Here is a 72,089-nt window from a genome sequence, read left to right on the forward strand (position 1 = left end):
TGGTAGAGATTCTATTTATCTTGATGGTAAGCACAATACTAATGATGTCTCGTATGTACAGGGCCTAAAGACTAATCTTTTGAGTGTTGAGCAGATGGTCAACAAGGGATATGATCTTTGAAGAAGTTGAGAAAATACAACTTCAGAGATCCCAAGAACACCTGTTAGCAAAATACCTGTCACAAGAGAAGATTGGAAGCAAAAACACAATAATGGATATGAAGAATAATATTATCATTCAGAAAGGTAATCAATTTAGAAAAAGTACAATAGAATCCTTATAAAAAGATAATAGCAACCCTAAAGGTGTGCAACCCTAAATATGTGCAACCCTAAAGAAACCCTAAAGGGATAATGTGTATTTAATAATTACCTGCAATATTATTAAATTCCCAAGTTTAGCTTAAGCGTAGAGTATAATAGACTAATAATTAAATAAATAGTTATTAGCTAATACAACATAACTCTAACACCCCCCCTTAAGATGAACTTGGGGAGTAGCTAGAAAATTAAATGCATGAAGCAAAAAATGCAACTACATGATGAAGGCAAAAATTTTGGGTCCCGACAACAAGGCCTAATGAGGTACCTAAACACAATCAAATCTCTATGAACTGGAGAAATAGAGAAAACCACGTGGGAAAAAAATCCTACAAAAATAGATGAAAAAAACAAGAGAAGGACTGAAGAAGCCTCCAAACAAGAATGTTCCAAAAGATAGGAACAAGAGAAGAGCAGAAGAATCACTGAAGCATGAAACACAGTTGAAGAATAAATGTCGATTTGAAGAACCTCCACTGAAATAGAAGATGATCAGGTAGAGAAGACTGTAATCTGCATGAGTTACCTCAAATAACACTACTCGAATCTGATGACAAACAAAGACAAACAACTGAACTCAAAGATACAGATGACATAAAACACCAAACCCTGAAAAGCTAATCCAACGAACCAAGGAAGCATTAAAATAATAGGAGAAACCCCCCCTATAGTGAGGATAAGGGTGAGGGATAGATACACTGAAAAGGACGGCCAACAAGAACTGCATGACAAAGAACTAGGAACATCGAAGGTGCAGAGAAAGTGCATAGTGTCGTGGAAGGAACACTCACTTGACACACATCATGAGGCTAATGTCATGGAAGGAACACTCACGTGACAAAGGTAGATGGCAAACAAGGAAAACATCAACCCCCCATGACACTTTATAATGTAGTGCATGTACAATAAGGCACAAGATGTGCAAGATCTCAAGTATACAATGCATAGTGGCACTTTATCTCAGTGCGTTTGCATAAAGAAAATGCTTACAAAAAAAAGTCTACAATGATCAGAAGAGACATAAGGCTGGAAATAAAGAAATAACAGCCAAAGACGAGACATCCTTTTCAAAGAAAGAGATTCCAAGACCTGAAACATCCAAGATATTCACAAGTGTTGAAAAACAAAAAGTTGAAAATATACATGGAGCAGAATCTAAAAAGAAAACTCATATGAATGGAAAAAACACAGAATAAGCTTAACAACAATATAATTTTTTTGAAAAACAGAGTTCGGATGCTCAAGTTATGTCTCCCGGAGTGCAAGAAGGAACTTCTGGCTTTGACAAAAAAAAACACCATCAAAAAAGAAAAATCAGAAGACCAAACTTCCAGATCTGAAGAGAGCTCAAAAAGAGCTTTCCGACGATATAAAGTTTTTAAAAAAGCACCTCCGTATGACCAAGTTACGGCCAAAAGAAAAAAAAACCCCTTTTTTAGGGCATAACTTTTTTTTTTACGAAAATTTTCTGACGCATTTGCAGGTACAATCATATGAATTTTTGTGCCTCGTAAAGCATGCCAATGAAAAAATCATGCCCCAAATGCCCTTGTCACTGAAATAGGTCAAATTATATATCAAAATGACTTGAAATTCCCTTCGGAAGCCAATGGTGAGGTCTTTTTTGGCCCAAATTGCTCTATTTTTTTTTATGATTTTTCTGACGAATTTCGTGCCCAAAAAAGTTCAGAACCCAAATTTGTCAAAATTTGGCAAATTTTATATGGAAATGGGGGGTTTTTGGGTGTTCAGAGCTCAACAGTGAGGTCCTTTTGAGCCCAAAACTATTAGAAACAAAACAGCTACCCCATTTCCAATAAAAAAGCTCTGAAAAAGCTTGAAACCCTCCTCCAAAAAATCTTTTGAAAAATTAGGAACAAGCAGCAGCAGATGTAGGCTCTCATACCATGAAGAGGTTGAGAAAATACAACTTCAAAAATCCCAAGAACACCTGTTAGCAAAATACACATCACAAGAGAAGATTGGAGGCAAAAACACAATAATGGTTCTGAAGAAGAAGATTATCATTCAGAAAGGGAATCAATTTTTAAAAAGTACAATACAATCCTTATAAAAGGAGAATAGAAACCCTAAAGGTGTGCAACCCTAAATATGTGCAACCCTAAAGAAAACCTAAAGGGATCATGTGTATTTAATAATTAAATACCTGCAATATTATTAAATGCCTAAGTTTAGCTTAAGCATAGAGTATAGACTAATAATTAAATAAATAATTATTAGCTAATACAAGATAACTCTAACAATATTCAATTCAAGAATGGGAAGTGTAGAATCCCGAGTAGCTCCGAAAATGATTTGTATCAGGTACAAAGACAAAGGATAAAATCTTTCACTTGAATGCTACTGGTAAAATTTGTTTTCTTCCTTCAGATTGATGAAATTTGGTTATGGCATAGAAGGATGTGTCATGTAAATTTTGATAGCATGATTAAGATAAATTCAACTCAGGCAGTAAAATATCTTCCTAAATTGATGAAGCCTACTAACTCTATATGCAAAGAATATCAATTGGGGAAGCAAACCAGAGTTTCTTTCAAAAGTAAAAAGCATTTTTCTAATGGATTGTTGGATCTTGTGCATACAGATTTGTGTGGTGTCTCTAGAGTCATAAGTTTGCAAGGAGATAGATATTCCATGTTATTTATTGATGATTATTCAAGGATGATGTGGGTTACTTTCTTAAGGGAAAAGCATGAAGCTTTAGAGAAGTTCAATATTTTCAAAGCTATGGTTGAGATTGAGACACGATTGAAGCTGAAGTGTCTGCGATCTAATAGAGGTGGTGAATTAATCTTCGATGAGTTTAATACATTATGTGAAGAGCATGGGATAAAGAGACAGTTATCTACTCCGAGAACCCCTCAGCAAAATGGAGTTGTGGAAAGGAAGAACAAAACCATTCAGGAAGTTGCTAGGACAATGATGATTGAAGGAAATGTTTTGCATGTCTATTGGAGAGAAGGTGTGAGTGTTGTTGTTTATACTCTTAACCAGGTGCATATCAAAGGTGATACCAGTAAGACTCTTTATGAATTATGGTTTGGTCATGCTCGTACTGTTAGATATGTCAGAATTTTTGGAAGTAAATGCTATCACAGAAGAGATGAAGATTTAGGGAAGTTTGATGCTAGATGTGAGGAAGGAATATTTCTTGGTTATTCTACTAAAAGAAAAGCCTATTGATGTTATAATAAGAGACTGAGGAAGATAGTTGAGAGTGTTAATGTCAAAGTTGATGAAGGTAATGAGTATCAACCCAGATCCTCTAGATATGATTGAGATTATCATAATGATAGTTCTGATAAAGGAAAGCAAGTTCAGACCCAGAACCAAGTAGTGCAAGTGCAGAAGAAAGAACACAAGAGTCTGAAACTCAAGAAAATCATAAGACTCCTAGGTATGTAAGATTAAATCATTCAAAAAATTAAATTATAGGAGATAAAAAATAAAGGTGTTCAAGCTAGGAGAAGAATTGCAGAAGATCAAGTTGAGTATTGTTTGATTTCTAAGATTGAACCTAAGGATGTTTTTTAAGCATGTAAAGATGAACATTGGGTAAAAGCAATGGAAGAAGAATTGAATGAAACTAAAAAGAATAATACATGGATTCTGGTACCCAGACCTAAAGAAAAAAATTTAATTGGAACTAAATGGGTTTTTTGGAATAAATTAAATGAGGAAAGTGAAGTTGTTAGGAATAAGGAAAGACTTGTTTGCAAAGGATATTCACAGATGGAAGGAATTGATTTTGAGGAGACTTTTGCTCCAGTGGAAAGAATTGAAGCTATTAGATTATTTCTTGCTTATGCTGCTTACAGGGATTTCAAGGTATATTAGATGGATGCCAAGTAAACATTTCTAAATGGTGAGTTGGAAGAGGAAGTGTACATTGAGCAACCAGATGGATTTCAATTGACCGATGAAAAGGATATAGTGTGCCGGTTGAAGAAAGCATTGTATGGATTGAAGCAAGCCCCCAGAGCTTGGTATGTCAAATTGGATAAGTATCTACTAAAGTTTGAATTCAACAAAGGTACTGCTAATAGCAATTTTTATTTCAAGATTGATCATGATAACATTTGGATTGTTGAAGTTGTGTTGATGACATTATTTTTGGAGGTAATGATAGTTTGTGCAAGAAGTTTGCTGATGAGATGCAAAAAGAATTTGAGATGTCTATGATTGGTGAGATGAAATTCTTTTTGGGATTGCAAATTACACAGTTAGATAAAGGTATCGTCATATCTCAGTCAAAGTATGTGAAGGAATTGTTGAAGAAGTTTGGATTAGAAGATTAAAAGATAGTTGGTACCCCTATGGTGATCAGATGTAAGTTGACTAAGGATGATGATTTTCCTAAAGCAAATCAGACCAGATACAGATCTATGATTGGTGGATTGTTATATTTTATTTAGACTAGACCGGACATCATGAATGTTGTTTGTCTTTTTGCTAGATTTCAAGCTGATCCTAAGGAATGTCGTGTTGTTGTTGTTAAAAGAATATTTAAATATCTGAAAGGAACTGTTGATTTTGGTTTATGGTACCCTAAGGATAATGATTTTATTTTGAGTGTCTTTACTAATGTTGATTGGGCAGGAGATGTTGATGATCGGAAGAGTACTAGTGGAGGTGCATTTTTCTTGGGTAAGAGATTGGTTTCATGGTTGAGTAAGAAGCAAAATTCCATTTCTTTATCCACTACAGAGGCATAATATATTGTTGTTGCTAAAAATTGTACTCAGGTGGTTTGGATGAAGCAAATGTTGCAAGATATTGGAATTGTGTATGATGAGCCTATTGCTATTTACTATGATAATTCAAGTGCTATTAACATTTATAAGAATCCAGTGTTGCATTCAAAGACTAAGCATATATCTATCAAGTTTCATTTTCTGAGAGTGAAGGTAAATGAGAAAGAAATTAGGTTGGAATATGTATCCACAAAGGAACAAATTGTAGATATTTTCACAAAGCCTTTGCCTAAGGATACTTTTGAGTATCTTAGAGAGAAGCTAGGGGTGATTTCCCTCTTGATCAAAACTGAGGTGCATTGATATGCATCAGTCTGGTGCATTTCACAGTTGTCTTGTGATCTAGATTGATGTGGTGGTTGCTACTCAGGGGGAGTAGTCAATGAATCCGTTTTGTGAGTTAGATTTGAGCTTTTGTGGTGCAAATATGTGTCATTGTCATTGATGTCAAAGGGGGAGAGAGAGTCATGTAAAAAACTGTGCAAACTTTGATGAGAGCCAAATATACCCTATTTTACACCATATTTTATGTCTTCCAATATGTCTTCATATCCATTTCTATATACCATTTCCATACAATTTCATGTTGCATATAGTTTAATATATATAAGTAATATTTACTCAATTTTTTAGATAAAATTGTGAATAAATAATATCAGATTGTATTTACTAATATGTCTTTCGGTATGTCTAGAAAATTAATCTTTCAATATGCAACTTTAAGGGTGCAAATTTTCTTGTCATGAAGAACACCTTCCTGTCACTTTTTGGTCAGGAACTATTATATATTACTTTGTGACTAGCAAGTTATTTTCACAAGAAGAATACAAAAAATGATGTTAGCTTCCAAGATTATTGGTCACACGTGCTCTTATTCACATCATTTTCTAGTTTGAGCTACTAGAACTTTGGTTATTGCATGATTGTTTCTAACATCTGTCAACTCACTGTCTGATATTCCATTGGCTATCCTTGTGTCACCTTGACCTATGGTTATTGGTACGTTAGAATTTTACACGTGGTTGAGTGAGGGAAGCTTGTGGTACATGTGTCTTGCCAAAAAAATGTGATAACAAAGAACCTGTGGTGGAAATATGTTACTATGCTACTAAAATACTATTGGACAAAACTGCCATAATATGCTCGTTTCTTATTTTTATCTACAGTTATAAGTAAGTTGTTTTTAACTTGTGTATTGAAGGCTTCATGTAAGCCTCAGTTTATTGGCCACGAGTCAAAATAATTTAACTATTTTATATCATATTGTTATTGTTGTTTGTACACATGACCTCTATATATATGATGGATGTAACAATAGGGGGAGCAGATTCTATGTATGCAAACTAGAATATAGGCAGATTTTTGTAGTAGAACTTTGTGTACAAAGTTTGTAATATTTTTTGGGTGAATAAAATAATGCTTATTATGATTGAGGTAGTGTAGAAAGACATTCATTCTCTCTCACCAGATGTACTAAGAAGGCAGGATCTACTTCTTGGGATGTCTCGTAATTTATTTTAGATTAGATGTGTGTTTATTTACTGTGTATTATGATTTTAATTGATTACACTCTTAGCATTGTTCATATTGGATAAGATATTGTAATTTATGTAATTGTATGTAATTCTAATTGATTCTAATGCGCTTCAAATTTAATAACAAGTTCAGTAATTAGTGTTAGTTTGTGTTTTAGAGTTTGTTGTGTGTGCAAATCCTGTCGCGACGAAGTGATAGTTCTTGTCACCAGTTTTATTTTGGTTTGTTGTAGGTTTATTTCTATTTGTTCTAGCTGCATGCATCCCCACTTGGCTTTCTATCTTCATCCCTTGAGAAGACAGTCACTTTACCTTTCATCAATCTACAACCCTGGATTGACATTAGGAGCAAGCTGAATTGGCTACTAAATCTTATCAATTATTCGTAATATGGGAACCATAATTTGTTTCTACATTTGTTGTTATTACATGTTTATCCATTTATATAACTTTAACACTCATTTTATAATCAATAAATCAATTATAATGGTGAAGTTATTAAATGGATGATATTATATTACTATACTTGATATGCTTGGTCTTGAGAATTTGGTTGCAAGTTTCTTCTGGTGGTTACTTGCCACTTTTGCACTAATTGATGATGCTCCTCTTCACGAGTTTTTGAAGATGCATTTTGTTAGCCTTGCTAACTAGATGATGATTTTCTTTTGTGCTACACTCTCGGGGATCATAGGAAGATTTTTGTGCCAAGTGCTCATCAGCAATGGATATACATTCTCTTTTTCACTATCATTGATGATAACTTGATCATATGGAGAACATAATGCAACTTGATGTAACCATGAATCTTGCAATCCCATGTTCTTGGTTAATTATTTACAAGACGCACACTGAGAGACAACTTGAAGGCATGTGAGGTCTTATAAGGCACTTGAGCATATTGTATTGTTGATTAATGCACTTCAACATAAGGGTTGATTCATGTCTGCCTATCTCTAGACATATTGGAGAAGTTGAGATTGCCATCAGTTTGTCACTACATTGCCTTATCTTTGGAGATTGCTTCTCATAAGTAATTCTTTTTAACTCAGTGATTTAGCATGTCTTCCACATTTCTGCAGTCAGTTTTCAGATATGGTGGCATAGCTAAATGGGATCAAGAATTTTTGTAGCAATCATGCTATGAAAATACTTATGGCCACACTTGATAAGGTATATTTCTTGATTTTGGTCATCATTTCAAGTTTTACATCATGTTTCAGTTTCAATAGTACCTTTTATTGAAGGATTTCCAAAGGAACTCCTAGATTTGGATTTAGATGGTGTCACTTCAACATCCATATGCGAGCTTCAATTTATTTGGTCATTAAATGGACTTTTTCATAAGGAAAAATGAAAGAGAGAGAGAGAGAGGGAAAAAAACAGAAAAAAAATCGAACAAAAAACAATAAATTCTAACAACGAAAACCTTTGGGCATTGTTAGACAACTACAATTTGAAAACTAGTTTCTGGTGGATTGTAGTTGAAATAAATTCTTAGTGGTGAAAATTATTTTTACAGTGCCACTAAGCGGTGAGTGATTGAAAACTGGCTTGCCAGTGGTCCCTTGTCCTTATCAAAATTGGAAAAAATGAAAAAACGAACCAAAAAAAAGAAAAAAAAGAAGAAGAACAAATGCAATAATTGGTATTCTTTATTGGAGCTAACCATTTTTCAGGATCACTCTAATGCTTCCATGGTTGTTTTACTCTTTGAGTGTTTATGGCACCTCTTGTCACTCACTTGTGTGACTATGCCTAAGTTTCTAGTGATTACCATGACATTGATCACCTATAGCGAGCGCTACACATTCAGTTGAGGTATTACCAAAGGTGGATTCATCTCCCTTCCACATGATCTATAATGCTTCCATCAGATGATGATATTTGTGGAGTTGTAGTTCCAGTCACAATTTTTGGTTCCTTCCCTGCTCGTGGTTCACATTTGCTAAGTTCTTTTAGCTACCAAACATTGGCACACATGGACATGCAAGTTGGTAAAGCATTCCATTTTATTTTTCATTATTTTATCTCTTAACTTTATTAATGTTTCTTATTATATTAATCATATTTGCAACATCGATACCTCTTGTCTCCTGGTTTCTCGAGGGCGGTCAACCTTTTAAGTTGGGGAGAGGTATACCATCCTTATTACCTATTGTTTCACCCATTTATTTCACTTTATCCTTAATTATCTCATCATACTATCCATTATTTTCACCTTGCATAATCATTCATATTGCTTATCATTTTGCCCATTTCAAATAGCTCATGACTATCAAGATAAACTTTTGTGATATCTCCTATATAGTATTTCAAAAATGTAATGCTATGGATAGTATTTCAAAAAACTGAAAAAGAGAAAAAATTTAAATGAAAAATGAAGAAAAATAAAATGTGGGAGGTATCAATATTGAAAAAATTGAAAAGAAAAAAAACAAAGCAATAAATCTTGTCACCAGAAGCTCAGAAAATTGTGATTATGCATGAGCTATAATAGTTAAGAGTGAAAAGGAATGCCAAAGCTATAAATCCAAAAGGTTACCAGTGCAAATCAAAGACCTCTCGATCGTAATTATTGCACGAGGACGTGCAATATGCTAAGCTGGGGGGAATGATGACAGCCAAATATGCCCTATTTTACACCATATTTTATGCCTTCCAATATGCCTTCATATCCATTTCTATATACCATTTCCAAACGATTTCATGTTGCATATGGTTTAATATATATAAGTAATATCTAATCAATTTTTTTAGATAAAATCGTGAATAAATAATATCAGATTGTATTTACTAATATGTCTTTCACACTGTCTAGAAAATTAATCTTTCAACATGCAACTTTAAGGGTGCAAATCTTCTTGTCGTGGAGAACACCTTACTGCCACTTTTTGTTCAGGAACTATTATATATTACTTTGTGACTAGCAAGTTATTTTCATAGGAAGAATGTAAAAATGATGTTAGCCTCCAAGATTATTGGTCACGTGGGCTCTTATTTCGGTTGTTCTTATTCACATGATTTTCTAGTTTGAGCTACTAGAACTTTGGTTATTGCATGACTGTTTCCAACATTTGTTAGCTCATAGTCTGATATTCCATTGGCTATCCTTGCATCACCATGTTCTATGGTGATTAGTACATCAGAATGTTACACATGGTTGAGTGAGGGGAGCTTGTGGTACACATGTCTTGCTAGAAAACATGTGATAGCAAAGAACTCGTGGTGGAAATATATTACTATTTACTAAATTACTGTTGGACAAAACTACCATAATCTATATGTTTCTTATTTTTATCTGCAGTTATAACTAAGTTATTTTTAACTTGTGTATTCAAGGCTTCACGTAAGGCTCAGTTTATTGGCCATGGGTCAAAATAATTTAACTATTTTATATCATAGTGTTATTGTTGGTTGTGCACATGACCTCTATATATAGTCGAATGTAACAACAAGGGGAGCAAATTTTATGTATGCAAACCGAAATATAGGCAGATTTATGTAGTAGAACTCTATGTACAGAATTTGTAATATTTTCTGGGTGAATAATATAATGCTTATTCTGATCTGAGTGAATAATATAATGCTTATTCTGATTGAAGGCATTCATTCTCTCTCACTAGATGTACTGAGGAGGCAAGATCCACTTCTCAGGATGTCTGGTGATTTCTTTTAGAATAGATGTGTGTTTATTTATTGTGTTATGATTTTAATTGATTACACACTTAGCATTGTTCATATTGGTTTAGATATTGTAATTTATATAAGTACATAATTCTAATTAATTCTAATGTGCTTCATATTTAATTGCAAGTTCAGTAATTGGTGTTAAGTTTTTATTTCAAAGTTTGTTGTGTGTGCAGATCCTGTCGCTAGGAAGTGACATTTCCTATTGCTAGTTTTATTTTGGTTTGTTGTAGGTTTATTTCTGTATGTTCTAGTTGCATTCATCCCCACTTGGCTTTCTATCTTCATCCCTTGAGTAGATAGCCACTATACTTTTCATCAGTCTATGACCCCGGATTGACATTAGGAGCAGTGTAAATTGGCTACCAAATCTTATCAAGTATTCGTAATATGAGAACTACAGTTTGTCTCTACAGACTTCAGGAGGAGAGATTATCTAAAAGGGGGAGAGAATTATTTATAGTAGGAGAGATATCTGAGAGAGTTGTTGATTTCTTTGGCATTGATTGTTTTTCACATCATATATTGTCATCAATGCCAAAGGGGGAGATTGTTGGATATTGTTGGATGAGTGCTGCAAATATGTGCTTATGAGATATCTTTGAGTGTTTGAGAGATGTGTTGCCATTGATGTCAACATATTTTCTTTGTCTAGTGCAATGATGCAGTGAAGTTCAGTTAGTTGGTTTATGTTGTATATTGATGATCAATGTTCGCAAATTAAAGGGTTTGTAGAGTGATATCTCTAGTTGATTCAATGCAAGTGCTAGAGGTCCGCATGGAGATTTGAGTGAGTTATGAGTATCTGTGTTGTGGCTAGTTTTTCTATTGTTCGGTATTGCTAGTGTTTAGTATTTTGATCTGCATTTCTCTACATTGTGATATCTTGGTTTGTGGATTTGGAATTATGTTTGGGACATTGATGTGTGTCCTCAATTCAAGTGGTTCGTTGTTTGGAGATCTGCAAGTGATTTTTTCAGGCTGACAGTTAGTTCAGTTAATGTTCTTGATGTTTGATATGATGATAATTATGATTCTAGTAATTTGAGTTGGTGTGGATGTTGTTGTTGTAATTCATGATGTTTGTGGATGTTTCTAGATCATGTGCTATTCGTGTTGGTGGTCCATATTGATCGGTGAAAGTGTTACTGATCATTTTCTTTGGTCTAGTGGTGTTCTTCATGTTCCTGGATGACATGATGCTTGTAGCGTTTTTTAGATGATCAAGTTATTATTCTTGGTGGTGTAGCATATTCGAGGTGGTGATTTTGGGTCCATGCTATGTCTTAGTCGACATTGTTTTGGTCCGCATGTGATATTGTAGCATGTATGGTCATAGTTTTGTAATTAGGTGATATGTGTTGATCTGACCTTGATGGTATTGATCCAAGGTTGATTTCATGTATAAATAAATGTAACATCTTTGTAATTGAGTGTGTTGTGCCATGGATGTGTGTGGTGTGCGAATAGTATTAATCTTTTGGAGGTAGAGTAGAAGTGTGAGAGAAGTCATATATGTTGAACCAGAACTGTAACCAGGCATGAGAGGATGTTATTCTATCAGTTCATGATCTTCCGGATGTAATCTGAATGTGTTTGTACGACAGTGAGTCTTCCCTGGGTTGTTTCCCTTTGTTGTTTTTGAGCAGTGATATCTGTGCAGTGTGCCTGAATGCATGTGCATTCCCATTATAATATTTCATATACTTCTAACAGTGTATCATCATATTGTGGGTAGGTTGCCACCATGTTTTTTTCCTTGATCGATTTTTCCACGTTAAAAATCTTGGTGTTATGTTGTGATGTTGATTTATGCTTTCATTGTTAATTATTTGATATGAGATTAAAGTAAGTTGCTATAAAATTTGATGACAACTGATTCACCCCCCCCCACCCCCCTCTCAATTGTCTAGCCTATTTTCATCAGCAATGTTATCATTGTTTTTACCATTTATCAACGCTAGTGTTAAATATGCATGTCATTTCATATGTTTTTCATCATTATTGCTATGTTAATAAAATTAACTTAGTACCTTTGTTTTGGTCTTAAAATGAAAGTATTGTGATAGAGAACATTAAATTAATGATTTGATTGGAATTTATGTTACATTCATTTTTTGAGTCTTGAGATGGTGTTATGGATATTGGGTGTGATTGTCTATTGTGGTTTCCCAAGCATTTGTAATTGTTTTGTAGTATATTTTGAGTTGTATCTTGTTTTGGTGAGTATAAGGCATTATCCTTAAATACAAGACTTGGAGATGACCATCCCTATAGTCTCTAATCAAAACTACAAGGAAAAGGAGCTACATCATAGTTCTTGGAGTCCAATGCAAAATTAAGAATTGACACCAAAATTGGACAACTATGTAATAGTGTACTATTGTCTTGTTTGGGCACTAAGCATTGTAATGCTCTACCATATTGTAGTCCTCCATTCATTGGATAACAAACTTTTTCAATCATTTCTTGAGAAAACTCTATATTTGAAAGTTGTTCCACTTGGTCTTGAGTGTATTTCTATGTTGTCATCTTGTCAAAAGTTTCATTATCTAGAAGTCAAGTCATCTTTGGCATTAGAAAGCACGTGTTGCATGAAAAGAGCCCATTTATATTCCCATTGATGAGGGATTGTATGTCTTGCTAGAGTAGTCTCTTGTAAGGTCTTCCTTATGTGTTTGAGTGTCATTTGTGTCATCATGGAGTGGATTCGAGGCATTTTTCATCCTCATTATATTCTATGTTCAAAAAATTGGTGCTTGTTCAAACAAGTTGAGGTATGGTGTATCCTAGTTGCAAGTGTCATCAAGTTTATTTTAGGGAGTGAATTTGAGGCAGATACTTCCCTCATCCTACCCGAATGTTCTACTTGTCAAAGAATATGGTCATGGATTAGGATCCCACTCTCTTATATGCTTGTCATGGATATTCAACCCACAATTTGTAAGTCTTCCAATTGTGCTACCTTGCTCAGAGAAACAATGGTAAATTTTATGTGTTGTTGATGCCTTGCATTGTGTGTGATGTAAAACATCACCACATCTTTTGTTATTTCATGTGTCATTCTTCTTGACATAACACTTTGTGTACATCTTTGTTTGCTAAGACTCGTTCATATCTTGGTTGTTGTTGATACCTTGTGTGTTGTTATTTCAAAAAAAAATCTTAGCTAATGTCTTGGATGTGTAGCTTTGGGTAGTACAACATTGATTATGATACTATATTATACATGAATTAAATTAGGAGTGGTAAGTTCAATTAATGGTTGAGGTTGAAAATATCACACTAATTATGTGGATAAAGTCTTTCTATTTTGGCATGTGAACTACGACCTTGTTGATAACCAAAAGAGATATGTAGGTAGCTCTATCACAAATGAAAGGTTGAGGATTAGGCTTGGGTCTAAAGATTTATCTTGTCATGTGAGCTTATCTTATTCAAGTACAAATTGTGTAGTGTAGTATAGAGCTACTAACCTTGCATGGTTGAGTAAGGTTATGAAACTAACCTTCTAATTCGAATAGGATTGGTCAAGATAATATTAAAGGTGTGATGAAATTCAAATTTTAGAAATGTCAACAACCGGTTGTTTTTATTACAACTATATTACTCGAACTAACTTAAAACATTATTTCGATCATTCTTGCTAGACTTTGATATATCTATACCTCTTCATGGAGACATGATTTTGATGGTTTAACATAGGCCTTGGTATCAACCATCGGATTATGAGGGAATCCCTTCCCAATGTCATCATTGCTTCCCTACTAGTTAGTTGGCTTCAAATTGTTCTCGACGACATCATAATGACCCAACTATTTGGTAGTAGCTTTCTCTTGATGATCATTCAAGACTATTGGGGATCTTTCTTTGGGGGATGTCTCCTCTCTTGGTTCTAATGGGATTTTTTCGAAGGTTTCCTTGTCCTATCTTGAGGACCCTATCGTGGCTCCTCCTTTTGTGTGCTCTCTTCTTGCTTTCCATCAATTTTAGCTTTGATCCAATCTTCTTCGGTGGATGTTGGTCATATTTTGCCTTGTCCTCTTATTGTTCCCCTTTTGTCTATTATTTTTATTAATGGTGGGATGCCTCCTCTTTCTTCCCCTCCTTGTGGAGTTTTTGATTATAACATCACTTGGACTATTGTTTGTAGATGGAGGATATGTCATGTTCCCTCTTATCTCCCTCTTTTTAAGGTCAGGAAAGAGTAGTTCTTCTAGGGTTGAGACCCTTGTTTCCCGTTGATTCTTTGCTCTATTGAAAAGATTCTTAGTCTTTGTGTGATTCTCTTAGACTCATTATTGGTGAGACTCTCTCTACTTGCCTTGATGGTTGTTTTTACTATAAGGAATTTGGGTCTTCCCCACTTTATCTAATCAAAACAAAACATTATTATTCAATTATTTCTTTAACTTTTTCCTTTAGCTTACAAGAAAGAAAGAACTAAGCTATGGGCCTCCTAATTATTTTATCTTTAAAAGGTAATATGACAACCATCAATTTTTAACAATTAGAGGCAACATCTCCAATTGCTCCATTTTGGGGTAGTTGAGGCATTTTCACTACTTTAGGGTCTATATTTTTCAAACTTAGGCACATGACTCTTTTTGTGTATGAACTTCCTAAACAAAATTCATTATTCATTAATCATATGATCAAATTCATCTCTACACAGGGTGATCTCATAATAGTGGGTTACACTTTTTGGCTAAACTTGACATTGACATCAACATTTTGAATTAAATATTCACTATTTGACACCTATAGCAACTTAATCATTAGGAATTTAAAGATGATGCGAACTAGTGATTTGTGAGATTTTGTGTATAGATTCCAAATGTATTTAAAAAAATAGAATTAAATGGTATTTTTTTTGCATCTCCTTTAATAACTAGTTTTTAATAGTAAACAACATTTTTAAAAAGTGATGTGTATGATGTCACACACAATTTTCTTCTACAATGGATTAAATTTTGATTCTTATGAATTTAGATTGTTAACACCGATATGCACTGCTTGCAATTGGCTTTAAAATGTTTTTTGATTTTTTTTTAATTAAGTTTTGAAGCCAAACCAATTATAATTTAGACATAGGTGTATGATACCCAACATAACTTGTTTTGTATGTATCAATTTTATTTTTTTGTTCAAACAAGGACATCAATACCTAGTTCCTAGACATTTTTAAAAATTTCTTTCACTAATTTACTATTTTTCCATGTGTAGAACATAGAACTTGACATTTGGTGAAAAACCTATTTTCAATAAAATGAAAATAGATTTAATAAAACCAAAATATATTATAAATATACTTGTCGAAAAGCTCGTTTCAAGGTCTATGATCTTGCAACTTGGTTTGTCAAATTGAATCCATTTGGACCTTCAACCCAAGCTTTGAACTCCAAAAATCTCCAAAAAGTTGTAGGGGAGGGTGGAAAGTGAAATTTCAGGGTGTTCAGGCAAACGAGTGTTTGAAATCCACACTAATAATTTTGATAACAACCATGTTCAAACAAAGTCCTCCAATTAAAAAATAAAAATGTGTTTTTTTAGTGGCTACCCTTCATTCGAACGCCTAGCTTACTAATATTTTAGTTATTTATTTTAATTTCCTATTGCATATAAATAGAAAGTTATTTTTTCATTTTTTTAAATCAACCAAGCAAGATAAATTCACATTATTGTCCTACAAGGCAAATTTTGGAAGAGAATTTTTTTTAGAGTGGAATTTTCATGTCATATTTTTCAAAGAAGGAGATGAGAAACAAAACAACAAGACAAAATAGGAGTGCATTCAATAAAAAAGGCACACATATTACATGAAGAAAGAATGCAAAGATATTATAGACAAAAACAAGGTATGCATCTTTTGCTGGCCTCTCCTTGGGCATTGGGTTTCTTGCGTTGGATTCACTGGATTGGCAAGCTGGGGTTGCTAAGGTTGAAGAAGGTTGGATTTTTGTTAAAAGAAAACATTCTAAAAGGTCTTCGCCTTCTTTTAACATGACCCTTAGATCCCAAAAGAAGGGATCCAAAGGGAAGTCCTAATGATGGTTGTTTGCTCTGGGTTGGGGTGCCTATTGTTAAAACCCCTTAGGGCAGTTGGAACTTTATTTTGCCTTTTCTTTTTTACTGCTCGATGTATCTCCTTTTGGATCTCGGACTGCTTGCTGATTTTCCATGCATATGTTTTTATTTATCTGGCAGCTTTTCAATTTGGAGGGGTCAATCTATTTCGATCCCCTTTCTTGGATTTGTTCCGTCTCATCTTAAATCAGTTTCGTTTAGTAGTTATTCTTGAATATCTTTAGATGTGGGTTTCAGGGTCCCCCAAATTAACCTACTTTGTACAGGGTTTCGGGTCCCTTTAAAACCTGTTTTTCCCTTAATCAAAAACAAGGTATGCATCTTTACTTTTCTATTTAATATTTTTCTAAATATATAAATTTTTAGTATAACAAAATTTTCATCTAATATAGGTCAATATTTATGGTTAAATATATATACATTGATTTCATGCAGTAGGATCATGTCATTTAGATGAATTCATTCATCATTTTTCATTACAATCCCTACCCCTCTACCTAGAGAACACTACCTACCTCTCCCTCTCTCTCCACCCATCTCTTTCATGCCCACTCTATTAACATCTACCTCTCCCTCCCTCCCCACCTCCCTATCTCTCTCCTCTAACACTCTCCATACCTCTTCCTCTCTCCAACCTTCTCTCTCTATCTATCCTTCCAAGTTTTCTATGATCTCTCTCTCTCTCTCTCTCTCTCTCTCTCTCTCTCTCTCTCTCTCTCTCTCCCTCTCCAAACTTTCTCTATCCCTCTACGATCTTTCTCCCTCCCAAGCTCCCTCTCTAACTAGATTTCTATGTCTCTATCTCTCTTGATATATGTAGATCTCTATCTACATCTCTAGCTCTCTATCTTTGAGTGTAATATGTTGGTCTCCCTCTAGATCTAGATATCTACCTAGAGTCTATCTCTCTTAATATGTCTCTCTCCCTCTATCTAGTATCTATCTCTCTAGAAGGTCTTAGAACTTTCAAGTTATCTACATGTCCCTCTCTCCCCTTCTAGACTTTCTCTCTTTCCCTCTCCAAGTCTCTAAGTTAAACCTCTCTTTCCCTCTCTAGGTCTTCCCTCTTTCCCTCTCTTACCTTAGATTATTACCTCTAGATCGCTACCTACCGCTTGGGCTCTCTCTCCACCTATTCACTATCGCTCACCCACTCTCTTTACCTCTACCCCTCCCCCCCTCCCCCCCTCACTCCCTACTTACCTATCTCTCTCCCTCTCTCTCCTTCCTTTTCTACTCTTTTTTGAGCATCTACATCTTTGTCTCTCTCTCCACATAACTCTAAAGATCTCTCTCTCTCTCTCTCTCTCTCTCTCTCTCTCTCCATTTCTCCCTTTATAGTTCCTCCTCCCTCCCTCCCTTCCTCCCTATCTGTCTCCCTCTTTCTCCTTAGAAATTATACTCTTTTTAGCACCTAGATCTCTCTCTCTCTAGGTCATGTCTCCCCCTAGACATTTTGTGCTCCCTCCCTCCTTCCCTCTCTACTTGTTCTTTTTCTCACCTCTAAATCTATATAAGCCTATCTCTTCCTCCCCACCTATCCCTTCTTGCCTCCTTCCCTCTATAAGTTCTTTCTCTCACCTCTTCATCTATCCCCCTCAATCCCTCTCTCTCTCTCTCTCCATCCATCCCTACCCGTCTACCCAATTCTCACTCTTTGTCTCACCCATCCTCTTAATCTCTAACTCTCACTCTCTCTATATCCCTATATGTGTATGCATCTTATTGGATTATTTAGCTTATATATTAAAACCCAAGAAAAGTATACAACTTCCTTTAAACATTTGGTGAGCTTGAATATTACATCCTAGATTGAGTGCATGTGTATTTAAATTTTTGTGATTGATGGATAAAGTTTTGAGTGCATGTTAAAAATTGTTATTGGATAGAAGGAGACATCGTGCTAGACATGTGATTTATATTTTCAAGTTATCTTGTTGGTATATTTTTTATTCATAAGCTTTAAACATGTTCATGTAAAAAACTTAAGTTAAGGTTTGCATCCAGGAATATATTGTGGTCATTTATTAGTTATTATATACATGTACATTAGTTTTAGTAATTTTGAATGGAGGCTCTTAAAAATTTATATGTTGACAAGTAGTTAATTATTCTAAATTCTTCCCTTGTATATATGAATTTTGTGTAGGGGCTCGACATTTAGAAATTGAAGTAGAAGCCAAGTCAAATTTAGATATTGGATCAAACGAATTTGGAAAACACATAGTTGATGTTAGGGGGGAGTCCCAAGTGAAAACGATGGATGTTGGAGAAGGGCCAAGATCGCTTCCTTCCACCATGGATGAGCATATGAATCTAGCTAAAGAGGTGAAGAGAAAAATTTCTTATAGAAATTTAGATCATTTACTTGAAATGGATGTGGAGAAATTGAAATTTTATGTTGAACAACCTAGACATACTTCTAGGAGATCAATGAATAGAACTGCAAAGGAAATAATTTCTCATTTTAATAATCTTAATACACTTGATCAAACCCAGCTATTATCAATTGCACTTCTTAGTAATGAGCTAAAAGAGCCATTACAATTGTTGGGTGTAGATTCCACATTGGAAAAGAGGAATGGTTCACACCTACAAACAAATATTGTTGAAAATGTTAAAAAAGATTTGGGTTCCATTGGGAAACAATCTCGATTAGTAGATAAGGCCATTTGAAGAAGAGTGATGTTAACATCTATTTTAAGTGAAAAAATGCCTCAAAAAAGACAAATCTATTCACTTTCAATTGAGATTGGTTTCAATAGAAAGATACTAACATAATATGTGAAAAGGAGAAAGATTTTGGATGATAGTACTTCATAAGGCAATTGGGAAATTGTGTAGAACTCCTCAATCTGATAGGATTGAAGATGTTAGAAACTTGATCTCAACTTTATGGAATGATCATACCCATCCTTCATTAGATAACAAATATGCTATCAAATGCAACATTGGATCCAATAGTCATGATCTACATACAAAACATTGGTTAGACAAAACACAATATGAGATGCATGTGATATTTTTTAATTCAAATGCTCATATAAAAATTGGGCAAACAATGTTTGAAAGGTTAAGGCCATATTATGTGGAGACAACCAAGATTGAAAAAAAAAATTGTTGATGTTATCATATTAAATTTGATCTCAATTATTAGGTGTTTTGAAAGGAGGTTACAGTAGAAAGTGATGGTTTTGAAAATGCACCTCCTAAATGGGCAATTCATTTCATAGCATCCATCTTATGTGATAAATTAAATGATGATAATGCAACCAGTAAAATAAACTGTATAAAAGGTTTTTATGAAACATGTGAAAATTTGGCTAAAATTCATTTGAGAAACAAAGATATTGATCTGACGAATGTGGTAAATTGTAAGAGTGACTAGTACATAAAGTTTTAAACAAAATTCGGGAAAAAATACATACGGTTAGAATATATGTTCAAGAGAAGATACATATTGGAACATTTATGGAAAATTATTGTAAATTAATACAATCATACATACATCATATTTTTTTTCTAAGTGGCAAGCAAAATAATTTCAAACATTACGAGATACTTTTCCATCTGGAATTGTTTTATTAGTAGTCAACTTTGCAAAAAATTATTCTTTTGTACATGAAAACGAGATTCAATCACAATATTACTTTTCAAAGCGGATCACTACTATGGTGCATGTGTGTTATCAACATGCACAATTGGATTTGGTTGGTGTTAACAATATATATGAAGCACGATTCATAAAGAAAGAATATGAATTTTATACTAGTGATGATAAAGAGCATGACACATATTTTGTAGAGCATTGATTTAAGAAGCTTTTTGATTATTTGGCAAGTAGGGTGTAAAAATTGAAAAACATTTTGTACGATCAGATGTATGTGTGTCAAAATTCAAATCATCACAACCATTTTATGCACTATGAACATATAATTGAAATGACAAATACCACATGTTTGGATTTTTTATAGTGGGTGAAAAGGCGAACATGATGGCATAGGAACTTGCATCAAACGTGCTCTAAGAATGTATCAAATGAATTATTTGGAAGATTGTATAAATGATGCACATGATGTTGTTGAATGGTGTAAGAAACACTTTGAATCAAATGAGGTCAACACATCTTCAAGAATGAACTGATACATTTCATTATGGGACATATCAAATATGTATTGTTTGAATTTAAACACACACACACTCACTCGTGTGTGTGTTTGTGTATGTAATGTGGTGAAATGTGAATGCAAGATCAAGAGGAAAACTACCATTTCCCTCCAAGGAGAGATGAGAATTTCACTACGGATTTCCCTTCAAACACTTTTCACCTAGTTACATTGGAAGAGGAGAGGACAATTCACTAGATTCAACCTTCAAAGATGAAGATTGAATTCTGAATGAAATGGGAATGATAAGTTGATCCCCTCTTCTTTATTTGAGATGGAAAGGAATTGATTGAATTATGTAGTGCAAAAGTGAGAAAGAATTGATTATAACTTAAGATCGAAAAATGGGATGAAGTTGTGCACCTAGATCTGGCAATAATATGTCGAGCCGAAGTCACCCTCAGAATTTGAGGAAAACTTGCTAGGACCGTGGCAGGAATGTACACAGTCCTCCAAAAAATCCGCAAAACGAAAAGGGTTTTTCCGCCTCTGCAAATGGAGCCCGAATCCGAAAGTACATCTACGCACCTACAACCTACACATAGAAAAGAGAGGAAAATGGGTTGGGATTGGGGGTTTGCCTTTAAGTCAAACCCCAGTTTTGAAATTAACCAAGTAATGAAAGAAAGTACTTGTAAGTAGATGTAAATGAAAGACTGAATTGTAAATCACCTCAAGGGAGGTTGTGATAGCAATGTTGATAGAAATGCTTGTGTGGAATTGAATCTTGGAATCAATCTCTTTTTCAATGGTTGAAACCTTGACTTGAATGCAACACCTAGCCTTGAAGGGAGACTTGAGAATGTTCAATGCTGGAAAATAATGCTTGAATGCTCTTGAATTCTTGATCTCATGTAAACTTCTCACTCATCCAACTTATTGAACTTATGCAAATGAGAGGACAAATGCCCCTTAAATACATGTTAGTGGATTTGATTTTCGTCACAGGTAGACATCGGGGGAGTTTCCTGCCAATTCACAACCCACAATGCATGCTCAGGAAAGGTCCTGCCCCAAAATAGGATAGGGACAGGGGCGCCATGCCCCTGTCCTGGGAGGACAAGGGCGCCACGCCCCTTTCTCCAAGGCAGAGTGAGGGCGGGGTGATGCAGAGGCTAAGGAAGAAGCAGATTCTAAGGGTTGAGGAATCTCTGGTCTCACATCAGGCTAGAGGATTCGATCTTGCATGCGTGAGGACCTTAATGCAGTCGATAATTGCTAGGGTCGCAATTTTATGACACTACAGGGTGTATATAAGATCAATGCATAGATGCAAGAGGGTAGAGAAAACAAGATCTTTGCATTGTGTCATTAGTATAGATAGTCACGCATGGACATTGTACACTCAAGATTACTCATGTTTTTGTTGTGATTGCATTTCAAAAAACTATGACAAGTGCAACAACCAAGAATGTGGGTATGTCAATGGGTGGAATTTGGTGTCACTATATATTATTGACACATATGACAAAGATGAGGAAGAAAGATTTAAACAAATTCCTTTGATTTCAAGTGATTACGACCATATTTCAAGTTTGATTAAAAAAGGTATGTATAAATTTATACAGCTTATAGTGTACTTGTATTTGTAACTTGATAGTTCTAATTTAAATTTTACAAATTTTCCATGTCAATTTGGTGTATAGATGTTTTCGCAATCATAACAGACGTGGGAAACATATAAGGTGTTGTTATATATTGTGTTGCATAGAAGTGAGTGAGAAGTTAACAAAACTAGAAACAGTTAACCAAACCAAAAACAAGTGATGGAATGTTGTTTCCCATAGGTTCAATTATATAGATGTGTAGTTGTTTAATTTGGAATTAGGATCAATTAAGATAACAAAACCACTAGCAATCCCAAATTAACCATAACAATTGAAAGAGGAGTGAACCCAATAGATTTAGCCACAATCCAAATAAGGAAAGGGCTAAGATTCTGATTAGATCCACTAGTTGTCATTGATTATCCTCTTTCCTACGTTCAATTGGAATGTAGTTGTGAAATTAGGTTAAAATAAGGAATATTTGAAGGAAATTGACGAATACAGAATGCTACAGATATCCCACGAAGCCACAAATTGGGATTTGGGTAAAATAATAGATTTGGAACCTGTTCCCAGAAAGTTCAACCTAATTTTTCAAGACTAGGTAGTATAGATATGCCCCGATCCTTCGAATTTTCTTTCATCGAAAGTTGAACCTGTTCGTCACTATTGACTCTATCGGAATTCCTGAATACAGCTCCTACAACCTATTTCATGCACACAAAAAGAGAGGGAAAGATGTAGTGGACAGGTTTAGGAATCAACCTTAAATGAAATAATGCAAATATTGAAATAAATGTTAACGAAATATACCTTAGATCTGCAATTGTTGATGATGATGCAATGCTCTTTGAATGTAATCACAAATGTTGAATGTAATGGCATGGCAAACACATGAACATGAAAAATCCTAATCACATAGACATCCTTAAATGAAGATTGATGTAATTTTGCTCCACAATGCTTGAAGGATGAATATGCAGTCTTGAATCTTTCAAAATGACTGATGATGAATACATCACAGATGCACAAATTTTAGGTATAGATAATTGATGGAGTCTTAATGAATTGATAGGCTGTCTTCATATAGGGTTCCCTAGGTAAATTACCGATTAGGCCAACCTCCAACGGTCATGTGTAGCCTCGACGACCAAAATCCATCAAAGAGGTACAGGGCTTGCCCCATTTCAAATTAGGGCTTGCTTAAGAGCGACCAGGGTGTCTTGGAGTGCCTTGGCCTAGACTAGAGCACTCCACGCCCCAATCCTACAAACATAACCAATACAAAGAGAAATGGGGGAGGAACCTCCTATATGGAGTCCACCAAATGTTGTTCATGATATCAAAGTTGGAGAATAGAGTCAAATCGGACCTAAAGCTCAGGGATGGAGATAGGACACGCTAAAGTAGGAGCACAAACATGAGGTGTAAATTGGACTGGTTACAATTTATGATGCTACATTTAGCCCCCACTTTAGCAAGATTATAAGACTTTGCAAATACTCACGGTAAAGTAGAAAGATGAGAGAGAGGACCAATTAGGAGTGAGATCACAAGGAGATAAGACATTACTAATTTTAGGGAACCAAGCCCACAATCTTAGGATTTTAACTCACACAATCATATGCAAGGATACACAAAACAAGACAAAGACAAAAAGGAAAACAAAGACAAAAGACACACTACACAAAAAGGCTTCAAGTCAACTAATTGAAGAGACCTTGTTAATCAAAATGTCTTAACCACTAATATCATTCTCAAAATGCTATCACAAGAACACAAGCGATCACATAAAAAGAGCAAGAGAACACATCAAATGATGAACCATGATCCACAAATAACAAAGCTATGAACTCACAGGGAAGATAAAAAGAGAGGACATGGATGCCATGGGCTAGCAAGTTGTGTTATGCTAGGTGATCCATATTGGGGAGGAGAGTCAGAATAGTCTAGTTGTGTTTTGCTAGTTCCACTCATCCTACTACATGTGTTGCTATCTGGTTTTAGAAATTAAGCATCTCGTATAAGACTTTGTTTTTTTTTATTTCAAGCATGCAACAACCTATATAAGACATGAAATAAAAACAAAAATGTCTAGTTTCAGGAACATCTCGTATGAAACTTTGTTGGTTTGGTTTAGAGAATGTGTACCTTGTATAAAACAAATACATGTTTGGTTTCGAGAACATCTTGTATAAGACTTTGTTTGGTCTAGTTTCGAGAATATATACCCTGTATAAGACATATAAATGTTGTGTCTGGTTTCAAGCATGAAACATCTGGTATAACTCTTTGTTTTTTTTGGTTTCAAGAATGATCACCCTCTATAAGACATGCAAAATATAGCACAAAGAGGGCGATATGCAATGCGCCCCCCTTAAGATGTCAACATAGTCCTATGGTGATGCCTTAAAGAAGCTAGAAACGAGGATACACATCTTCAACACCAAGGAGATATCCTTTTAGTCAACAATGTTCATAAATCCAAACTAAAAGAGGCATTTCTCTTATAAGCAAGGAAAAGATAGTTGAAAAAAAGATATCTTGCAACTAGTGTAAAGGGAATCCTTGGAGGGGAAGAGATCTTTGCTCAAAAACATCTACCTCCAAAAGGAGATTTTTGAACAAAAATAACATCATCAACCAAAACAGAGGAAGGAGAACAAGAATGCATACCTTCCCCCTTTTGCTAATTGAAAAGGATTCTTGATGAAGGATGACACACTTTTGACCCAAAGGGAAGGGTTTGTTTATAATAGATATACATTGCCAAGTGAAGAAGACGTTAAAGACAATGATACACACCTCTTGCATAAGAGAGATTCCTTGAGAAAACAAACAACTTCACATAAAGAATGACATCATATTGTAAGCAAACACCACTCAACAAAGGAAAAGTGGATCCCTAGAAAGGATAGGAGAAATCAAAGCCCTCCAAACATAGAGACAATAAAAAGGATTTCACAACCTCCTAAGAAAAATTATACATAAGAAGGTGAAGCACTTCAACCAAAGAAAAAGGCCCTAACAAGGAACACACATGTACTCACGTGAAAAACAATTCCATGCGGGAAAAGACATCAAGATATGCACAATGCAACTTTAAAGAAGAGGTAATTTTCTAAAAGGAGAAGGAAAATGAATATATATCATCCTTGCCCCCAAGTGAGAAGACAAGGAAGAATTATGTTGTTACCTAGAATATGATTGGTATTGAAAAAGCATCACCACTCATAACAAACAGCCCCCAATGAAGTTAACTACTAGTGCCATAGGGTGAGGAGCAACATGATAGGGTGAATGGAGTGCTAAGGCACTACCTCTTCGCCAAGAAAAAGTGCAAGATCCGTCCTAAGAGCCATGTGAGCTCGATCATATTGGTCTTGAACAAATGTTTTAAAGGCTTTACAATTTCCAAGAGAATGAGAATAACAATTATGAAAAAGATAATGATCATCACCTTCCTTATTCTTATAGGTATATTTTAGGGGAGTAAACACAACATTCCTATCATACTTCAATCTCCAAAAGATTCTTGTAGCTAACTTTTCTTGATTGTCAATAGGGGTTGGTTTCATCTCTTGAGATGTAGGAGAAGGTGTGGGAGTAGAAGGAGATGGATTGTTGTCTATTATTTTGATAGTTCCATTATCAATGAGTCCTTGTATTCCCTTTTGAATATTAGAACAATTGTTGGCATGATGATCATGGGTTTGATGATATGAGCAAAAAGGATTATTTGAGGAAGAAGCACCTTTAGATGGACGATAGAGTTTATGTTTTGCAAAATACTCCTTAAGCTTTTGCACCCTAAAGAGATCATCCATAGGTGAACGATGAGGATGTCCTAAACCTTCTATACTAGCTTGTGAAGGAGGGTTTATAGGGACCTTGATTTCTTGCTCATATTTTCCAAATCCTTGTCCACTATAACCTTGTTTTAAAATTAAGTTATAACCACTCCTATACGAACTTTTTAATTGTGAAAGACCATTATCACGAATCTCTTTAAAATTTGTAGTGTAAGGAGACATGGAAGGATCAAAGGGAGAATTAGATGAAGAAGGAATATCCTTTATAGGGATATTCTCCTTTTTATCATCATTACTCATATCCTCTTTGATAGGTTGGGAAGGAAGGTCCTTATAATCTAAGGCTTTATCTTTGCTTAATGTTATGTGAGGAGATAGATCATGAATAAAATGCATAGCATCATCTTCTCTATCAATATGTTGATGGTTAAGATAAGTTCTAAGAGAATAAGGAGGATCTAGAGAGATTGATACAACAATATTTTGATCTTGCCCCCCACCCCCTTGCACTAAGGTATGTGTATGAGAAGAAGATGGTGCCATGTTGCACTTCAATGCTTGCTCTCCATTGGAGAGAACATTGATAGGAGTATTGACTCTTTCTTCATTCATATGAGATACCCTATGAGAGGTGCAAGTGTTAGTTTTTTCAATGTCATCTCTAGGATTATCCTTGTCTACAAAAGCTTTGATGTGATCTACATATATAATGCATTTTTTAAAAAACAACATGATAAAGCAACATGGATAAAAGCTTTGAGATATGATTGACTAATAAGAAATATCTTTGAAACCCTAAAGATACAATATGCAAAAGTACTATGAATGAAAAGAAGCAATGTAAAGTGAAAGAAACCATTATCCAACACATGATTTTGATAAATGTAAGTAAAGAGCAATGTAATCATATGTGAAATGGAAAACAAATAAGATTTAGTAAATGCCATTAGAAATGCCCAAAATCGGATTTGAAAACACAAGTAAAAAAAGTTATGCAACCCACAAGTCAAATTTAGCAAAATAAATTAGGGTTTTTATGAATTTAACCTTTAAATTTATTATTTTGATTGAAAACATGATATATGAGTGCAAATTTGAAAGCTGAAATGCATACAAATCAGATCTGAAAACATAAATCAGAAATTTAGCATGCAAGATGTCAGGTTTCACCAAGATGTAATTGTTAAATTTGGAATTAGGGTCAATTAAGAGAATAAAACCACTAGCAATCCTAAATTGACCAAAACAATTGAAAGAGGAGTGAACCCAATAGATCTAGCCACAATCCAAATAAGGAAAGGGTTGAGATTCTAATTAGATTCACTAGTTATTATTGGTTATCCTCTTTCCTAACTTGAATTGGAATATAGTTGTGAAATTAGGGTAAAATGAGAGATAATTGAAGTAAATTGACAAATGTGGAATGCTACAGATATCCCATAGAGCCATAGATTGAGATCTAGGCAAAAGAATAAATTTAGAATCTATTCCCAGAAGTTCGGCCTGATTTTTCGAGACCATGTAGCATAGATCCACCTTGGTCCTTCGAATTTTCCTCCATCAAAAGTTGAACTTGTTCATCACTATCAACTCTACTGAAATTCCTGAATATAGCTCCTACACCTATTTCCTGCACATGGAAAAAGAGAGAAAGATGTGGATAGGGGTTGCCTAAGTCAAACCTCAATTTAGGAAATAATGCAAATACTAAAATAAATGTTAAGAAAATATACTTCAGATTTGCAATCGTTGGTGATGATGCAATGCTCTTTGAATGTAATCACAAATGTAGAATGTAATGGCATGACAAACATATAGACATGAAAAAACTTTAACACACACACATGCTTATATGAAGATTGATGTAACTTTGCTCCACAATGCTTGAAGGATGAATATGCAACCTTGAATCTCTGAAAAAGTTTGATGATGAATGCTTCACAGATGCACAAATATTAGGTATAGATAATGGATGGAGCCTTAAATCTAAAATGAGTTAATAGGATGTCTTTATATAGGGTTCCTTAGGTAAATCATCGATTAGGTCACCCTCCAACGGTCATGTGTAGCCCCAAGGACCAAAATCTATCAAAGAGGTAAAGGGTCTATCCCATTTCAAATTGGGGTCTGCTTAAAGGGGACTAGGGCATTTTGGGACACCCTTGTCTAGACCAAAGCGCTCCACACACTGGTCCTCCTACAAACAGGACCAATACAAAGAGAAATGGGGGAGGGACCTCCAAGATGAGGCCCACGAAACATTGTTCAGGACATCAAAGTTTGAGAATAAGGTCGAATCAGACCTAGAGAAGGGATGAAAATAGGACACGCTAAAGTAAGAGCACAAACATGAGGTGTAAATTGGATCGGTAATAATTTACGATGATACAAGATGATCTATCGTACATTCAATTTATCTATTCATATATGTTTTGAATTTGTTATGTCTTAAGGTCAAGTGATCAAATAATGTTCAATATATATTTTATAATTGTTACATGTCTTATAGATTTGGAAATGTTACAAACTTATCTTCGAATGTTGGTTCCCACAAGTTCCATTTAGTGCAAGGGACATATCTCAAACAAGTCAAAATTGTTCAACATGGGATTCATTTTATTGATTATCAACTTGACAATAGGCTTATATTAGTATAGTCACCTAGTAAATGCTACTGCCTTATTTCTTCAACAAGTTCTTGTGCACGTGAATGTCATAAATAGAGACTAGATAGATATTACATGTTATTGAAGAGTGGCTTGAGCCACTTGATGTAGTCCAAATAATACATGTGTGCTCATCCTCGAACAATTTACACAAATTGTAGAACTTGATTAAAGTAAATTTACATATATTTTTCTAGAAGTTTGAGATCTATATGGTTGAACTTATAGATATATACATATATATTTCTAGAGATGATTTATCTGAACTAGGTTTATGGTGAGTGGATCTTATATTCATGATTTTAACTTGTTAGAGTTGTATGGTTAACTAGGATACATTACTCATGGATTTAAATGATCCTTGGTTTTCACTTAAAACTTATATATAAAAAATACTTGTATAATTTGCTTTATATCTTTGTTGTTTTAATCAAAATTTATGCGGGTATAACAAATGATTTAACTATTTCCCAATCTACTTCAAAAATGGTATGTTTTCCCTATTTTCAACTAGCCAAGATTTGAGCTTTTGTATCGAACCCATTACTTGGCTTGTCAAATATTTGTGTTCCTTAGGAGCTTTTCAAATTGATTTTCATATGGTTTCAGTCAAAGGCCTTCATTTTTAGTCTTTTAATGAGTTGGTTGATATGTGTCTCATCTTCACAAACTGTTGAATTCATCATGAGCTCCCAATTTCATTTGGTCAAAATATTATTGAAACTTGAGACTTATGAACAATGTGGCCAGTCCTTGCCATAACCCGCTTCCCAGATCTGAAGGTTTATTTGGCAAATTCATAAGAGTTGCATGTTGCACGTTGACTACCAATAAAGATATCTAAGCACCAATGCCAAGCACCATTGATCTCCAGTGAAATTTCAAATTCTTTTTGATATGTTGGAAGTCGGAAGAGAGAGAGCTAAGTTCATCCATAAGGGCACATTCAAGAAAAGTTGATTACTCATCCATGAAGACCAATGGTGTGGATATAATTAGTTTGATCATTGTCTTTTTCCAAGTTTTCAATATCCTTCAAGAGGCCGATAGACAAAATGAATGCTTGCAGTGACAAGCAAATTGGCAACGATATCCAAAGTTGGTAACTCACTCTCAAGCACAAATACAAGGCATGAACTGCTTGACAAATCGGCTCGCAGAAATGTGGTCTCACAATATGTTGTGACTACACAATATACATAAAATGGATTTATGAATCGGGTTTAGAAACTTTGAAACCAATGCAATTTATAAGTGTAAATTTGCGTTCCACAACCTTTGCCAACATTCTCCATGCTTGTGCAACAGAGCATGGTCCTCCATCGAAGAATGACAAACGTTTGACAGAATCACTCAAAGAGAAGTCAATTCATGGAATGAATTAATTTACAGAATGCCTTAAGGAGATATCTTCTAATGGAATGCGAAGTTTGCACGATATGCACAAAATTGATTTGTTGAAAGTCACGTTTTACGACGACTCACATCATTTCTCAAGCATTTGCTAAAATGCAGTAAATATTTTTGTCAGAAAATATGGCAAGAGATCTGCCAAGACACTCATGCAAAATGTGGAACCATAGACCGGGCAAATGCATTGTTCAATAGACTACATCAAAGCGATATCATCTCATGTAAAACAATGATTACATGATTTGCAGAAAATGAATTCGTGGTTAGCCTTCATACTGTGCGCAAAATGAAACCCTCAAAAGCTTAGAGTTAATGAAGCGTTGATTGTGTAAACTTTGCTGCCATTTTACATACCTATAGCTTGTGGTGGCTATCTTGCGAACGCCCTAAACCTTGATGCAAGTCAAAATTGTGGTGGGTGCAAGGACATTTCTATTTTTTTCTTTTGAGTCTGTAAATCATATATGAATATTATTAAATTTTTGGCAACCTGCCTCAAAAGAAGTGTCATCTCAATGAATGATTGAGGTTTGTAGAAAATGATATGTTAAACCGACTTTGAAAATATTCGAAGCAAATGGAATTAGTTAAAAGCAAAGCCAAAGTCCACAACTGTTGGTCGCATTCTCCCTGCCTGTGCGAAATGTGAATTCTGGAATAAGTTATTGGCACGCATCAAGGCATATTGGTAGGAAGATTTATGTCAGATATTGTAGATAGAAATGCTCTGTTGACATGCATGCAAAATGTGGAATCATAGACATGGACATGAATTCTTTGATAGCCGATCTCAAAGAGATTTCATCTCAAGCAATGAAATGATTGAAAGATTTGCAAAAAATGGAGTTGTCGAAAAGGCTTTACCAAATGCAAATGGCAGGCGTAATGCCAAATTTCACAATCTTTATCAGCATCCTCCGTGTTTTTGAAACAGGTTAATTTAAATTTATCAAAGTGACACATATGCAAAATGCAGGGTTATGAAAAGAATATATGAGCAGGTTGACAGGATACTTCAAAAGAACATGGTCTCATGGATATCATGACTGCAAATACACAAAAATGGTGTTGTTGAAAATCTTTAGAAGCATTCAAACAAATACAATTTCCAAGCATAAAGCCAAAATCAACAACCTCTGTCAATTTCCTCCTCATACATGTTGAAAAGAAAGAGCATGTCCACAGACACAAAAAATCTATGCAAATTTGAAGAAATTCTCTTTGTGAGTGACGACAAACATATTCATGATTGTGTAATTACTAGGAAATTTGATTCAGTTTTCTTCGCAACAGCCTCCTTAATCGACAATGCATGTAAAACGTGGAAATATAGATGTCAAGTCACGTTTGTTGTCTAACAGAACACCTCGAAAGAGATGCCAACTCAAGGAATGAAATAAAATGTTTGCAGGGATACGCATGAGATGGACTTGTTGAAAAGACCATAGCAGGTGTAAAGCCAAATTGTACAACCTTTGACTGTGTTCCATGTCTGCAGCAACTATAACAAGGATGCCATCTCATGGCATACAATGATTGCTCAGTATGCACAAAACAACATGCAAGCTTTTGACAGTACGCCTCAAATACATGTTTTTCCATGGTTGTGAAATAATTGCAACGATGCACAAAAACAAAATATGGAAACACAAACAGAGCATATGAATTGCTCAGAAGAGTGCCTTAATGATATTTAGCCTTATAAATTGTAATGGTTGGTTGCAGTGTAAGGCAAAGTTGGCAATGCTAGTGCATTAAAAGAAGCAACCTCAGAAATTCAATCTCTTGTAGCTAAAGTTGAGGAGAAGATTACATTTGGGAGATTGTGTTGGTGAGATCAATTAAAATATGGTCAGATCCATAACTTCAGTAATAAGAAAATATGACTAAAGTTTGTTAATGCATTGCTTCTAAAGGCATAGATGTTTGAATTTACGTGCAGACACTTTGTATTGCAAACAAGGAGATTTCTCACCTTTATGAAGGACCTCAAGATTATTTGTTTGTAGAATTGGGTGAGAAAGTTACACTGACAAATGAAACAGATGAAGACAGATAAGCACCTCAGCAAAACCCCAACTTGAAAGTTATATTTTCAAGTAACCTTTTTGTAAAAGACTTATACCACCTTTGTAATTACAAGTTACACTTTGGGCTCAATTTCTGTGAAAGTTAGGTAAATCCTAACTTACCTCTAAAAGGAAGTTATTAGAAGTGATCACTAAGGTAGTTGTTCTAACTGCAAAGTTTTCAAACTCGGACTCGCCACAAACTCGGCAAACCAAAAATTTGGACTTGGACTCAGATTCGTGAAAGACTCGCGAAAGACTCGGCAAAAAAAAACCCATAGTTTTACAAAAAAACATAAAGAAATTAGTGCATTTAGAGAACATAAGAGCCATAATTGAAACATTACACGTCATATGATCTACAAACACGCAATATTTGAAATTTCATCATTCATAGTTTCAACTCCAAAATGTATAATAGCAGCATAAGTTTATAAATGTTTACAAAATTACATATAATGATATGTCCAACTCCAAATGTGAAAAACAACAATGAACAAACTAAAGAGAAGACTACAAACTAATGAAAAAGTCCAGTGTTCCACCGGCGTTGGGGACGGGGGGATGCGGGTACCAAGGGCCTAAGTTTGGAGACAGCGGGGGGATGGCGGCAGGGGTGGCGGGGTGGTGGTGCTGATATAGTTATACATATACATATAGTACTTGAAAAACTAGTTTTGAAAAGATGTATAACAGTATAATAGTATAAGAATTACATTTCAAATGAAACTATAGGAAATTTGAAATACTAAATTTAAATACCAAGATTTCTTCAATGCTAATTTAAATTTGAAAAACAACACTTCAAGAGAAATTTCACTCCCTTAGTTATGTCAAATGAAGGCAAAAAAAATTAAAAAAAACTCACTTTTAAAGCTTGCATGACATTTTTTCTAGGTCGCGCGAGTCCATCTAAAAGACTCACGAGTCCGTGCAAAAGACTCGCGAGTCTTTCAGATGGACTCGCCTCGCGAGTCAACTCGTGGCTCCCATGGACTCGCGAGTCCGTGGCGAGTCCACGAGTCTTAAAACTATGGTTCTAAGTGGTTATCCTAATTAGTTAGGCTAAGTGGTTACGAGGTAGTTATTTTCTCAAGCCTTTAAATTGAAGGCTTTTGTATTGTAAGAGGAGACTTTTGATAGGGGAAACTCTAGAGAATTTTCTAGAGAAGCTTTTGGAGAACTTTATGTTCGCACTTTGTATAGAATGGTTTATGAACTTGTATAATTTCATAAAGTTAAATTGGTAATCCTTTTGTTTCATTGTGCAAATCATGATTTATCCATTAAAGAGTTTGTGCAATTGATGTAATGATACACAAGCAGGCTTTGGTATCTCAGTTTGAATGTGTTGAAGTATCCTATCTCTTCATATGTCAAGATTCGTCATTCCTTTTTCATCTTCATTGCTTGCAAGATGTCTTGTTGTCCTTATATTTTGTCTTAAGGGACTGTTTGTTTCAAGGTATTCTTCAAGTTCAATCATTTTATGTTGGATCTCTTATTTGCTGAGAAATTAGACCTGAATTTTTAGGGCAAGGATTTTTAGAATCTGAAAATTTGTGATTGTGATAGGCTATTGATTAATTTGAAAAGTGGGTATTTTACCTCAAGTTATTTGCATATAGTTTTCCGTTCATAGTGTTTACAGTTTGATTTTCATTTCATTTCTGTTATCAATCAGTTTGTTTTCCTAATTTTTGCATGAGGTTGGACATTCATGCTATGTGCAACTTGAAAGTTTGTGACATAATGTTATCACCAAGTTTTTATGACCTTACGGTGGTACCTATCAATCTAAAATAGTTTATTCGTGTCTCACCAATATATGCGTAGGGTGTCATTTATGATATGTCTAATCATCTGGAAACAATTTTTAAAAATATCCTAATTATGGGCCATCGGACATTGATTTAGACAACTAGAAATACGTTTTGCTAAATCTTATTCAGTTTGTTGAATTGGTTCCATTTACTATAGAAGGTGGATATCAATGATTGTGTCTTGAGTATTTCTGACTCATATTAATTTGTTCTTCTACATGGTAAGATGTTAGTTTCAAGGACAATTGGAAGACATTACCAAAATACTGTCGATTCCAGTTTCTCAACTACCTTTCATATATTTGCAGTTTCAGTATATGACTGTGTGAAAGGAATGATCCCTTCATCTCAATATTGCTACAAAGGCTTTTAGACTCTGTTCACTTAGCTGCGTGAGTTTGAATTTGAATGGAGTGTTATTGGATTTTTGGTTGGTTGGGATGTTGAGTGATATAGTTAAATGGTCTAATTCCACTCTATAAAGACAGAAGACTACCAAATTTACCCTAGAACATACCAATGATCAATTTATAGGAATCTATCAAGTCCTTCAGCAATGAAGCCTTGACCAATCCTATAATTATTCTAGGTTAAACTGCTTCTCCTTGTTCTACATGAGTCAACCTGAGAGACTCAATATTGTCTTGAAATTGCTCTTCCGCATTCTACATCGATCAACTTGAGATACTTAATATTGTCTTGAAAATTCTTCTCCTTCTTCCTACTTCACTAAGTGTTGTTCTCAAAGAAGACTAGCGCTACTTCCTCTCCATGCCAATTTCTCTTCTTGCTTACATATATGGATTTGCTGCTGTCAGTGTTGTGCAACCACTGAGAATACTAGCCGACCAAGTCAAGGTAAAAACTCTTTACATTTTTGCACTGTGCATATGCATATCCATATACATATATGTAGAATAAATTTTTAGTGCTTTCAAGACCTGGGATTTTGGCCATGCAAGCTAAGAAAGCTACAAGCTTTTAAAGTTCATACTTCATTACTCCACCACTATATGCTAGAATTGGAAGCCCAACGGTGAAGAGAGTTCTACTTGTGTTTGTTCTGAATGTTATAAATCGGACTTTCAGTCAAGTTAAAGTTTTAAACTTCATTTGAGATTTAAAAAATTGAGTAGCCACCAATCAAGCAACAAAGTTACAAAATTGTTCCAAACTTGTATATATATATATCTGTAGAAATCTACATATTACTAAATCAATTTGTAGAATAATGTTGATAATTCCAACTTTCAAACAACAAAATGTTATTGGTCTTGTATACTGTGCAGAAAAGATTTTTTAATATGTTTTAAGTTGGTGGCAAAGATATCTACAGCCAATTAAATCCTTCTTTGTCGCTTTCTTTTTTATCTGACAAGTTATTTATATTTTAATATATTCTCCTTTTACAATGATGATAATTTTTGAACCCAAAACACTTACTTTTCAACATTCCGAGAGAATTTGGAGAGGACCTTATGCTGCTGCATGCATAGCAGAAAAGTTTCAGACAAAATGGGATGCATATGTAGCTCAGTTTGATGACGTTCCTCTGAGTGCAGAATTTATATCAAAATATATAATTGTAATGCCTTTCCTTTTCTTCATGTTTCGGCTCCTGAGATTGTGCCATCAGGTACAAGGAACAGCTGATGATCAGCGAATGGTCAAATGCTTCAGAATACTTTTGCAAAGCATCAACTATCCCAGTAAGCTCCTATTTTATATATGTAAAGTTGCTATAAATACAACTCTTCATTTTAACTACTCACCTACATGTTTGCAGAAAAATGACTTTATTAGGGTGTACAGAGCATTCAAGTATTATTTGGCATTATGGGGATGGTTTATTGCTCTCTATCTCATTCAGCACTCTAGAAATTCAACCTAGCTTTCTACTGTCTTCTCTCTAGATTCATAGTTTGAAATATTTATGTGATTATGTTTCACATCTAGGACGTAAATACTTTGAAAATAAGAAAATAAATTGTGCAAGTTGTGGAAAGAACCCTCACATTTTAAGCACTAAGTGCATGCATCTTACCGGAGCATTCTTTTAAACTTTGAAATATTGGATTGCCTATGATTCAATATTTTGTTTCTCTTTATATTTCTCTGATTGATCATATATTGTTCAAACCTGCTTAGACCTTGAGTACTGCTCAATCTTTATATTTTACTTCGTAGCTTTCACTATGAAGTGCTAATTCATTTCTGTTTTGACTTATTGCAAGGCTGGTGGTATAGCATAATGGGATTAACTAGGAACTTCTTTTACAAGCAAAACAACTTAATATGTGACTTTGAGCTTCTGCAATTTTCTGTGAGCAGTTCCATCAGTACCAGGTTGCTGGGCAAGTTCTGCCAATTCCAACTGAAGAAAATCCTAAGATCTAACGGATGAAACTATGGGCCACAAATGATGTGTGTGCTAAGTCAAATTCGTCGTCCCAGCATTTGGCAAGAACTATGCTGCAATGCAGCCCTTGTTTTTTAGATGTATTGACAACATAGATTGATGTAAAATATTGATCTTTTAGCATAGTTACCTAGAGACTTGTCTCCTACCCCTGGAGCTGCGTCTCGGATACCGGAGACGTCTCTGGAAACTTCTTGACACATGAGGTGCTTTTGGCTGCTGTCTCCTACCGTCTCCTTGCCGTCTCCCGACCAAAAATTGACGTCTCCTAGAAAACTTAGGGCAAAATGCAGTAAAAAGGCCAAAAAAACAAAGCAAACAAATAAGATAAGCTTTCAGCAAAACTGCTACAATAAAGATAATGTAGATTATGCGAAGTAACAAAACAAAAAAATAAAAGAAGTAATAAAATAACAAATAAATACAAAAGATTTGAATCTGAATCATAAAAGCTATCTACAAATAATCTTCCGAAAGGCAGATCCCTTAAGAAAGTATGTAGCCGATGAAGATGAAAGCAGGTAATAATGACAGGAGGCCAGTAATATATTTGATGTGTCTAGCAAAGCTTGGGATTGAAGGACCAACAACATTATCTATCATAACAAAAGAACCAGTGCAGAATTTGATAATGATCATAGGGGAATGATTCAAGGCTAGTGGGGCCAGGGTGAGAAGCAAACCGGAAAGAGAAGTTATCATTAACCATTCTTCAGAACTTACTGACAATCACAACCTCTTGCCATTATTGATAATTAATAATAAATATTAATGTCCTAACTACAACTTCAAATACAGCTGTAACAATTTGTAATGTCCCCTCTTGAATAGGATTTAATTATAAATAATAATAATAATAATAATAGTAAAATTAAAATACAAAAGACTAAAAATAAGATTAAATTTAAAATATAATTAAAATTTAATTAAGTCTCATGAATGGTCAAAAGGCATGAATGAAAAGTTGTGACTCCCTCAAACATGAGATATAAAAAGGAGAAGAGAACCTCGTTTGAAAGGAGGATGGAGGAGGAAGAAGAAATAAGGGAGCATGTGAAACAAGGGGGGATTATTGTAAGTAGAAAGGAATGGACAGAAATGATTAAGGGTTGTAACTCTTTCAAAGGGTGATAATTATTAAAGGTTGTGAAGGGTTGTAACTCTTTCAAAGGGTGATGATTATTAAAGGTTGTGACCCTTGCAAAGGGCAGATATGATGAAGAGGTGTGATTCTCCCTCACATGGGAAGATATAAAGGGGAGAAGATTTCATTTGAGGAATACATCCAAGGGAGATCAACTTGGGGAATAGAAAATAAGCATTGTAATGAATAATCTTAAGTGCAAATCTGATTTGAATAATAAGACAGCAATGAGGAGACATGACCCGTTTGAATGGACATCTCTTTCCAAAGAGATGTGTCTCCTCAATGCGATATGAAGGTATAAAAAGAGTAAGCAATTAATGGAAAAATAAAAGTAATCAGCATCGAACAAGAGAATTAATAGCAATCGAACAGAAAAGAAGATTACAGAATATTGACTGCTGTAATAATTAGATCAGAATATAACTTGTGAATATTCCAATCCACTGTGGTAATGTAGAAATTGTTGTTTAGTTTTATATAAAAAATTATTTCACTATCTATTATATATTAATAAGCATTAAATTATACGTTTAACACTACAACAGTCTGTCAAAGGGAAGGAAGGAAATCTGCAATTACGGGAGAAGAGCTATAGGGCACCATGCTACAGTGGCGAATAGGGAGAGAACAGCTGTTAGGGCACCCATTTACACTGTGAAAGGGAGAGAACGGCTAAGGGCACCCTATTGCAATTTCCCTTGCAAGCCCCTACATTGAGGGACTGTTGATAAACTCAAAGATCTCCAACCATGGAAGAATGGAGAGGGATTGCATAGCTCCTTATTCCATATCTTATATGACTGAGATCCCACATATAAATCAGACTCTAATTCAGAATCAAGATTCAAATTCAAGATCACATTATTTAAAGAGATATTTTACTTGGTAAGATGTAACCTGTTGATGTGTATTTTGTACACGACCAAACACAGAATAATATACCTAAAGGTACCTTATCCTCTCTTGAGCAAAGTTTCCCGACTGCTGAAGATCTCGCCGAAGGATCAATCGAGGCAACTCCAAGGTTCTTGTATGTAGGTTCTCTACTCGTGGATAAGCTCTTTGTGGTATGATGTGATTTTGCTGGAATCACAAGGGGACTTACACTTGATGACCTAAATGTCTGATTTGCTTTGAATATTACTGGAACACAGGATTTCACTAGACTAGACTTTGAAAAAAAGGAAAAAGGACGAAGGCGAGGAAAGGATCTAATTCCGATACTAAGGAATGTAAGAGCAATGATTGATCTTTGATGAAATTCTAACTAAGTCTTGTTTTGACATCCCAGGACCATCTCCACAAGGTTAGTGCGATCTTCGGAGGAAAGCTTTATGATGTTTAGATCATCACTACAAGCATGGACACCATCAGGCCGATGCATATCAATGAAGAAGCGACAATTGAAGTTAAGCTTAAGCTGAATGATTCCAGTTGACTACACAAGGCAAGTCTGCAATCAACAAACTACTAGTAGTATGGATATACGAATTGCACCATCAATCAAACACATTTCTTCCACTCATCTAATAACATGAAATCAAAACTGAGAAGTATAGAGACCATGCAAATTGTTGAATCGACCCATAAATTTCACCATTTCTTCAATGAAGTTTTACAAGTCTTTTACAACAACATCTTGACAACAATCTTTGCCTTCTCTTTCTATTCTACTCTAATTGCTATTCTATCAACTGACTATCCACTATTAGCTAACTATTCACCTTCTAACTACTCTCTATTTTCTATTAGCCTTTACAAAATGAAGAGCCGGGGCTTATATAGTGCCCTTAATACAATTCAATGGCTAAGATCAATTTGAGATCAATGGCCAAGATTCTACAATGAAAACCCTAATTAGGGTTTGTTACAACAAACTTAATTATGACCAATGAAATAATTGTATTAATTGGACACATGTCTCTCTGGAATATTCGACCAATGGATAGCTGGGGTAGGTACATCGAAGTTTGTGCCACCTTTAATGAGTCAGGTACATTGAATTTGGACATGCTGAGGTGGACCAATCCGACTGGAGGAGTGATGACAAGGATGCCACCTTGTCTAACACCTGGCAACTTGGTAGATATCCAATTCGATGATGCTGAGAAGCTAGCTTTAATTAATTCATTTGAAACTAACTCATTCTTCGGCGAACCCTTGCTCTGACTTCTTTTGTCTTTGATGTGCAGGATGATGATGTACCTCGCCTTGGAATGCTGGATTGGAAGAGGTTATTCCTGATGATGCTTGACCGAAGAAGGCCATCCTTGTCGATGCTAGATTGGAGGAGGTCGCCCTTATCCTTGCTTGATCTTCTTGGAGGAGACCATCCTTGATCTGGCTTGATTTTCTTTGATGAGAGTCTGCCAAGTAATAGATCTTCTGACTTCAGGGCCGCCATTTGATGCCTACACAAAAGATTAAAGTTAGTCTTTGAGCATCAAACCTTAAAGCATAGAATTCAAGACCTTTCAAGGGTATAACTCAAGATATTAATTTGAAAAAGACATTATAAATCAAGAATTATACATTTTCAAATTAATTATGAATGGAAATAAGATTTTCAAGACTTAGATTTTACAAAATTGCTATGAAATCACAATAAGTCTTGAATAAGAACCTCAAAAAATTCTTCATACCTTCTCCTCTGAAAGCCTAACTATACAACCTTGGAAAATGATAAAAGAAGACCGGATTTTGCTGGACAAGGGTTGTATTGTGGTCTCCCTTTGGACGAATTATGCTTCCATTAGCCTCCAAAAGAGCTTCTCCTTCTTTAGCCTCCAACACCTAGCAAAATTTCGCCTCCACTCTGCTGGATTTCGCTCCTCAAATTGCTCCTCAATTTCGCACTTGGAAGGGATGAATGAATGATTTGCATTTGTCCACATACACCTCCCTTATATAGGGCGCTCACCCTAATTCTTGTTGAGGCCGACTTGACAAAAGGGAAATAAAATGAAATAAAATCCCCTTTTGAAGGATGGCCGACTTGGCAAATAAATGCAAATAACAAATATTGAGCGCTCAACTTAATTTTTTCATTTTCAAAATTAATTTTAATGCCTCCAAGGTGGATTTTTTAATTATTTCAAGGCATAAAAATTAATTTATTAAATTGCCAAAGCCTTAATAAATGCGAATTTAATTTATCCTCCCAAATGTCTTAATTTGGCAAATTTGGCGAAATTTGGGAATGCTTAGTGAAGTTTCTTCAAGATTTCGCCCTGGACCCTTTGGAAGGGTCAAGAGCGATTTTTCCAATTTAGGCCAAAATTCACCTTAGCTTGATCATTGAACTTCTTCAAGGCGATCTCCAGAGTCCATTTCCTTCCATCACTGGGTTAGCTCATCAAAACTTGAAGGAAAAAATTGCATTTTAGGGAATTTCGCCCTGGGCCCTTTGCAAGGGTCAGGGGCGAAATTCTCTCCTGAGCTCAAAATTCTTATTTTTCAAAGTTCACGACCTCACCAAGGCATTCCAAATAGCATTTTTCACCGAGGTCCAGGCTTAGTCTCATTCAAAACTTGGAGAAAAAGGTGGATTTAGGGTTTTTTGCCCTGGACCCTCTGGAAGGGTCAAGAGCGATTTTCCTTGCCTAGGCTTACTCCTTCATCTTTTTAACTCCAATCAACTTTACAAAGCTAGGAAATAGTCCTCTTGATTCACCCGATCCAAGTTTGATTTGCTTTCATAAGGCAAAATAGGGGATTTTCAAATTTTCGCCCTGGACCCTCTAGAAGGGTCAGGAACGAATTTCCCTTTGGGCATCAAAATTTGCATCTTTAGCAATCCAACCCAACTTCAAGGCAATTCAAATGTCATTTTACACCCATGTCTAAGCTTGGCCCTGCTCAAACTTTGGAGGAAAAGATAGGTTTTAAGATTTTCGCCCTAGGCCCTATGGAAGGGTCAGGAGCGATTTTCAAGTTTTGAGCATGTTCCTCTATCCTTTCAACTTCAACTCACCTTCAAGGCTAAAAACACACTTCTCCTTGCATGTTCAACCCAAGTTTCACTTGATTTCGCCAGGGAAAATAGGTGTTTGAAGAATTTTCGCCCTGGACCCTCTGGAAGGGTCAGGAGCGAATTTTCATTCTTGACCAAAAATCATCATTTTTCCAACTTGAAACTTCTTTGCAAGGTAGGTTTTCATCTTTCATCATGCTAGGAATAAAGTCTCATGTCCAAGGAAGGCCAAAAATGTGGTTATGAGGAATTTCACTCTGGACCCTTTGGAAGGGTCGGGAGCGAAATTGCCTTTCCTGGGCAGAATCCTTTGTTTTCTTCATTTCCAAACATGCCTAAGGGTTTCAACGTGCCCTTTCCACCTTTCATCATGTCTTTGACATTTCAATTTGACCAAACTGAGCAAGAAATGCCTCCTATAGAGATTTTCGCCCTGGACCCTCTGGAAGGGTCAGGAGCGAAAATTAGGTTTTAAGCAAAAATCCTTCATTCTTTCAAGTTGAAACTTCCTCAGGAGGCAAAAAGGAGTTGTCCTTGTTTCATCTATGTCCAAAACTTGACTTTTTTCATTGCAAAATGAGAGCTTTTGGGAATTTCGCTCTGGACCCTCTACAAGGGTCAGGAGCGAAATTGCCTTCCTTGTCCAGAATTCATCATTTTGCATGCTTCCAAACCTTTGAATGATGTTCAACCTTCATTCCAAGAGACCCTGCACATAAAAGGTTAGCCAAAATTAGTGACAAATAAGCACAAATAAGATTTTCACTCTGGACCCTCTGGAAGGGTCAGGAGCGAAATCTTCATCCCAGGCTAAACTGCTCAATTTTCAAGTTTGAAATCATTTCACAGGGCAAGGTTAGATGGTTTTCCAAGTTAGGAACAAGTTTTCAAGCTCAAACAAGGTGGCAAATGAAGTTTATAATGAATTTCGCTCTGGACCCTCTGGAAGGGTCAGGAGCGAAATTCCTCTTCCAGGCTAGAATCCATCATTTTTTCAAGGTTTTCAAACATTTCCAATTTTCCCTTCAAAATGCCTTGCAAGTCAAAATTTGGTCAAATAAGGCAAGAAATGAGTCCTAGGTTGATTTTCGCCTTGGACCCTCTGGAAGGGTCAAGGGCGAGATTCGCTTTGGACCCTCTGGAAGAGTCAGGAGCGAAATTCGCTTTGGACCCTCTGGAAGGGTTAGGAGCGAAATTTGACATTTTGAACTCTCTGTCAGGATAATTTTATGGAATATAACATTTAAGTATAAGAAAATGTCACTTATACTTTAAGTTATATTCCATATATACTTTCCGACCTCCAGGAGCTATATTGCAAAATCTAGTTTTTGGAGGATTCTTCAATTTTCCAGACTTAGTCAAATTTCAGGATCAGGACATTCCAGACTTAGCCAAATTTCAGGATCAAGACATTCCAGACTTCATTTCAGGATCAGGACATTCCAGACTTAGCCAAATTTCAGGATCGGGACATTCCAGACTTCATCACTCACCAATTTGACCTAACTCAAGCAGAACCTGCCATCCAGGTGATCCCCCTGGCGACACTCGAAATTTAAAGGCTAACAGACAAAACCCTAAAAGAGCCAGAAAACAAACCCTAGAAAGCAAAAAAGCAGGGGTCCCCATTTGCAATGGGGCGATGTGTGAAATGGTCACAACATAACCCTAACACTAATTTGTTGCAATTGTGATTCTAGGGCAAATTAGGAAGGGTACATTACACAATTTTTATCCCACCCTTCCTTGATGGCCATTTTAAAAAAGATACCAAGCTTGTCTCTAGACTTGATCAGTGCGTCTAGCTGAAATGCCCTGAAAAGCATGTATACCATCTCCTATGTCCAATTGTTGTTCAGATTGCTTTTCTTTAAAAAGATGTCTGATATAGTGTTAATGATCTTCAATATGTTATGTGCAATCATTGATAAACTCAAAGATCTCCAACCATGGAAGAATGGAGAGGGATTGTATACCTCCTTATTCCATATCTTATATGACTGAGATCCCACATATAAATCAGACTCTAATTCAGAATCAAGATTCAAATTCAAGATCACATTATTTAAAGAGATATTTTACTTGGTAAGATGTAACCCTAACACTAATTTGTTGCAATTGTGATTCTAGGGCAAATTAGGAAGGGTACATTACACAATTTTTATCCCACCCTTCCTTGATGGCCATTTTAAAAAAGATACCAAGCTTGTCTCTGGACTTGATCAGTGTGTCTAGCTGAAATGCCCTGAAAAGCATGTATACCATCTCCTACGTCCAATTGTTGTTCAGATTGCTTTTCTTTAAAAAGATGTCTGATATAGTGTTAATGATCTTCAATATGTTATGTGCAATCATTATATACTAAATTCTAGATGAGCTTCAATGCACTTGAATTGTAAAAATAATGGTATCGCTGCCTCAAACTACATCTTCTGTAAATAAACCGGTACATACAAACTTATTCTGTGTTGTATCTACTGCTCTTTTATATTTTGTTTCAGCACAGGAAAGAGACACAAATTTATTTTTTCCAAGCTGTAAAACCGAATCTATAGCTAGGTTGACAATATTGCTTACTGTTGATTTTCTGTCATCAACCAAAGACCCCCTCAATTTTAATTTATGCAACCTATGACTATCAATTGAAAGTCTTATTACTTACTGTTGGTTAACAACTTAACTTCTAACGGTGTGAAACAGAGTTACACTCCCCATGAAACTTTCTAGCAAGTCCTGGCATACGTTACTTGTGACAAGATATGCTAGTTAATTTGTCGGAATTCTACATCTGGACATTTAAGTACCTTGATAAGTCCTTCTTGGGGAGTCATAATATGTTGTTTTGTGGCCCGTGTTTTATACCCATTATTTTGTAATACTACCCAGAGATGTGCCCATAAATACTTGCACATGGATTTGGGGTAAACACAATTGAGAAATATCTTATTGTATTGTGAAAGGTTGAGTAAGTGTTGTTTTTGCTGGGTTTTTTCCAAAAAGGGTTTCCCAGACTAAATGTTTATGTTACATTATGAATGCAATTATTAATTTCTATCGCACTTATGATTTCATTAGCATTGCTTCTACTGAATGGTTTATCAGTTTTATTTCTCTTCAGGTACCTATGATCATGATTAGAACTCAAAACAACTGAACTAAAAATACTGTCTCTTTCATCCAATTTCTCACCTAATAGTAATGTAACTAGAACTAGGGTCACGAAGTCTGTAAACCCTGCCTTTATTACTGCAGGCCCAAAAACAACACTCTTACACTCTAAAGCCAACACTTTTTATATTCTCATCAGCAGTTAAATTGCATCAATGGAACAAAAAAACCGAAACTGCCTTACCTTAGGTCTTAGTCCACTCTTAGCTTCAGACAGCTTTTGTGGGATTCCTTTTAGTAAGTAGATTGTTTATGAACTGCTGGAGATTTACCGTGCAAAATTGATCTAGTCATCCATCAAGAGAAATTTAATCCTTTTCTGCAACTTAGTTTTTGCAGCTGCTTTATAAGTCTTGAAGGGACTGAAAGCTTTTGACTGCATTAAAGAAAGTATCCACAACTTTTCTAAATAGTCATCCACAATGAAAAGACAATATCTAGTAGTGGTAGTGGTCCATCAAGCAAGGAAGCCTTCATTGATCTACTTGTATTAAAACGCATCAATTCCACAATTTATTGGCTTCAACACTTTTCCCTTGACAGAGCACTAATTATATTTTTCTCCAGCCAAATAAGCTGCACAAATCGTTTTCTCATTGTGAACCTAAGGTAAACCATTAACTATCCTTTCATTAAGTGAAAAAGATAACAATGCATTACACAGCTAAATAGTCAATGCCACAATGCATTGCTGCTGGAATCAACACATGCTGCCAATACCTCTATTTCTTTCAAACTAATAACCTAGATTACTGACCCCAATGCAAATATGGTATACATATGTAAATAGTTCGCACCTCTAAATATGATAAATCTATCTAATTTAGAATATAAACTATAAATAACACTATCTATCAAAATATAATAAGAATATTAGATTTCCGCGCTGCTGCGAATGGTGAAACTTCCGACTCCTCCTGGTGCTAGGGTTTATATTTTTGCCTCCACAGATTCGGCACCAACCATGGATAATTTGTGCAGGGCTACCAAAGGTTTTTCTCTTGGTGGCTCCTCGCGATGGAGCTTCTCCTCTGCACTTTAAATGGAGACCTTGTGCTATGTCTAGGATTTATGCAGGTGAGGCCTCTGTTAGGGACACCAATGTCATGGTTGCGAAAGGGTTTGTGGCTCCTCAATTTCCGATGATGGCAACTAACCTTGCTCCAATCAGGTCTGGCTCCACCGGCTTCTGCTTCATATGTGGATGCCAATAAAAATAGGGTTTGCACCTCTCAGGCCTTGAATCCAATCCCTTCAGAATCTGATGGCATCAATTCCTGGAAAATTGCTTATAGCTTTGGCGAACCCGTCAATTTAAAGTTTGATGCCAAATTAAAGAAAGAGCTTGTAGAAAATGAGGATTTCTTTAATAAATATGGACTTATTGGAAGGCTTTGTCGTTTATGGCCTAGTCTCCCCAATCTCCATAAATGGAATTCTAAGTCCTGGATGCCACTCATGGAAGAAAAGTTAGAAATATACCCTGTGCAAGAGGTTTTTTCATTGTGGTTCTTGACAGTAAGAAAGACAAGGACACTATTCTCAGCTACTTATGGTCTTGGGGAAAAAAAAAATGATGTTAAAATCTTGGCATCCTCTTTTTAATCCTACTACCGAATCCTTTTCTATAATTCCAGTCTGGGTCTGTCTTCCTAATCTTCCTCATTACTGGATTGAATCTTTCTTTGCAGCGATAGGAAATTCAATCGGCAACTTTGTCACTACAGATCAGAAATCTACCAATTTTATCCACACAACGTTCATGCAGATTTTGGTGGAACTAGATACATCTAAGGATATTTGCCGGCAGAAACTATTTTGGATTCAGATGGCCAAGGTTGGAGTCCGTTGGACACAGCCCCTAGTCTATGAAGGTTTATCCTTTAGATGCAGAAGGTGTTACAAGACGGGGCATATTGCAGCTGAATGTCCAAACAATAGAATGCAATCAAAGCAGGAAGCCACATGGTGGAAAGACTATTCTCTCCTTCACTACAGTGTTGATAGTGCATCCAAAATGGAGTCATCCCCAAATAATGGTGATAGTAATAAGATTGACTCACAGGCTGCTAAGCTCCCTGGTAATGTTTTGGGCCAAAGGTCAGAAAAGGATATTTCTGACTCTTTGGGCTCTCCAAAATGCAGGAATGAATAATCTAATTTCTGTGATTCTATGACACTAATTTCAGTCTTTCTTTGACTTCCAGATTGGATGTAACTTTAAAATTTTGAACTACGAAATTTCTGGATTTTCAAGTCACACTCATATGCAAAGGCTAAGCAGAGAAAAGGCAAAGAAAACCTATATATTCATGTACCCTAAGTCGCTTTCAATCATGTACCCTGAATTGCCACAATTGTCCCCAATCACATCCCAGAAATGCTAAAATCACAACAATTTTTTCAACTTTGGGCAGAAAACAATTGACTTTATACTGATTTGGTGAGTTTATCTTAAAAACCTGTAGCTATAACGAGTTTTTGCAAAAAAATCACCACAAGATTATCAAAAATACCAGCGGCAAGTTTTTCAATGAGTTACTCTGGCTGTTTCTGACTCACAAGTTTTGCTAGTTTTGCATCTATCGTTGAACTTGATATTATTATTTTAATATTGCACTTGAAATTTGGACAATGAATAGTTTATAATATGATCATTAAGTTTTAAATGACATTCGAGTTTATGGTGGTTTTGTTGACTCTCTCTCTCTCTCTCTCTCTGTATATATATATATATATATATAAAAATATAATTTTTACATGTTTTTGTGTAGACAAACCCAACCCCTGAATTTTTTTTCCTAGATCCATGAACCAAATCCAAGAAACCAAACTAGGATGTGAGCCCAAACCAGCAACATAGATTAGAGGTATGGTATACCCCCCTTCACACAATTGTTTTCCTCAATGCTAATCAATAATGGATATATTTGCAAAAAAACTTCCTCTTCACACATGGCATCTCCAATTGGCGAATTCTTCCATTGAATGAAGTACTCTGAGATTGTTCTAGTCGTCAACTTCTTTGTGTGTGTCTGGAGAATTAACTCAAGATCCAAGATGATTCTTCCCTCCTCATCTAGCCCGGGTAACAGTCTGTGTAGAGATCTATTCACCAATAACCTTCTATAAACATGGAACATCAAAAATTGGATGTAAAAACCTGGAAGAAATTGAAATATCCTTAAAACTTATGACCTCCGTAAACACCATGGGTGGATGTAATCTCAAAATATACAATTCCATTCACATGGAAGACGAGAAACACTTTTTCCTTGACTGGCTTACTGAAATTTCTGGTCAAACCTGTGTCATTTTGAATACTTACAATTTTTTTAACCTAAGAAGATCAAAGAACCCTCGAATGTCTGATTTCAGACCTCTTTCATTATATTCATAAGAAAAAAATCAAAAAGCCATATGATAGGTCCATAAATGATAAGTGAGATCATTATTGTCAATTACTAAATTTTTCAAGTTGTAGCACTGCTTCTTTGCACAATGGTTATTATTTGTGTATTTAATGCAGATGAAAATAACATGTAACTTCATGTGGGTTTTGGTACTTTTGCATGCAAAAAGAGAGAGAGCAAGTTGTGCCAGTCTTTATTGCCACAGGAAAAAAATTCAGCATAGAAGAAAAGATCAATTTTCTAGAAAGTAATGAATTTGCGTCCATTGAGAAAAAGTTTTGTTCATGGTGACTTTAGTTTGAATGTCACTAAGGATGAATAGCTCACATAAGCAACAAGTTATGGCAAAATGAAACTACTGCTTAGCCTTCCATGTATATGACTTGCTGCATAGTAATATACTGGTTTGTCATTGAAATTTATTAATAGACAAGAAACAAGAGAGTGCTTGTAAATGCTATCAGCATTCTCCTGCAAGGGAATATTCTATACATGTCAAACCATACTAATCAACCTGATGAGAGCAGGATAAAGAACAAAACAGGCAAGTTTTGCTTTAGAACATCTTGAATTAACATTTTAAAATAGGTTTATAAGGGGAAAAGGAAAATTCTCGTCCAAGTATATTGTTACTTATTCAGTTCCCCTCTCTCCTGCTGATCCTATTCTCAGAGATACTTCGATGATCAGAAACAAACTGAAAAAGAACTACGGCAGGCAATAAGGCTGTCCAGCTACACTTCTCTGTTGGAAAACGGGATGCAATCCTTGCTTTCATGAAGATAAGTCCCCGCTCTTATATAACTTGAGAGAGAATCTGCTAAAGCCAGAATTGGCAGTGGACTCTGCGTTTTCAGGGTAAGGGTAAAGATTCCAGCTTTTCTAGCTTTGATAGAATAAAACCTTCATTATAAATGTGCTATTCTTCTGATAAAAATCTCTTAGGTTCTAATATAATATTGGATGAATTTGGAAGTTTCAGATCTTGCAACCATGCAAGCTATGTTTAATTCTTATTTCACTTATTTCAAGATAACAACCTGTTATATAATATCATACAACCAATTTTAAATTTGGCAATTAAGTGATAGGATGCCATTCCAGATTATAAAGCATCATTGATAACTATTCAAATACTGACACAGCGCCAGCAATTCAACTATATGTGACATATCATATAGAACAGGAAGCTAAATGCAGACAATTGGATGATTGACAAAGAGGAGGATCAGGCCACTATGAAAAACAAATGGAAAACTAAATATAGTTGTAACTAATTCAAACCTGACCCAGAAATTTGAATTGTGGGAAGTCTCTCTTGGCATATGGGTTTACTTCCCTCTTGAACAAGCTTAATCAGAGTCTTTAGAATATGAGTCTGCATGAAGCATATAATGCAATTCCCCTCTGGAAGCACAGAACCCTTTTCTCCTTCCTTCTCTAACAACAACCTCGCACTGCCCCACCCACCAGAGACCTCGAAGTTATCAAAGCATGCTGTACAAGCCTCGGTTTCCACTGTCTGATACAGGCACAGAGTACCCAGTTGGCCTTCCCATTGCGTCCTCATAATTTCATCCCATTCATTTGCAACAAGAATGACCTTGCCTTCATCTGCAGCCCTGAGATGCAATGATCTCCTCTCCAAGGGCTTCAGAGTGGCAGGAGGACCGAACCCAATGACAGGAACAATAAGAGAATTCTCAGAAAGTGCAGCAGATACAAGTACAGCAAGACCTGCGCCCAAGCTGTGGCCTGTTAGCAAAAGTGGGTATCCCGGATAGGCATCCATTACATGTCTTGTGAAGTTGAGGGCTTGAGAAAAGTAGTCAAGGGTGGAGTATGTAAAGATGGAGCATTTGGGTGGAAGGGAATTAAAGTCCAGGCCGTCCCAAAGGAGCATGTCTGCACAAATGTCTGCAAGGCCGTCTAATAAGTCTGTGATTTGGGTGCCCCGGAATGCAATCACAATTTTATTGGATGTTTCTTGTCGGTAGGCCAAAACGTGGACTCCACCCTGTGATGGAGCCACGGGAGGCACCAGGGAGGAAGGGGTCCAGCCTGGGACTTCTATAGTTTTGGGGTATCTGTAGGCATTGGCAGCCATTTGGATTATTGGGTAGATGGAATTCTTAAATTCGGATCCATTCATGCCTTTCAAACCGGAGATCCAATCCCATCCCTCGCCCCCGGCATTTGCACTTGTTAAACACAGCAGTAGCAGCAAACCTATTTCCACGCACTTCATTTTCCTTTTAATTTTTTATTACAGATTGTAACATCGTATATATTTATAAGATGTTGGTTGATCCTGTTAATTCAGAGACCTATCAAGGGTTTGCCGGCACGCCCACCATTACCAATGATATTTTGCGTTGTGTCCTGGAATATTAGCATATCAAATTATTCTGAGAGAATTTTACAAAGCAAGAAAAATAAACGAGATAAACAAGTGTTCACAAGAATTTAGCAAGGATCCATCGAGGGATCCATGTCGTCTATATTTTACAGTGAATTATAGAGAAACGGAAGCGGCCTGCAGTCAGTCTGGAAGAGATGGGGAAAATAAACTTTTACATGGATATTTTACCAGGCCATTCATAATTTTGAGTCAACAATAAATAAAACTCATATTAACCCATGTCGCCATGCTGCTGAGTGTTTTCATACAATCTTTTAGTGAGGTTGCTGCTTGATAATTGAAACGAGGCTTCTCTTTTTTATTTGGGTTTAATTTTACTTAAAAAATATTTTTAAGAATTTTATATAGAATATCATTTAAGAGGACTGCTAAAAAACAAACAGCAAACTATGGGTCACCAGTTTCATAAATTGCTCCTAAAAAAGTTGAATAAGCTTAAGCAGCTGCATAGGGACATGTCCTCAATCTTCAAATAAACTTTAATTATCAAGTTATATTATTTTTTCTAACTTCATCAAAATTGAAATTTGTTTAAAAAAATGTTGAATTTTTTTTTATAATATTGAAAATTGTAACTTTTGATTTGAGAAAATATAATGAGTTAAAAATGTAGCAACTAAAATGTTATACAATAATTGTATTATATAGTATTATTATTATTAAGTATATAGTATATCATTTATTATAATATTATATATTATTATATTTTATTTTAACAGTATTTTTATTCTTAATTTTATTATATATTAACAGTGGAACCAAATATTATAATAATAATATTACTACTACATGTTATTAATTATTATATTATATAATATTACAATATCATTATCATATTATATTATTATATTATGTTATCATTATATTATAATGTTAATTAAAGGGAATAATAAAATGTGAACTGGACGAAAAGGCTCTGCGTGAAGGGCGAAAATGAATTATTCTCTTTGCTCTGCGTGAAGGGCGAAAATGAATTATTCTCTTTGCTCTGCGTGAAGGGCGAAAATGCGAACTGAGTGAAATGAAAGGTTTTTGGTCAATCTGAAAACGAAAAACCTGGCGTGAACGTCGAATACGTGAAGGGCAAAAAATGTGAATTGTGTGAAGCCGAAATCCAACTGAGGACTGTTGAAAGCGGATCGTCAAATCTCGATTGAGGCACGTGAACACTCGGTGGTTTTGGAGGAGGACTCCCTCCTCCACACGGTTTGCAGACAATTCTCCATTATACTCTTCATTTAATGCTCTTCTTTACTCTGTGTCCTTCGTTTTAATTGCTTCTTCTGCGTGCGAATCTTTGTTTGCCTTAATGAAGTGGAAACAGATGGAGACCCTCAGTCTCATCCTTCGCCTACCTCCTCCCAACCCCCTCTGCAACCAAAAACAACCTTCAGTGAAGTCGTGGGTAGGGTTTCGTTGGCAATTGACCAGGATGTCAGATTCGTTGCCGTCGGTGGAGATGGTGGAGCGAGTCCAGAAGGTATGGACCTTGGCCTCGACTCCAACACTATCTCCATTTTGCCTAATGATTCTATGGCCAATGAAATTGCTATTGAAAAAAACAAGGTGAAAGACTTTGCAATTTTTTTTGCTTGTGTGGATGCTGATAAATGCCCTCCTCAGAAATTTATGGATGATTGGTTTCATAGCTACTAGAATTTAAAATTAGGATTTCGAATCTCCTTCTGTAGGCAAATTCAAAAAGGATTGTTCATTATTTTTTTTAATATGCATGAAATGCAGTCAGAGGTTCTTAAGAAATTGTATTGGAATGTTGGTAAAACTTTGTTTCGTGCCCTAGGTTGGTCTCCTGAGGCAATTTCTGAAGAAATCTTGGCTCTGTCGTGCCCTAGGTGGGTAATTATCAAGAACATTCCTCCATTTTTGTGGAAATTTACCCCTCAAATTGTGGAACCCATTAGTAAATTCATCTGTATGGATGACTCTCCATGGCTCGTGCCCCATCTCGATGCCAGAGTGCTCATTTCCATTAAACCTGGGATTGATCTTCCTAATATTCTCAATCTCAATATTGAGGGAGATATCTTCTCTTGCCCTCTGGAAATTTTAGGGGGTTTAAATGCGTGTTTCCTCTGTAAAAAAGATGGCCATGTTCATAAAAATTGCCTTATTCTTAATAAGAAATCCTCAAGTTTGAACTCGCGGAGAACCCATACGGATAACATTGGTCCCCCCTAACCCTATGGCTCCATCCTCCCCTGTGGTCCAGCCTGTTGTGAGCAACACCCCTCCAACTATTCCTAACTTACCCATATCAGATACGTGCCCTAAAAGATCTCAAACCAATATGACTCCCCCCTGCTCCCCTATTGCAGATAACATAGAACAATCGGGTGTGGAAGATGGTTTTAAAATGGTTACAAACAAGTCTAAGAAGCATAGAAGGAAGAATGCGCAACAATTAGCCATTGATAAGATTAGGTCTGATAATGTCGGTGTTAACCCTACTCAGAATAATGTCAATCTCACCCCACTTGCAGTTGATGCTAGTTTTTCAAAAGTTAAGAGTATCATTAATAATTTTGAAACCCCCGATAGGTGCACTAGTGATTTCCATATGGGTGATGGCTTTGTGACTTCCCCGAGGGCTAATCGCACCTCTAATAATCTCGGCTTCATCGATCCCACCCCCTGTATCGGTATCACTAGTGAATCTAGTGTGAGTTTGCCTTTGAAAGTCTTCAAAGAACTTGATGTTGATGACGTGATTCAGGTCATCACTGCTGATACTAGGGCTGATAGAAATTTTGTCTTTTTTCCCTCTAACCTATCCTCCACACAAATGCCTTGGATGGCAGTGAATGATACCCCGGTTCAGCCTATTACCTACACGGAACCTCCTTCTAAAAATGTCTCTCAAGGAGATGATGATTCTGGTGAAGACCATGATGATCAAATTGAGGGTTGTTCCAAACCCAATAGAAGAGGATGCCCCATGGGCTCAAAAAACAAGGCCCCCTTTGACAAGAAGAAGGGCAAGGGTCTCCCTGCCTGTGATAGTAGCCTTCATGCTGCTAAGCACTCATAAATTCCCCCCTGTTTACCATGAAGTACATCTCATGGAATGTTAGAGGGTTGGAAGCCCCAAACAGAAAGCATATTGTTAAACGTTTCTTGGACTCTCATTAAGACTTGGAATTTTTGATGCTTCAAGAGCTTAAAACTATTAATTTTACCTTGGATATTAACTTTAATTTCGTTTGGAAAGACTCCATCAAAATTTGCTCCAATCACGTCGGGGGTAAAGGTGGTGTTGGACTGCTCATTAACCCTAGATGGTCAAACCATATTACTAACAAGGGTTACTCCCCCTGTAACAGGGTTGTTTGGGCCTCTATTAATGTTGACAACACCCTCATTGGGGTGTGCTCTATCTATGCATCCAATGACTATAAGGAAAGAAGTGCCCTTTGGGATTGGATTGCATCCTTACCCGATATTCCCTAGATCCTTGGAGGAGACTTTAATATCATTGAGAATTGTGATGATAAAATGAGGGGTAATGCTTTTGAATGGAAAGGCTCTGAAAAATCCCATTGGGATAGAATGAAATTTAAGAAAAACCCGTTTGATCCTCTTCTTGGTAATAAGGCCAATACAAGGGGTCTCTGGAACACTTGGTGAAATTTCCAAAAAAGTTGTAATAGAATTTATTGCAGACTTGACCGTTTTTATGCCAAGGGTATGTGCACAAAGATGGTGGTCAGAAAAGTGGACACCACCCAAAAAAAACATGGAAAAACAAGCAGTGCGTACACGGTTTTAAAATTTGAAATTCCCACGTACGCGCTTAGGTTTGTTCTTCCCGAGCCTAGAGAAGATAGCGCGTAGGCCCTGCTTTTAGGAAAATGAGCGTGTACGCGCTACACCTAGGAAAATGAGCGCATACGTGCTGCTTATAGGAAAATGAGCACGTATGCGCTAATAATCCAAATATAACCATGTACGTGGTGCCTGGTAAACAAAGTTTAAAAAAAAAAACTAGGTCTCATTTACCCATGAATAGTGCATTTTTCGCTTCGTTTTTTTTTCATTTCCTCTCCTAAACTGCGAACGGGGTGCTAGATTTGTCCTCCAAGCTATGGATCAAGGTTAGTTTTTGTTTATTTTTGTCTTTCTTTCCCATTTGTTCAGTTTGTTTTACATTTTGAATTTAATTTCGTTAATTTTGATTAGGTTTTTTCATTTTTTGTTTCAAAAACCAGATTCTTCTAATCCAGAACAAGAACAACCAAATGCACCTCCTAAAAACCCACAAGAACAACCAAATGCAACTCCTGAAAACACATAAGAACAACCCCCAATTCCTCCTTTTGACCGCACACCCGAAACACAGGAGCAATTAATTAATCAGTTAGGACAAAATACGTCTAAAATCAATAGAAACATTAGCTAGTGGTGTCATAGTTGTTTCCACACAAATTACCAAATGGGGAAGCTTTAGGGATAGGTGTCGTCAATTCTATGTCGATGGGCTATCATACGATGGAGTAAAAAACAAAAATATTACTTAACAACAAATATGTGTCCTTTTCGTTGATCCCAAAACTGGTCAGTCATTACCTCTTAATGCTAAGAGGTTTCCCATACATTGGTGTATCAATGTGCAGATGAAGAATCTTTTTTGGCAGAGGTGGTGGATGGTCTTTGATGATCCATCTTGTAATAATTATGAGGTGCCATTATATTTTTTGAGAAAAGTATATTGTGAGTTTGTGCACAATGTGGGCCCAAACTATTTTGACATGAGAGAGTTCCATGGTAGAGGTGGTGGCTCTGCCCAAGATAGACTTGGAGCTCGTAGGCGATTACTCGCGGAGAGTCATTGCCCCCTAGCACCCAAACCAAAGGTGCATCAGGCTGTCCTAGTAGAGCTGAAAGAGTCGATGGAGCTACAGACTCTTTAGGCAGCCACAATATTGACTGGTGCCATCATCCAGCATGAGATGTCATTAGCACACCCTATTGTATTGGATGATGAGCCATTAGGTGGCGACATAGAGCCCATCAACATATGTGTGTCAGTTGCTTGGGGATAGATGATGCAGCTGGTGCAGATGGATCCTCATCTCATCTATGCACAATTTGCGGGAGTAGATGTCAGGCCCACATGGTTGAGGATTTCGCGTTGATAGATGAGTTGATGGACATGGTGTTTGCCCATGAGCCATAGACACAGGTGTGTTGATTTGAATTCATAGCATTTTATTTATCAGTCACTTTAAATTTGTAATTACATAAATGAATTTTTATTTATACATTGATTTAAATTGAGACAAATAATATGCATTTCAGGATGCAGCAGCGGTATCCCATACTCCTCCCCCAGTTACTATAGCTGCAACTTCGATGCCTGAGGTATAAATTTTGTAACATGTTAAAATAGAATATTACACTTTGAATTCAAAAAAATACAAGATATACTAACTATCTTTAATGCTTGTTCCAATTTCTGGTTTGTAGGTGTTGACAGGGGAAGAAATGTCCCAAATTGATGACATCATGCTCTCAGTGATCAATTTTGGCCTACAAAGCTATACGGTATCATATTTTGTACAACCCTTTTTATGTATTGTTTTGATGGAATATGCAAGTCATTTCAATTTAGATTTTTAAAATTATGTTTAGTTTATTATCTGTACTAATATCTCATGTTAATTTTGTTTTTTTAGGGTACCCCCTTCGCGTCTAGGGTTCATCCTAAGAAAAAGAATTCCTCGAAGACACCAAAACGTAGGAAGAAGGTAATTGAACACATTTTTAGTTGTACAATTGTTTGAAAATGTTGAAATCAAGTATTTGTTGGGGTTTGTAGATTGATTAGTGTTTTTTGTCTATTTTACATGTACAACAACCATTGAGTTATGTGGATTTGTTGAATGCACTTGATTTGCTTGTCGATCAAGAGAGGGCAGAGGTATGTATCTCTACTTTATTTTCTTGATTTCATGATTATATGTACGCATACATGTGAACTTGTGATATATTATAATCTTATAATTTTTTCATACAGGAAATATCCATACCTATTTCATCAATGGCGAACCCTCCTCCTTGCACTGGAGAAGCATCTCAGGATCCGATACACTTTTGTTTGATATGTAAAATTAATTGTTTTTAACCTTCAATACTTATCATTATATTAATTGTATTTAATCTTTGAACATTTTTTGTATACATAATAGCGACAGTTTCTACATCGATGGTGAGCCATCCTCAGTCCATTGGAGAAGCATCTCGGGGATAGGTACGTCATTTTTCTCTATATTATAGCTTTTAAGTGTTTTTGATATATTGATGTTAGTACATTGTATTAATTGTACATTTAATCTACAATAGACCCCTTCGCGGTATGACCATAACGTGGATCCATTTAAGTATGTCTTCAAGAAAACTCCTAAGAGTGACAAGGAGAGGAGAGCGAAGACATTAGCTCCTAGATCAGTCGATGAGGTAATATACATTTCAATTGCAAAGGAATTAAAGTTAAATGCATAGTTATGTTGTTAATTATGAACTATTTTCTACAAAAGAATTCTAACTTGGCTTTTGAATTGTGGTTTTGTAGCCATCTACAAAGTCGTGTACTGCATCGAAGAGGCTTGAGTTTGATGATCCACCACAAGTTTAGGATCATATAGTGTTAGTTTTGGTCATAGAATGACCAATACATGTAGATATATTCTACATTTTTATTGTATATCAATTTGGACATGGCATATGCCACATTTTTGTAATACTTGTATTGACTTGGCAGACATGCCTTTATATATATATATATATATATATATATATATATATATATATATTTGATCCAATAAATGTGTACTGAGTTCATTATTTTGTATTCGTTGTATTTTGTGGTTGTCCTTTTATAAATTTAAATGAATATTTACATATGTAATCAACAATATGAATATAAACAACAAAAATATATGATATAAAACATTGCAATCGTGGAATATGATTTGATAAAATTTCTAAAATGTTGAATTAACCCTACAAAACTCTTTGTATTCAGTTCATTATTGTGTATTCATTGTATTTGGTGGCTGCCCTTTTATAAATTTAAATGAATATTTTCATATGTAATCAACAATATGAATATAAACAACAAAAATCGACAATATGAATATAAACAACAATATGTGTTTGGTGCAAGAGCACCCTCACGCTCGCAATGGTCAAATTTTGTTCTTTGTGTGCACAAATCGATGTCGTGAGCGTGTCTGAGTGGGTAGTTTTACACTAGGCATGCCCCTATTGTGCATCCCAAAGCACCGGAATGTCGAGAGTCATACCATACCGGTGTGATCTCTCAAGTGCCCCGAGTCCAAAAAATTATCAAAATTTGACGGATTGTTCTTGAAATCCAAGACACATATGGTTGATCCATTTGAACCCGTGGGGTTGCGAGAGGCTCTTCTAAAATGGCCTGTCTCAATTTTTAATGAGTCGGAGCCATTTTCAATTGGTAGCATTTTTTTGCCTGCTCCAAAAACCGTCAGTTGCATGCAATGCAAAGTTGCCAGATTGGCTAGAATTGATTCGGTTCGTCGTGTGCACAAATCGATGTCACGAGCGCATCTGAGTGGGCACGTTTACGCTAGGCATGCCCCTATCATGCATCCCAAAGGGCCATAACGTCAAGAGTCATATTGTATCGATGCGATCTCTCAAGTGCCCTGAGTCCAAAAAATTGTCAAAATTTGACGGACTGTTTCTTGAAATCCAGGACACATATGGTCAATTTGTTTGAACCTGTGGGGTCATGTGAGGCTCCTCTACAATGTTTTGTCTCGATTTTTGAGGAGTCAGAGCCATTTTCAATTGGTAGCATTTTTCATTTGCTGCAAAAATCGTAAGTTGCATGCAATGTAAAGTTGCCATATTGGCTAGAATTGATTTGGTTCGTCATGTTCACAAATTGACATCGCGAACACATCTGGGTGGGCAGGTTTACGCTAGGCATGCCCCTATTGTGCATCCCAAAGCACCGGAACGTCAAAAGTCATACCATACCGGTGCGATCTCTCAAGTGCCCTGAGTCCAAAAAATTGTCAAAATTTGACGGACTGTTTCTTGAAATCCAGGACACATATGGTCGATCCGTTTGAACCCATGGGGTCGAGTGAGGTTCCTCTACAATGGTCTATCTTGGTTTTTGAGGAGTCAGAGCCATTTTCAATTGGTAGCATTTTTTCGTTTGCTGCAAAAACCGTCAATTGCATGCAATGTAAAGTTGCCATATTGGCTAGAATTGATTTGGTTTGTCGTGTTCACAAACCAATGTCGCGATCGCGTCCGAGTGGGCAGGTTTATGCTAGGCATGCTCCTGTTGTACATCCCAAAGCTCCGAAATGTCGAGAGTCATACCGTACCGATGCGATCTCTCAAGTGCCCTAAGTCCAGAAATTGTCAAAATTTGACGGACTGTTTCTTCAAATCTAGGACACATATGGTCAATCCATTTGAACCTGTGGGGTTGCGTGAGGCTCCTCTACAATAGCCTGTCTCGATTTTTGACGAGTCGGAGCCATTTTCAATTGGTAGCATTTTTTTGCCTGCTACAAAAAACATCAGTTACATGCAATGCAAAGTTGTTAGATTAGCTAGAATTGATTCGATTCGTCGTGTGCACAAAATGACATCACGAGCGCATCGGGGTGGATAGGTTTACTCTAGGCATGCCCCTATCATGCATCCCAAAGCGCTGGAATGTCGAGAGTCATACCGTACCGATGCGATCTCTCAAGTGCCCTGAGTCCAAAAAATTGTCAAAATTTGACGGACTGTTTCTTCAAATCTAGGACACATATGGTCAATCCATTTGAACCCATGGGGTCGCGTGAGGCCCCTCTACAATGACATGTATCGATTTTTGACGAGTTGGAGCCATTTTCAATTGGTAGCATTTTTTCGCCTACTACAAAAACCATCAGTTGCATGCAATGCAAAGTTGCCAGATTGGCTAGAATTGATTTGGTTCGTCCTGTGCACAAACCGACATCACGAGCGCGTCTGGGTGGGCAAGTTTAAGCTAGGAATGCCCCTGTCATGCATCCCAAAGCGCTGGAACGTCGAGAGTCATACCGTACTGGTGCGATCTCTCAAGCGCCCTCAAAATTTGACGGATTGTTTCTTCAAATCCAGGACACATATGGTCAATCCATTTGAACCCGTGGGGTCGTGTGAGGCTCCTCTACAATGATCTGTCTCGGTTTTTGACGAGTCGGAGCCATTTTCAATTGGTAGCATTTTTTTGCCTGCTGCAAAACTGTTAGTTGCATGCAATGCAAAGTTGCTAGATTGGCTAGAATTGATTCAATTGTCATGTGCACAAGCCGACGTTGCAAGCTTGTCCAGGTGGGCAGGTTTATGCTAGGCATGCCCCTATCGTACATCCCAAAGCGTCAGAACATCGAGAGTCATACCGTACCGACGCAATGTAGAAGTTGCTTGACAACTTTTTTGACAATTTGTTTGACAACAATGACAATTTTTGCTCAAATTGTATCTAGTCTCAATCTATGACCCCTATGACTCGATAATGACTCAATTAATTCTCCATGATTATACAAGAATCAAGAATGCTCATGATTGACCAGGGACACATCACATATACTCAAAACATAATCACAAAACATTGACACACAAAATAGTCACAAAACATTGTCATATATTATTCAAAAATTTGCCTCTAAATATGGTCAAATCAGCTCTTGGCTATTTGATTATACAAAAAAATGTCTTACAAATCATCTCATGGGCTTTTATACAAAACTTGGCATTACAATATGTGCGATTCAACTCATTGCCATTTTAATATACAAATCATCTCATGGGCTTTTATACAAAATTTGGCATTACAATATGTGCGATTCAACTCATCGCCATTTTAATATACAAAATTTGGCATGTACATATGTACAAATTAGCTCATTGCCATTTAAATATACCAAATTATGCCCCTGAACATTTAAAAATCAGCTCATGGACATTTATATATACAAAAAATGAATATAGAACAATTCATCGATGATTTATACAAAATTCTCAAAATCATTCTACTCTAAACCGTAGAATCAATCAAGTGAGCTTTTAGGATCGGCTCTAACCCGTATTGTGTCAAGTATTGCCTCGTGGTCAGATTCACGAATTTTCCATAAAATCTTGTTATGAGGTCTACCACGATACTTCATCAAATGAATATTTGTTGCAACAACAAGGTTAGAGAAATGAAGAATATGTCTGTATGTTTCAAAGTCCTTGAACAACCAAACATCAGAATTCTTGATAGGGTATCTCCAAAGCCATGTTCCTGTCACGACAACAAACCCTATTGGATACTCAATACCCTCTCCATCAATGATTGTGGTTGTCAATTTTCTTTTAGGCTCAACACAATGACACAAATAGTAATTTGTTCCTTCTTCATTGTTCTCTTCTGCAATAACTGCATACACATGACCTGCATTTTATAAAGTGTTAATTAATACCAAAAATAAAGTATGATGTACAACAAAATGAACCAAAAAGAATACTTGCAAAAAAGTTAACTCAAAAAATCACCTGAATCCACTAGGTCGGATACATGGTCAAAATCCACTGATGTCTCCATCTGGCTCAATTGTAGTGCTTTGGGAATTTCATATGAATCAATGGGAACCAATGGTCTACAAGACTATTTGTCAACCCACTCTTGTGATTCACATTCTTCCCACAAACAATACATGCATGAAGAGAAAATATACCATATGTCTCATATAAATTACCAGTGAACTTGAATTTGAACTCATAAATGAGTGCATGTCACTTGATCCTGCAACTGTACAACAATCTAGATAGTTTTCAATGTTAGATTCAGTGATCAACCAAAAATATCTATGAACCATTGACATACTTGGATTACCTGGACCCATCGTAGACTTACACTATCGCACAATTGTTTCTACATCTATCAACTCAACACCACCTTCCTACTTCAATTCTTCCCTAGCTAGGGCTCTTTTCACACATGCTCGTGCACCATCAGGCTCTCCCTTACCATGTCCAGCCTCAGTGAAATTCCAAAAATGTTGTACACCACTTGTCATATGCATCCTTGTCAACCAATAAAACATCCTTGCATTCTTGAATTATGCGGTGCAATTATCTGACCATATTAAGTGTCGGTTGTATCATATGTTCCTTTCCCTTAAACTATCATAGAAAACTTTAAAGCATCCCTGTACAAACTCTGATGAATGAGTACGATCATCACTTATGTAGAAGTGATACTCTCTTACAACCTTTCTATCCTCCTCTATGCTACCATTTGCATGCATGAATACTATGTGTACAAAAATATAAACTTGTGTAGAGTGATAATACATGGATTGCACTTCATTTTGAGGTTGTAGTGTATAATTTTCAGCGAAATCAATGATAGAGACAATGGTGCCAAGAGGAAACGTGTCCTTACATAACTTGAATTGCTCATCTAACCATCGAGCTCTATGTGTATGCATTATGTACTCATAAACTAGTTTCTCTTGAAACATTTTCATAAATTGAGCTACACATATATCATTTTTGACTAGCTCACATCTCTTCAAATCTTTTCCATCTTTAACTCCATATGTGATTGTCTTGTATTTTTCGAAAGAAACTAGTTTCGTACCAATTTCATGTGTGCTCTCCAAATGTACGCATCTTGGTAAACGTTGCAAACCACCACATATCGCACAAGAACCTTCCAAACAAGGCATCTTATAATAAATGCAACCATCATGTCTATTACATAGCACACTTGAAATAAATTCGCTTACCGACTTAGGAGGTGCTTGTATATTACATTCCTGCAAAACATCGTTAGTGTGCAAAGTAGAACAAATATGACGAAAAATATCATAATGCATGGAAAATTCAATATGCATTCTACAACAACACGTGGTGCATACATGATTAATCTTAATATAAAAAGGTTTTGCCATTTCAAAAAATCTTTGAGAAATTCTTATTTGAGGAAACTTTTGAAGGAATATTTCATAAAATTTAGTTTTCCAAATAGTGTTTGGCATGTGGCTCATAATTTGTAGACCCAATTCGCCTTCTCACAACATCTCTTTGGTTGGGCGAAACTTTTGTGTTGTCATGCCAAAAAATTTCAATTAATGTTTTTAGTGCATCAACAACAACCTTGTCTTTGCGTGGTAGTCTACCCGAGAATGCCCAAAGAGAATTATTGTTAGGTTCCTCTATTTTTTCCCGCCTCTTTAATGCTTTACTTAATGTTCTATTAACGTTTAATGACTTACTTGTTTTGCCTATCAAATGATCTTTTTTTATTTTCTTGCTCATTATGGTTGATGTAATGACACGTCGACTAGCATTAGAATCTTTAGTACGTGATTTTGAACCAGTAGCTTGATATGCATCAAATAGATTTCTCACAATAGTTCTTTCATTGTTACTTTCAGATGATCTTAGGCCTAGAATTTTCATCGTCTCTCTAAAATTCAAATTTTTAATCATTTGAACAATTAATTGACATCTTGCGGTTTGATTTAAGTTATTAAAATAGTTTTGCCATATTCTTTTAACCATTCTCCTACAAGTTCATTCATTCATTTTATTGGGCATTGAATTTAATATATTCTCATTACTGTCAATTAGATACTTTGGTTTCCTACGAATGATTCTAGGAGGTGTTAACATCGGTGCATTATGTACATTTAATTCATCAAGTAGAGAAGGTGTAATATGTTCATCATTTAATTGATTATTCAATGCGGTATCTTCTTCAATTGCATTAGGTTCAAACGGTAAATCAAATGTTTCTTCTTCAATTGCATTAGGTTCAAACGGTAAATCAAATGTCTCTTCTTCAATTGCATTAGGTGCATTATATTTGTTTGGTAAATCAAATTGAGATGTTGAGGATGACATACCTTCTTCTCCCATTGTTCTTATGCCACACAATTTCTTCATACGCTACCTTTGTCTTTCCTTTTGAGCCTCTCATTGTTCCATCATTCCTCTCTTGTTCTTTCCAATGGTTGATATCGGTTGTCCTAAATAGAATCATATTACATATATATGTAAACAAAAGTTCATAAAACAAACAAATAACCATAAATATGCATCTTATCACTATTTTTTGGAATAAAACTATTAAACAATCACACTACTATTGACAAAAACTAATAAGAACAACAATTCAATCATTTGAAATCATGCAAAAAAAAAAAAAATCACTTACTTCTATGTATAAAATAGTGATAGAAGTGCAGACACAGTTCTAGTGGGGCCTTCAACGACCTCAAAAACTTCTTTTGAGGCCGTTGAGGCTCTTGGGCAACTAAAACTATGTCTATAAACTGCGTACGCACTGTTAGTCCATAAAATGTTGACAAGCCCAACGGTGTTCTTTTTTCCCATTCTGGACTAATAAGTAGCGCGTACGCGCTCCTAAGCCTAAAAAAATGTAATCGTAGGGTAACGAATAATGGGCTCAGTACCCCATATGTGCTTACAAGTAATAAGTACTGCGTACGTGCTCCTTTGCCTTAAAAAAGTTATGGCAGGGTAGTGAACTAATAGTTTCAGTACCCCGTATGCGTTATTGATAGTAGAAAAGATGTGAATGAAAAGGGAGAGAGAGAGAGAGAGAGAGAGAGAGAGAGAGAGAGAGAGAGAGAGAGAGAGAGAGAGAGAGAGAGAGAGAGAGAGAGAGAGAGAGAGAGAGAGAGAGAGAGAGAGTAGGGTGGAGGGAGAGAGGAGGGGGGGTAGAAGGGAAGGAGGGAGGGAAAGAGGGAGAGAAGAGGGGGGAGGGTGGGAGAGAAGAAGGGTTATGGAGGAAGGGAGAGGGAGAGTAGGTGAGAGGGAGGGAGAAGGAGAGAGAGGGAGAGAGAGAGGGGGGGGAGGGAAGGTAGAGAGAGGGAGAGAGGTAGAGGGAGGGAGAGAGGGAGAGAAGAGGGGGGAGGGAAGGAGGGAGAGGGAGAGAGAGAGGGAGAGGGAGAGAGAAAGGGAAGGAGGGAGGGGGAGAGAGAGAGGGGGAGGGAAGGTAGAGAGAGGGAGAGAGGTAGAGGGAGGGAGAGAGGGATAGAAGAGGGGGGAGGGAAGGAGGGAGAGGGAGAGATAAAGGACACAAGACACCATATGACTGATCTCGATTGTGACTATAGGAATTACAAAAGAAGAGAAAGAGGGAGGGAGAGAAGAAGGGGTATGGAGGAAGGGAGGGAGAGAGAGAGAGAGGGAGAGGGGGGAGAGGAGGGGGGAGGAGAGAGAGAGAGAGGGAGAGGGGGGAGAGAAGGGGGGAGGGAGAAAGGAGGGGGGACGAAAGGGAAGGAGGGAGGGAGAGAGGGAGAGAAGAGGGGGGAGGGTGGGAGAGAAGAAGGTGTATGGAGGAAGGGAGAGAGAGAGTAGGGGGAGGGAGGGAGAGGAGAGGGGAGAGGTGTTGATATGTGGTGACCGATAAGCAAAGTACTATAAAACTCTAAAAAGGCTGACTTTGTCTGTTGCCCTAAAAAACACATGTTATAAGCGGTTGGGATGCTTAAGGCATGGAGAGGTTGATGTACTATTTTTGTTGGATAATAAGAAAGATTGGACAACTATGTATGGTGGACGCAACCCATTTTGGGTGAACCACATTAAATCTCTATGTTATCTATGTCATGTTTTATTCCTTTATCTTTTGTATTTAAACTTGCATATAATTGTTAGTTCATATTTGCTTCAGATCTGCTTGAAACCCTAACAAGAGGGAGAGAGAGAAGGGGGAGGGAGAGGGAGAGAGAGGGAGAGAGGGAGAGAGAGGGAGAGAGAGAGGGGGGAGGGAAGGTAGAGAGAGTGAGAGAGGTAGAGGGAGGGAGAGAGGGAGAGAAGAGGGCGGAGGGAAGGAGGGAGAGGGAGAGAGAAAGGACATAGGACACCATATGACTAATCTCGATTGTGACTATAGGAATTACAAAAGAAGAGAAAGAGGGATGGGGTATGGATGAAGGGAGAAGGGGAGAGAGCAAGAGAGAGAGGGATGGGGTATGGAGAGAGAGAGAGAGAGAGAGAGAGAGAGAGAGAGAGAGATTGAATCCAGGACACAATATGACCCTTAGAACACAATATGATCCCTAACAACATCTAAGGGGTCATAGGGTGTCCTAAGGGGTCATTTGACACTATATTATCCCTTAGCACACCATAGGACCTATAACAACACCAAATGGTGTCCTAAGGGGTCATAGAACACCATAGGACCCTTTAGAACACCATATGGTGTTGTTATGGGTCATTGGTGTCCCGAGGGGTTTTAAGGGGTCACAGGACACCATATGACCTCTTAGGAAACAATACGACCTCTAATGACACCTAAGGAGTCGTATGGTAGGCTAATAAAATGATATATTAAATTTAAAGTTATGAATAAAGCATCATACAACGAGACTCCAAGCAAACAAACAACGAGGCTTCGCTAAAAAGCAAGTGTAAGAGCTTGACCTAACCCTAAGAGTACTGCCTAAGTTCTAAAACATATGATGCTATTAAATTTGCAAGGTTATAAGACTGATCTCGATTGTGACTATAGGAATTACACACTTGATTTCTTTCATGGGTATGTACTGTTCCAAGCTGTTTGACAAGTGATGATCATCATATACTACCACTGTCATGCATACAACAAACTTTAATTTCTTTAGGTGACAGGTGTTGTTTAACAACATGGGAACTCTCGCATACCCACCACTATCATTCTATAGGACATCATCTGTGTTACTCTCCCTCTTTCTCTTCCTACCTGTTGTTTCCTTCTGAAAAACATATTGCAGGTACTCTGACTCATCATGTTGCTTTGTTGACACTATTTTCCACATCTGCTTTGCTCATTAAAAACACATTTGAGAATAATATTGTTGCAGGTTTCCTTGTTTGTCATGCTAATACACCTGTGGTTCAATTTCAAACCCTATTCCTCCTATTCAATATACACACACAAATCCATAAGTCAATTTTCTTAGGAGAGCATACATGATAAAAATCAAAGAGGAAGTTGCAGACAAGAAATAAATTCACCTACTTCTATAGAAGTGCATACACAGTTGCAGTGGGGTATGGAGGGAGGAAGGGAGAGAAGAAGAGAAAGAGGGATGGGGTATGGAGGAAGGGAGAAGGGGAGAGAGCGAGAGAAAGAGGGATGGGGTATGGAGGAAGGGAGAAGGGGAGAGAGTGAGGGAGAGAGAGAGAGGGATAGGGTATGGAGGAAGAGAGAAGGGGAGAGAGCGAGGGATGGGGTATGGAGAGAGAGAGAGAGAGAGAGAGAGAGAGAGAGAGAGAGAGAGAGAGAGAGAGACCTTGTATGCATTTGAGAGGGGGAGACAATACACTTACATGTGTATATATATGTTTAATATATTATATATATACATATATTATATATTATATGTATATACACATATTATATATACAATATCATATTATACACATATTATATGTATATACACATATTATATATAGAATATCATATTATACAATAGCGTGTATGCGCTGCTTACACCATAAGTATCCCGTACACGCTTTTTAAACTTGTAGTACCCCGTATGTGTTTTTGACTGTTTAGGCTTGGAAATAGGCCTGAATGACAAAGCTATAGTTTAGAAGTTTGATTTCCCTCCATTTCTCTCATTTTTGACGTGTTTTATTTTATCAACTTGGTTTATTGACTTTGTCTTTCTAACCATATAATTTTTTTTCAATTTGATCAACAACAATAACATATTATTATTGAATTTCTTTTACCAGTGTCTCCATAGTTCTCACAGACATAGGTGCACCATTTTTTGAATAAATTTTGATATACTTATCCAAATTTAAAAAACTTTATATATTATTGTAGTGCACTTGATTCTTTACAATTTTAAAAAAATAAATTGTATTTTCGATTTGTTTAGTGCAACTTATGCTTCACGCACGAACAAGTACCTAATTTTCAGGATGTGCTCGATTGGAAAAATCATAAAACAAAAAATACTCAACAAAAAATTACACATCTTCTAGTGTTCACTCTTAACTATCTTTCTGCCAAAGGATTTGTCAAAATACTAAATCTAACTATGACTTTTTTGATGCGCACGTCAGACACTATGTTATGTTTTTTTTTAAAAATCAGGGTTAGTTTTTTGTGCGCGAAGGATTTGACCCCCTTAATCTTATCCAATTTTGAAAAAGTTTAGTAGTTTGGAAACTAGATTTAGATTACTACAATATTTGTTCTTTGATTATCTTCATATCTTGAGTGGATGACTTTCAAATTTTGCCTCCAAGTTCAGGTTCACCTGATTTCAGAAAAAAAGTGTCCACTTATACCCCCCTTTTTGACCACCATCTTTGTGCACTTACCCCCAATAAAGATGTTTTTTCATTTATCCCTAGTAACGATGGAAATTTTGTTGTTGTCTGGCCCTTTACTCTCTTGGATCACCACCCTATTACTGCCCACATCAAACTTGCTAACTCCTTACTTGGTAATGTGGTGGGACCTAAGAAGTTCATTCTTAACACTAATTTATTGAAAGATCTTGATGTTCTTGCTGCCATTAACCTCACTAGATTCCTAAATAAGGATAATAAGAACTTAGCTTCACATATTGATGGGTGGAATTATAATGTTGTTTCTTGGCAAAAACTCTTGCAAACTATTGGTCAAAAAAGGCCAAAGACTCCAGATTTGTGGAAAAGACTCTTAATCTTAATTTTCTTCACCTTGAAAATGAAATTGAGTTGACTACTTCCTACCCTGACCTTGCCAACCAAGTGGCGAAAACTAGGGATGCCCTTAGATTACATCAACAAGTTAAGATCAAGGGGGCCATGATTAGAGCCCGTAGCCATTGGCTCTAATTTGGCGATAAGGGCTCCAAGTTTTTCTTTAATCTACTTAAACATAAGCAAATCCGGGAAAAGATTGATAGACTTATTGTTGATATTCAAGAAATTGTTGATTTGGACAACATTAAGGAAGCCTTTGCCCTCTTCTACCAAAAAATTTTCACCTCTGAAGACCCTGAGACTGCCAAGGCCCTCAGACTTAAATGCAAATCCATCATTCCCTTTAGGATCTCTGAGGGGGAATCTTGCCTCCTTAAACATAATTTCACAATTGATGAAATTCAGAAAGCCATCAACTCCCTCCACAATGACAAATCTCCAGGGCTTGATGGGCTCCCAGTTGAGTTCTACAAAGCGAACCTTAACTGGATTTGCTTTGATCTTCTTGATATATACAATGAGGGTTTGGGTAAGGGTTCCCTTGGCAATGTTATCAATAAGGGCATTGTTAAACTCATACCCAAGGATGGTGACAAGGCCCTCATTAAGAATCGGAGACCCATTACCCTTCTCAATGTGTCCTATAAGATCTTGGCTAAAATGTTGGCCGTTCGACTGGAAAAGATCCTACCCAAGTTCATCTGCCCCACCCAAACTGACTTCATTAAAGGTAGGTATATTCTAGAAAATCTCATCACAAGTTGGGAAGCCATGGAATGGTCTAAAGTTTCTGGTCAAGACATTGCTATGTTTCTCCTTGACTTTGAGAAAGCCTATGATAGGGTGGAATGGGACTTTATTATTACGATGCTTGAAGCCTTTGGCTTTCCTAGTGAATTTTGTACTTATGTCGAGGTCCTCCTTCAAGATGCCTCTGCTCAGATTGATGTTAATGGCTCCCTCTCCTCTTCCATTATGCTCTCTCGGTCCGTTAGACAGGGTTGCCCCTTGGCCCCTGCTCTCTTTGTTATTGCCTCTGACGCTTTATTCTACCTCCTTAGGGATAACTCCCTCTCCCCAAAGGTTAATGGGATTAGGCTCCCTGATGATAATGAATTGATGAATATTCAGTTTGCCGATGACACAACTCTTTTTCTTGAGCTCACCAAGCAAAACATGGATAACCTTAGCCTTAAAATCCAATGCTTTGGGTCAATTTCTGGAGCTCGGATCTCCCAGACCAAGTCTACCTTCCTTAGCTGGATGGATCACCCCCCTGACTGGTTTGGACACCTTGGCTACCAATGGGGTGGTCCTAACAAAATCGCTAGATACCTTAGAGTTCCCTTCTCGATGTCCCCTTCCATCAAAGATATGTGGCTTTGGGTTAAGGAGAAAATTGATAAGAAACTTAGTAAATGGAACAATAGATTCCTCTCCCTGGCTGGCAGGGTTCAAGTGTGCCAAAAAATCCTCTCCTCCTATAATATCTACTACTCCTCTGCTTGGATGTTTAGCAACTATCAGATCTTAGAAATTCAAAAGGCTGTTAGACGACTCCTTTGGTCTTATGGAAAAGGTAATAATAAATTACACACTATTAACTGGAAGTGGTGCCATATTGAGAAATCTCTTGGTGGCCTTGGATTAAAGGATCTTAGGATCCAAGGTATTGCCCCTGCGGCTAAATGGATCTTCCATTCTCTCAATGGTCAGGAACCTTGGAAGGTTTTAATCAGACACAATATTGAGAGGGTTGTCCCTAAGAATGCTAAGTCTTGGAAGGGTCTACCTCTCACCGACCTTGTGGCCGGTGGTTTTCCTATTTCTGTCCAGGGCACTTGTGTGTTCAAGTCTATTTGGAAAGCCTGGGAACATGTTAGGGGGTTTTTGGTCAACACTAGTGTCAACAATGGTGACCTAATTCATGGCAAGAGATCCTTATGGTGGAAACTCTTCCATGTTGGCAAACCCTTGGCCCTTACTCAGGGATGCTCGACTAGAGCCTGGGCCAACAAAGGGATCAAATATCTTATTGACATTTTGGAACATGATACTCTTATCATGTGGGAAGATCTCAGCTCAAAATTTAACCTCCCCCCCGCTCAAAAAAGAACCTATAACATGATTAAGCAGGCTTGTATTGATTTCGGTCTTCCTAAAGACTATGATGCCGATTCTCATAGATTTATGTCTTTTAAATGGCCTGATGGTACTATTTTGGCTAAAATTAAGGCTCATAAAATTTACTCTGTCTTAACCTATGAGGCTTCCATCATTAAGAATGTTAACATTTTATGGTATTCTGATCTGCCTGTTATGCAGTGGCAAAAGACCTTCAACATGCTATGGAATAGTTTGATTGAGCCAAAAATCAAGTGCTTTAAATGGCTTATGATACTTAATAGACTCCCTCTCCGAAGGAATTATGATAATAATGATTTGTGCTCTATTTGTAAACTTCCTAAGATTGGCATGCATATTTTCTTTGATTGCTCCATTGCTAAGGAAATCTGGTTAATGTTTGGCTTTTCTATCCCTGATCTTGTGAATACTATGGAAATTATTTCTGGGCACATTAAAGGATTGAAAAAGGATGCTAATATCTTTTGGTTTACTTTATCTACCAATATTCTTTGGTATATTTGGAAAATTAGGAATGTTGATAGGTTTGAAGGCCAAGTCAGGGCCCTTACTGAATCCTTTCGAAGACTCACATTCTTCAAAATTGTCATGTGTTACCGCACCATTTATTCCTCATGGCAAGAGTGGGTCATCTTTTCATTTTTATGTTGGAGTCCTAGTTCATGCCATATTACCTTGGTTCAAGTCCTTAATGTGTCCTCAAATCCTTTTTCTAGTCATTTAAGTCAGGTTCAGACAATTGATTGAACTCCTTGAACACCTCAAACCGTTATGAACTGGGTTCAAGAGGTTGATTTAGGTTCAATAGGTTCCAAGGTGTTTAGAAAAAGTTTTTCGTACTAACATTTTCTCTAAGTGTTTTGCAGCAGCTCTTTAATAAAGTTTTTCCTATTCGGTGATATAACATTTGTGTTGAACTTATTGAACTGAGTTCAAAGGGTTCAAATATGTTCAACGTGTTCGACACAGCAAGTGGTCAATAGTTTGACGCGGTGTACATCTTGAACTACTTGAACACTCAAGAAGTAGGTTCAAGATGTTCATTTGGGTTCAATATTGGTGGGTCTCACGGTTTCTAATGTTTTGGGAAGTGCATTCATTGCTAAATACGGAGAGGCAGAACCATATCTTAAAGTGATGTCATTCTTTGGCTTTTTCGAAGTAAGTGAACATTTCGGGAACTGGCAGTTTCTTAAAGCATGCTGCCATGCATTTAATGCATGCATGTGAGGGTTTAATCTACCAACTTGCCGCCTCCAAACTGAAATTGCAAAATCATTGCACTTAATGTGTCTGTATCATTACCTTTCTCAATAAGGTATGAAAATCATTTGTGTTCTGCATTTGCTACTTGCTGCTGGACTTTTGTTTATGTTATCCCTGGATAGGAGTCTTTCTTGCTGCTAGCCGTCATCCGATTATACAACTGTGAAGGTGAGTCTTTCCTTATTTTCTCTAGTGTTTTCCCTTGCATTTTCTCTCATACAGAAGGTTTCACTGCAATCAAATTTAGGTTTCTTGTTTTGAAGTAATGAAGTCCACTCTGCATTTGTTTGGAAACGTCTTTAGCTTGGCATCCACAAAAGCCATAGTTAGTGATACTGACCTGAAAGGAGAGAACCTTGAAGATTTGAAAGAAAGGGTGTTCAAGGGTATTGATAAGTCTTTTTGTATAGAGATTTTGAGTAGTGGACTTTTAGAAGCCGCAACCTTTCCTCCAACAATT

At 36.4% G+C, this 72,089-nt stretch overlaps 1 protein-coding gene across 9 annotated transcripts; it reads right to left on the reverse strand.

Moving 5' to 3' along the window:
- Positions 1–27,057: 27,057 nt before the first annotated feature.
- LOC131076906 (uncharacterized) lies at positions 27,058–50,631 on the reverse strand. 9 transcript variants are annotated; one of them, XR_009113502.2, is made up of 4 exons: positions 49,312–50,630; positions 36,454–36,591; positions 35,348–35,522; positions 27,365–27,563 (listed from the first exon to the last, which is right to left on the reverse strand). XR_009113502.2 is itself a non-coding variant. In XM_058014252.2 (3 exons), the coding sequence occupies exons 1-3, from the start codon at positions 50,273–50,275 to the stop codon at positions 27,526–27,528; spliced, it is 1,140 nt and encodes a 379-aa protein (XP_057870235.2). In that variant the 5' UTR covers positions 50,276–50,631; the 3' UTR covers positions 27,058–27,525. The 9 variants fall into 9 exon arrangements, 5 of the variants coding, with proteins under 5 accessions (XP_057870235.2, XP_057870239.2, XP_057870238.2 ...); XM_058014252.2 differs by lacking the exon at positions 35,348–35,522 and having other exon boundaries at positions 27,058–27,563; positions 49,312–50,631; XR_009113503.2 differs by lacking the exon at positions 36,454–36,591 and having other exon boundaries at positions 49,317–50,629.
- Between the last annotated feature and the right edge of the window lie 21,458 nt (positions 50,632–72,089).

This window comes from Cryptomeria japonica, chromosome 10 (assembly GCF_030272615.1).
Source record: "Cryptomeria japonica chromosome 10, Sugi_1.0, whole genome shotgun sequence".
Classification (NCBI taxonomy): domain Eukaryota; kingdom Viridiplantae; phylum Streptophyta; class Pinopsida; order Cupressales; family Cupressaceae; genus Cryptomeria; species Cryptomeria japonica.

What these genes read in the sequence shown, in the direction of transcription:
- LOC131076906 (XM_058014252.2), bottom strand. Translation starts at nt 50,275, where the DNA reads ATGAAGTGCGTGGAAATAGGTTTGCTGCTACTGCTGTGTTTAACAAGT. An exon ending in AATTCAAATTTCTGGGTCAG is followed by an intron (nt 36,592 to 49,311) that starts GTTTGAATTAGT and finishes TAAGTTTTCTAG; the next exon opens with GAGACGTCAATTTTTGGTCG. An exon ending in GGTAGGAGACAAGTCTCTAG is followed by an intron (nt 27,564 to 36,453) that starts GTAACTATGCTA and finishes TTCCATGTGCAG; the next exon opens with GAAATAGGTGTAGGAGCTAT.